The following is a 70,777-nucleotide window of genomic DNA, read 5'->3' on the forward strand; positions in this document are numbered from 1 at the left end:
CTGCAGTGGAAAAGGCCAGGACCATAGACATGGGGTACAGGAGTCAAACCCGGCCTCCACACTGCAGAGCCAAGGGCCCAGAGGACTGGAACTCAAGTCAGCGATGGGGCCTACAGGGCAAGGAAGGTGCCCTCGGAACAAAAAAATCCATGGCAGAGACAACAGGACCCGGCTCACTGTGGTAAAGCCAGTAACTGTCACACAGGGCTCCACATTCCCACTGCTGCCGGTAAATACAGGCCATACTGGGAAGGAAGGTGGAGGTGGCAGGTGGGGCAAAGAAACAGGTGCATGAAGGTCCCCGAAGCCAAAGGTACTGGTATGAATATTGAGATAGGAGCCTGGGCAGGAGAGCAGGGAGGGTGTGCCAGAGACAAACTCCAAAAGCAAAGGCAGGTGTCCTACTTTGCTTTTCCTGCTGTGATAAGACACTGGCCAAAAGCAACTTGGGAAGAAAGGGTTTGTTTGGTTTACATGTCCCAATCACAGTCCATCGTGGATGGGTCCAAGGCAGAACCCAGGGCAGGAGCTACAGCGAAGACCGTGGAGGAACACAGCATATGGGCTTGTTCATTTCATGTTTTTATACGACCCAAGACCACCTGCCTAGGCTGGCACCGCCCACAGTGGGCTTGACCCTTCCATAGCAATTAGCAATCAAGAAAATGCCCTAAAGAGGTCCCCACAGGCCAATCTGAGGATGACAATTGCTCAGTTAAGGTTCTCTCTTCCCAGGTGACTCTAATTTGTGTCAAGTTGTCAAAAACCAATGACCCCTGTCAGCCTGACACACAAATACATCACTATTAAAGCATAGCATTCAAGGTTTTTTGTTCCCAAGATCTCATGCTAATACTAAGATCAAAACATAAAATATGGTCCAACTTTTAAAAGTCCCTCTGTCTTCAAAAAATTCAGTCACTTTAAAGTTCAATATCTCTTTAAAATACTCAAAGTTGGGGCTGGAGAGATGGCTCAGAGGTTAAAAAATACTTGCTGCTCTTGCAGAGGACCCACAGCTGTCTCTAACTCCAGTTCCAGAGGATCCAACATTCTCTTCTAACCTCTGAGGGCACCAGACACATTCATAGTACATATGAATACACACACACACACACACACACACACACACACACACACACACTGCAGTATATATGTGTCCATAAACATACATCTTACACACAAATGCAATAAAAATAAATAAATAAATTTAAATATTCAAAGTCTTAACTGTGGACTCCTATAAAATCCAAAATAAATCACATATTTTCTTATTCCAAAAGGGAAGAACCAAGGCACAATTATAATCAGATCAAAGCAAACCCCAAATCCAACAGTGTACAAAGCTCATTCTCTGACATTTGAGACATTCATGATCTTCTGGGCTCCAACGGACTTGGGTAGTCCCATTTCCCTGCTCTGCCATTTCTGACATGCACAGCTAGTCTCAAAGGCTCAGGCCGGCTCCACTCCATGCCTGCTGCTGTTGTTGGTGGACAGGCCACAGTCCTGACATCTCCCGTATGCTGGGGTCTCCACTGTAACTGAGGCTGCCCCTGTACAGTGTCCTCCCCAGGCCTCTTCAGGACTCTCACACCTGCTGCTGCTGTGCCTCAGCTTACTTCCTTCAGTCCTAGGGTCTCCACTGGGACTGAGGCTTCACCTTCGCCAATGGTCCCTCCTAGTTCCACACAGTTCCAAGCCTCACGGCTCCTCCTTGCTCTCCATGGCCCCTTCATGCCTTCCAAACCATGTGTGAGACTCTGTCGCAATGCCATATTCTGCTGCCTGCTTGATGTACCGCCTTAACACTCCGTGGGCCACAGTTTCTGTCTGCTGATCTTGAGGAGATACTTCCCAGAAGAGTTTGCCTCAGTGATTCTGGTTTCGTGTTAATCACAGCCAATTTGTCATGCCAGCTCACCAGCACTGATTGTCTTAGTAAACTAAAGGTTTCACTTCCAGGGACCCTTAGTTCAAAATATCAAATGGCCTTGTAGTCTTTGAGGAACTCTGAAGCTTCCTAAGCCAGGTCTCCATCATCTGCACTTCTCTCAACATCCTTGTCTTCCCAAGTTCCCACCAAGAAAAGTTCCTGGAGCTGTGAGTGGTGATGCACGCCCCTAATCCCAGCACTCAGGAGACAGAGGCAGGAGGAACTCTGTGAGCTTGAGGCCAGTCTGGTCTCCACAGTGAGTTCCAGGCCAGTCAGTGCTATGTAGCAAGACCCTGTCACAAACAAACAAGCAAAACAAAAAACAAAAAACAAAACAAAGAAACCTCTTGGGTTGGCAAATGGCTCCTCAGGTAAAGAACTTGCCAGGCAAGCCTGAAGCCTCAAGTTTGAGCCTCAGATCCATATAAAGGTGGAAGAAAAAAACCAACTCTCAAGTTATTCTCTGATCTCTGTATGTGAGTAGTGGCACTCATACACCCTTACACTCACATCTCTCACACACACACACACACACACACACACACACATACACAATAATAAAGTTTTAAAATAGTATTTATTATTATTATTATTATTATTATTATTATTATTATTATTATTATTAGTTTTTCCATACAAAGTTTTTCTGTATACACTTGACTATCCTGGAACTCTCTCTGTAGACCTAGCTGTTCTGGAATTCTCTGTGTAGACTAGGCTGGCCTCAGAGCTCCACCTGCCTCTGCCTCCTGAGTGCTACGATTAAAAGTGTATGCCACCACTACCTGGCTGCATTGTATTATTTTTAATTGGGGGGGGCAGGGCATGTGCCACAGCATACATGTAGAGGTCAGAGGATAACATGCAGAAGTCCTTCTCTCCTTTCACTATGTGGGGGGGGGGTCTCAGGGATCAGAGTCAGGTCATCTAACTTAGCAGCAGATGCCTTTACCCGCTGAAATCTCTTGACAGCCCAAAGAACAAGTTCTTCTGGGCCAGATGTGATGGACACCCCTGTACTCCAGGCACTCAGGAAGTGATGCAGGAAGATCAGGAGTCATCCTAAGCTGCAGAATGAGCTCCATGAGGCCCCATCTCAAAACCCAACCAAACAAACCCCATCTAACTTTATTTAGCTCAGTGCTCCAAACTTAGTGAGCCATGGGCCGATCAGAACATCGAGCCTACTGAGATGTTGTCCTGCAGGACACCAGTTTGGAAAGCACTCTGGGGACTGAGTGAAGGTGGGTGTCTCTAGAGGCAGCTCCTGGGGGAGAACCCCAGCAAGTCTGATGCTTGGAAGGGAGCAGGGAGGTAGTTTGGGGCAGGTACACATGAGGATCCTAAGGAAAGAGGAGTAGAGAGGACCAGAATATTAGCCTGGAGCAGGGAGCAGAGGAGACGCTGGGAACTCTCACTTGAAGAGGTAGGACATGGGGGAGCAGTGATGTGACCAGGGGTGTTTTCATTTACTGAAGTCTCCATTCACTGTAGCACCCTTTCCCGATGGTAGAATGGAAGTAGTGATGCGTCCCGTGGCCTCCTTGAGGACAGACACCTTCTGGGGTGAATGACTCCTGAGGGCAGGAAGATGTTCAGTTCCAGTTATGTGCAGATTGTATGATTGTAAAATCGACAGCAGTTGTCCAGTGCCTCCGGGCTGAACTCCAAGCTGGTGCTGAAAAGAAAGCAAACGCCACAGTAGGGTATCCAGGCCACTTCCGCAGCAGCTAATAGACTGTGCAGCCCTGGGAAAGTCGCTCTACGTCTCTGGTCCACCTTTCCTCCCCAGCCTTGGTGTTTAAGCCTTCATACGCCCCCCACCCCCTCATCCCACACCCCCTATTCCCCCTACCCCCCAACTCGTCACAGCTGCTGCAGACATAACATTCCTCCTACCCTGCCCCCTAGTGCGGAATGCAGGAGGGTACTTGGGTGTTCTGCTCTGTGACTCTTGCAGCTCCAGGTCAGCCACCACCCACAGCCCGGGGCTCGCTCACCTCTGGAAGACCTGGCCACAGCACTGGTACACCTCAAAGCTGCTGCTGCTGAGGGTCTGGTTCAGAAGGGACACACAGTCCACCTGGATGCCCCTGGGCACGTAGAGGACCCCTGTGGAGGGAAGCAGCTTAGAGGCTTGGCCTAGCGGACCAACCCTGCCTAAAAGGGGCTTAGAAAACCAGGCAGGCCGAGTTCTGAGCCTGCTGGACCAGCACTCACCTGCCACACAGGCGTTCATCAGGGACACGAAGGCCCCGGTGATCAGCGCCCGGAGCACAATCTGGGAGAAGTCACTCCTCCGATGGGGGACCAGGGAGGCTGCAGAGGACAAGAGAGCTTAGAGCCAAGGAGGCTACCCACCCACCCACCCCTCTGCCTACCTCTTGAAACTCTAGCACCACCCTCCTCTGTTGAGTGGCAGGAGGGCAGAGGTGGCCCCTCATTGTCCTCTGGCCTATTGGGAAGCATTCAGTTATGTCTCCTTCACCCCACCCACTATAGCAGGAGAAGGAAAAGAAGTTAGCTTATCTCTTTTCTTTTTTTAATGAGACAGGGTCTCTCATAGCCCAGGCTGGCTTTGAACTCCCTATATAGCCAAGAATGATCTTGAACTGTTGATCTTCCTGCCTCTGCCTCCCAAATGTCGAGATTTCAGGCACGAGCCACTGTGCCCAGTTGATGTGGTACTGGAGATTAAACACAGCCTCCAGCATGCAAAGCAAGCACTCTAAGCAACTGAGCTACATCCCCAGCCTTGGGGTATGTATGCTGTCATTTGTTTTGTGACAAGGTCTCATACAGCCCAGACTGGGCCTGAGTCACGATTCTCCTATTTCAGCCTCCTGGATGCTGCAAGGACAGGTGTATGCCACTATGCCCGGCTAGGAAGATGAGTTTGGGGTGTTGCAGCTGTGGCTGCTTCTGCTGTTGCTACTACAGCTGCTGGGCTTGCATTAACAGGCTGCAGGTATCAACACATTATCTGAGAGGGTGGCTGGTGCCTTGGACATTCAGCAAACATTAAATGGACAATTACACTTTGTAATTCTGATGCTTAATCAGCAAGCAGCACTGTTACAAGAACAAATAGATATGTTGTGGATACACCAACATATGTTATGTGCTTATGGGATGTCAGAAATTTGTATAATAGAACTTTTTTGAACTATACAATTCAGTTGGCACATGCCATTGTAAGGATTAATGAAACTAGAGTTGTTCCTGTAAATGAGCAGATCTGGTGGTCATTAATGTCTAAAGCTGCTGGGTGAATCACTGGATGGGCAGGGTCTGTTTCCCTCTTATTAATCTGTGCAGGCAATATGGGATTGGGTTATTTCTGCTATGCCGATGGCGATGCCAGTTCACTCGACACCGACAGGTAACCAAGCAAGCCCTTCTGGCCGTGTCACCCTCTGAATCTGCACAAGTATGGTTACAAATGTCGGACAGATAGTACCCAGAGACGGGCAACTCCTGGGGTCCTCATGCGACCTAAGGCAGGGGGCATAAGGGCAGCCCCCTATGACGGGTAAGTTTGGGGATTGCAACAGGTGACCTAAGGCAGGGGCTATCTGATCTTCCACAGGCTGTTCTAGCCGATGTGTTCCTTTTGAAAATAAAAAGGGAGGACATGTCGGCAGCAGTAAGTTTGCTGCCTTAATTTTAAATGCCCTTTTTTGTCCTGTCCCAGTTGTTTGTGTGAAAAATGTGCAGTTGGGTTCCAGAGGGTGCTGGGGATCAGTCCCCCTGTGGTTTTTCCTGTTTGGAAAACAATGTCTGGCTTGCCTCGGGATTCAGAGTAACCATTCCTTGACCCCTGCTGTTGGAGGGGTATATAAGCCCATGTTGGTACGACTAAAGAGAGCTGCTTCCCTGACGAACTGAAACTGGGTGTCTAGAGTGCTGTTTAACCTCGGTGCCCCTCGCCAGATTTCGTGCTCCAGCTGCGCGGGCCGCAGCGGGGTGTGGTATATTGAGGACTAAGTACAGGCCAAGCCAGTTCCTGGCTGACACTTCGCTTCTCTGACACACAGTTTTACTCTCCCTAAACCGGGCCAACTGCACCTTGAAGGCTGCTGTGCCCATCTGTGCAGAGCCACATTTATGAGGGGCCTTCCTCTCGCTGGCTCCGAGGGCACAGTGTGAGGCAGAGGTGAGCCAGAAAACTCACATTTCAGGGGAAGAAAGTGGGGGAGCAGGAAGGGGACAGGGTGAGGGTGTCCTTCACTTACCTATGACCTCCCTCCCTTTACACTGCCCATTGTCTCCATCACCCCTTCCCAACCATCCCCTAGGAATCCTCCTGGCTCCTGGCTCCTGGGTGCTTCAAAGCCTAGGGACTCACTCAGGCCTCCCAGCATGATGCCGATGGAGCTGAAGTTGGAGAAGCCGCAGAGGGCATATGTCGTCAGGATTTCTGCTCTGACCTGGAAATACAGATTACAAGGAGGCCTCAGCCCAGGCAATAAAGCCTCCCTGGTTGATTTGTTTGTTTTTTGGTTAATCGAGACAGGGTTCCTCTGTGTAACCACACTAGCTGTTCTAGAACTAGCTCTGTAGACCAAGCTGGCCTCGAACTTACAGAGATCTCCTGCCTCTGCCTCCCAAGGACTGGGATTAAAGGTGTGCTTCCTGGTCAATTCCTTTATGGCCTTAGCCTTGGCGCCCTCCATGATACTCCTTTGCCAGCCTCATACACGCACTTTAAGTCAGCTCACACTTTAACTTCAAAGACCCAACCCCCCTCTCCGCTGTTCTTCAGTCTGTAGCCTAAATGCCCACCTTTTGTTTTGGTGACAGGACCTCAAATAGCCCTAAACTGTCCTCAAGCTCGTCATGTAACTGAGGATGACTTTGAACTCCTGATCTTCCTGCTTCTATCTCTGAAGTTACGGACAGTAATATACACTACCATGCCCAGTTTGTGGGGTACTGGGGATTGAACCCAGGGCTTCATGTATGCTAGGCAAGCACTCTACCAACTGAGCTACATCCTCAGCCTAGTTACCAGCTTTGGGGGATCTGACTCAGGCAGGTTCAGTGTGCCGAGGGCAGTCCGAGGCCAGCCCTTCTCCCAGCTCTGCAGTCTCTTGCTTCTTTCTGGTCCCTGCAAATACCTAAAAGCCCAGACCTCAGTCTAGGCACTGCCAGGCTGGAGTGGGTGGTCTGCGGCCGTCAGCCATTGGGAATCCAACCTGCCTGATTCCCAGCTTGTCTCCACTGTGATCAGTTTGAGCAAGTCTACAGCCTCTTTAGGTTTCAATTTCTACGTCTGGAATGTGGAAAGAATAGTGCTTGCCTGGCGAGGCAGTCACAAGGCCCATGTAGTGTACAGAAAACACCAGGTATACAATAGGTGATTAAGCAAAGTGGGTCTTCTTCCATTGTGCTCTGAACAGCTGTCTAATTTTCCAGAAAGAAATGTCAAGAGCCAAAATGAAACACTTTGAAAAAAAAAAAAAAACTGGTTGCCATCCATGCTTCACACCATAAAGTTAATTTTAGACCACTGAGAGAAATAAGAATTTGAAGCATAAAATGTTAGGACATGTATGACAATAATGACTATAGTTACAAGGTAGTATTACTATACTCATCTGGGGGTAAACTAAATAAACGGAAGCTCAGAGAGTTAAGCAATTGGAAGTTTATATATCCAAAAGACAGCTGTGCCACAATTTGAATTCAGTCCTGTCTGATCAGCTCATGGTCTTAACTATTTCGTCACATTGTTTCAGGAATTTAATCAGATCTCTCCAGATCACCTCCTAAGAATTAAAAAAAAAAAAAGAGAGAGAGAGAGAGAGAAAGGAACCAAGGAGGAAGATTTGGTATAAAAATTGATGTTTAAAAATTTAAATTCTTTGCCGGGCGGTGGTGGCGCACGCCTTTAATCCCAGCACTCGGGAGGCAGAGGCAGGCGGATCTCTGTGAGTTCGAGGCCAGCCTGGTCTCCAAAGCGAGTACCAGGAAAGGCGCAAAGCTACACAGAGAAACCCTGTCTCGAAAAACCAAAAAAAAAAAAAAATTTAAATTCTTTCAAACAAAATGAAACTTAGAAAACCCTAACAGAACGCAGGCCTGGAGGCTTAGGCCTTATAATCCAATTATGAGGAGGCAGGAGGACTGTCGATTAAAGACTTCCCTGGGTAACTTAATGAGACCCTGTTTCAAAACAAAGAACATTTGTAAAGGTAAGAAAACTTTCCTGGAACTCTATGTAGCCCAGTATAGCCTTAAACCTGCCTCCTTAACTGGGTATTGGGATTGCCAGCATGTACCACCACACCTGCAGTTTATGCAGAGCTGGGGACCGAACTCGGGGTTTTGCGCGTGCTATTCGAACACTCTACCGAATGAGCTATACCCTCAGCCCCCAAACCTGGTTTTAAGCACAGACTTCCGATGCTGCTTTGTTTCTGGTGGTGGCTGCAGGGAGTGTGACGAGGTGGCACTTCACCACCACTGGATAGTTAGGAAAATTGCTACAGGCAGACTCTGCATGGGGTTCTGCTCGCCCACATCTGAGGAAGCTCCTGAAGAAATGTCCCAGGAATCAGGGAACATTCTACTTGCCGTGATATTCATTTCAACATCGTCATACACACAGCCAAATAAGGAGTTCGGATGAATGACCTAATGGCACAAGACTGGTAAATACGTAAGACACTCACAGCTGAGCCTGTGAGATGGCTCAGCAGGGCAAATGTCTGCCATTGAGGCTGACAAGCTGAGTTCAACCAACTCCTGCAAGTTGTTCTCTGGCTTCCATATGTGCAACAGGCACACACACACACACACACACACACACACACACACACACACACACACACACCACACATGCAGGCAGGCTGAAATAACTATTATCAAATATTTTAAAGATACATTAATTTTGGAGCCGGACGTGGTGGTGGACACCTTGAATCCCAGCACTCAGGAGGCAAAGGCTAGCCTGGTCTACAGAGAGAATTCCAGGACAGCCAAGGCTACACAGAAAAGCCCCGTCTCAAAAAAAATTGGGGGGCGGGGGAGCCAAGGTCCACACATAAATTTCAAATGGTGTGTAGCTCAGTTTTAGCATGCACAACAAGGGCCTGGTTCAGTCTCCAGCACTGAAAACCAAAAGCTACATAAAGACGAGGGGAGAAAGCTGGTTACCGTGTTCTGCAACAGTAACTGAAATTCTGTCTGAAAAAAAAAAAAACAAAACAAAACAAGAAGCTGCTCATGGAGGCTCACACCTGCAATCCCGAGACGAATCAAGAGCTCAGGGCCATTCTTCCATGTATCTTTGGCCAGCCTGCGCTACATGAATCCCGGTCCCCCCAACAACACATGCAAAAGAAGAAAATGGCTAGAATAGCAATAGCTGTCATCAGCACAGTGAGATTATATCCAGTTTTTGTTCCCAACAGTATGTTCTGACTTTGTATTCTTTTAGAGAGACTACTGCCATAGCCCTTGTATCATTTTGTTCATGGTGGTGTTTTTAGAATAAATGTCAACAAAAAAAGCCAAGCCCTAGACTGCACACTGTGTTTATCATCTGGGGCTGTGGTGGAGGGTCTCTTAGCTCACTCATTCTTGGAGCTCACTAGACTCTCCCACGGGCTCCTTTGGGGAGCGGTAGCAGGTGTTACACCCCTGTTTTCCAAAAGAGAGGCAAGGCGCAGTAGCTTACCCAAGGCCAAAGCAAGCAGTGGCCCCTCGGGAACTCGGTCTCAGACAAATCTCTTTCAGAAGCTCACAGTGTGGCCCTGATATCTGTCTGGCCTGCCAGGATAGCAGGATATGGGTGGTTAAGCACCACCTCAGTGTGGCTCAGGCAGGCCCCGGGGAAACACAAAAACGGTTGCCAGGGGCCCTAGGGAAGCCGCGCCATGCCGGTGCCGCCAGGAAGAAATGCGGCACTCACCGAGATCCACTGTTTCTTGCCACCCAGCCACTCCTCAGCCCCCGCCAGGCGTCTCTGCTTGTACTGGGAGAGCTCTTGATAGGCCACAAACTCATTCAGAAACAGCTTGATGCCCAGCAGCTCAGCCACCACCGGACAGTCCTCCCAGGCCACGCCCATCAAGAAGGCCACAGGCCGCAGGATGTAGGAGCAGATGAGCTGCAGATAAAGAGGCAAGAGAACTGGGTCAGACAGAGGGCTCTTCTGGGTCTCCATTTCTCATTCCCTAGCCTGAGACCATTCCCGCCACCACAGCCACACCTGGAAGCTGAGTCCCTGGATATCCACCATGTCCCCCAGCCAGGAGAGGGCGGCGTTGATGAAGGCCAGGACAGCCAGGAAAGCGATCAGATTGGCAGCAATGTTGGCAACGACCTTCACTGAGATGGCAGCCCCAGCGCTGGCTGCTTCCACAAGGTTCTGAGCGTCTCTGCCATTGGGATCAATAGGTGTCATTACGAGCATGTCCCCAGAAGCAGGAAAGGTCCCCACCGTACAGGTTCAAAGAGGAACCTTGGACAGAGGGCTTCAGAACCAAGGAGGCTTGTTTTCTTTCTGAGATAGGGAGAGAAAAGAACTTCAAGGGGGGATGGGGGGAGGGGGGCATGGCTGATCAAGGAATGAGAAAATACCCAGGTTTCTGGGCTGCACTGCAAGACAGGAGTTGACAGTTCAGTGAGTCCCTGGCTACCGGAAAGCGCTGGCCTCAACCAAGCTGTGTTGGAAATTCAGTAAATACCACTGTTGTCAACACCACTCACGTTTTGAGGAGTTGAGACGAGGGAGGGAGGGAAGGAGGGAAGAAAGAGAGGAAAATATCTTGGTTTTTGTTTTATTTATTTTTATTTTGTTTTTGTTTTTGAGACAGGGTCTCTCTATGTAGCCCTGGCTATCCTAGAACTCATTATATAGACCAGGCTGGCCTAGAACTCACAGAGCTCCACCTGCCTCCCAAGGGCTGAGATTAAAGACTTGCACCACCACATCTGGCTTCATTCATTACTATTTTTATTAATCACATGATGAAAATGTTTTTGATATACTGGTTTGAGCAAAAGATTTTATTAAGAGCATCTGTTTCTCTTTATTTTTAAAAAGCCACCAGAAGCCGGCCATGAGTGCACACACCTTGAATCCCAGCTGATCTCTGTAAGTTTGAGGCCAGCCTGGTCTACATAGTGAGTTCCACCAGCTATGTCTGAAAAAGAAGATGCTTGCTGCCAGGGCTGGTGACCTGGGTCTCATGCTTGGGAGCCTCATGGCAGAAGCAGAGAACCAACTTCCATGAGAGTTGGCTGGAATCAGCCTGCTTCCAAGAGGCCATAGATACATTGAACTATCAATTCCTATCTTGCAGCCTTTTCAGAAACCTGGGTCCTTTCTCAGTTCTGTGATCAGCTGACCCTTTCCCTCTTGGAGTTCTTTTCTTTCTCTGTCTCAGAAAGAAAATGAGGTTCCTCTGAATGGCCTGTCACCTCCACACAAGGGCTGTGGCACACGTGCGCGAACCCACTCATATACACACACAGTAAATACATGAAATGCAGTAAGATGTCTAGGGGCTGGGGAGATGGCTCAGTGGTTAAGAGATCTTGCTGCTTGCAGAGGACTCAGGTTCAGTTCCCAGACCCCACTTGACAGCTTACAACTGTCCCTAACTCTAGTTCCAGGGATCTGCTTCCTTCTAATCTTCAAAGGCACCAGGCATGCATGCGTTACACTTACATACATGCAAGAAAAACCAGTCATAAGCCTTTAAATGTGTGTGTGTGTGTGTGTGTGTGTGTGTGTGTGTGTGTGTGTGTGTAAAGATGTTTACTGGAAAATATGTAATAAAGGTTAGGCATGTAATTCAACTGATAGAGTGCTTGCCTAGCATGTGCAAAACTCTGGGTTTGATTCCCCAGCACCCCAAAAGTTGGGTGTGATAGTACACCTATAATCCCTGCATCAGGCAGTAGAGGCAAGAGGATCAGAGGTTCAAGGTCATCCTCAGATATCTAGCCAGTTTGAGACTAGACGGGATACTTGAGACCATCTCAAAAAAAAAAAAAAAAGGAAAAAGGTGGAGAGAGAGAGAGAGAGAGAGAGAGAGAGAGAGAGAGAGAGAGAGAGAGAGGATGGTGGATGGAGGGGGTTTGCAGTCTATTTCCACAGGGCAGAGCAGCCCCAAAGCCTCAGGAGGTGTGAGGTTTGGATAACCAACCCTTGTGTCTTTTCAGCATCTGAGTGTGTTGAGATGGTCTCATGGAGCCGAGGCTGGCCCAGAATTTACTGTGTAGTAATGGTAAGGATGCCCTCCGACTCCTAACCTTCCTGCCTCCATCTCCCAGATGCTGGGATTATCGACATATGACACCACACCCAGCTTCTTGTCAATAATTTTAAAGGACCGGTTAACGGTGATGATTAAGACCGTGACAAAGGCGTATTAGGAGCCTGGCATGCCACTTGTCAATGTGCGGCTGCCACCTGGTGGTCAGAGGTCAGGCATGCCGAGACGGTGGCACCAAGAGCGGAGCCACACTGGTGAACCTTGTCGGCCCTTTTTTTCTTGCTAGTCAGGAACAGATAGATTATAACTTGAAAAGTGAAATCAATGCTTGCTGCTGCTATTTTTTTCTTTGTTGTGTTCTGTTGATATGAATCTCACTATGCAGCCCAAGTTGGCCTAGACCTTGGTAAATAGCTAGGCTGGCCTTGACCACTCCATTTTCCTCCATCAACCACTTCAGCAAGTCTATGTTCGGGTTGGAGAGATGGCTCACAGGTTAAGGGTCACTGGCTGCACTTCCAGAGGACCCAAGTTCGATTCCCAGCCTCCAAATGGGGGCTCATAACCTAACCCATATGGAGGCTCTGTAACTCCAGTTACCCTCCTCTGGCCTCCTTGAGCTCCTGGTGCAGATAATACACGCAGGCAAGTACTCATACATACTAAAGAAATAAATTAGTTCTTTTTTAAAAAGAGTGTGTGTTTGCCCGTGAAGCCACCCCACGGTAGTGGTGGGAGAGAAAGCTCCATGGAGACGGAGACGAGTCAAGGGCAGCCCTGTCCCTCCCCACCTCAGCTCCTTCACCAGTGCCCTCTGCACAAGCTCCCTGCCGCACTCACCCATAACTCAGCTTCACTCCTTCCTCACTCCGGAACTTGGACTCCTCCACCTCCGGGTAGACCAGCTTGGAGAGGGCCAAAGCACATGGGGCCGCCATGACGGAGGCAGCAATTAAGGAGGCAGCGTCAATCTGTAAGAACAACCGAGAAGGGGGGCCAGGGGTGGTGAGAGCAGAGTGCTTGTCTAGCATGCACGAAAGGCCTAGATTTCATCTCCAGAACCACAGAACCAGGCACGGAGGTACCCTCAGGAAGTTGGAACAGGAGGATCAGGAAGTCAAGGTCATCCTGGGCTACATTGTGAATTCAAGGTCAGCCTGAGACCCTGTCTCAAAAATATAACTAAATTAAATAAATGGCAAGGAGGTAGAAGGGACAGGTAGAAGAAATGTGGTGGCAGAGGGACACGTTCTTCACCACATTAGTATGACTTCGCTGTATTACTGCTGGCACGGTCATTAATAATCCCCTTTATGTTCAAAGGATCTTCCGGTACTTCTGTAAGGGCCCATGAGATGGCTGAGCAGGTAAAGGCGCTTGCTGTTAAGCCTGAAGACCCGAGTTCAATCCCTGGGACTGACGTGGTAGGAGAGAACTGACTTCTGCAAGTTGCCCCTGCCTTCCACCCAGGTACACAGATACACACACAAACAAGATGCACGTAAAAAAATAATAATAATAACAAAAAAGAGTGATCGCCGCTTCCCTAAAAAAATACTTCTGCAAGGTAGGCAGCACAAGTATTATTACCCCATTTATATGCAAGGAAACCGAGGCCCTGGAGGAGTAACTATGATTTGCTCAAAATAAAGGAAGAGGAAGAATTAAAATCCGACATGGCCTTTGGCTCCAATTTCACGGGTCCTCCTCCTCATCTAGGCTGTCTCTCTTTGACCACTAATCCTCACTGGCTGAGGAGTTTGTGACAGATTCAGACAACGCTCCAGAACTGAGAGATGGGATGGGTGTGAGAGGTAGCCCATCCCCCCCAACCCCCCGCCCGGCATAGCTTATGCAACCCCTATATTCGATCTCTGAGTACTTGACAGGAAACTCACTGCTTCAAAGCAGCCGGTCACGCTCACTCCTATACTAGGAAACGTTTCAGGAGTCACCTCCTTCCAGTGCCCTGGAAACACTGGATCTGTCTCTGGGAACCACACTGGACAGGTGTTCCAGCAAGATGGCAAACAGCACCAGCTCTGAGGGGGTGGGGTGCTTCCCAGACACATACCTTCACTGCTCCAGAGACAAATGAGACAGCCCTCCCCTCCGCTGTGTTATCCACCGGCTGGTGAAATCAGAACCAACTCAACCATCTAACAACGAGCCCTGTGAATGGGTGTTTTGCCTCCACGGTGGTGCATTGTGGTACATCATAGGCGCCTGGCGCCTGTGGAGGCCAGCAGAGGGCCTCGGATCTCCAGAAACTGGAGTTACAGATGATTGTGAATTGTCGTGTGGGTGCTGGAACATGGGCTCTCTGTAAGGGCAGCCAGTGCTCTTACCCACAGAGCCATCGCTCCATTCTGAGAATGGTCTCTAGAAAATGACGCTTCTCGGGGTCCTGCAGTAACATGGGAAAATGCCCACAACATTGCACGAAGAGTGGGACCATAAAGATAATGGAAAACAAACGCCAAACCGCCTAGAAAGAACCCCAGAAACAAGTCCCCCAAATTGTCGGCATACTGGCTGCTCCTGGTAAGCTGGGTTTGAAGTAATTTTCTTCCTTGCTGCCTTTTGATAGCTTCTTTTTTTTTTTTTTTTTTTTTTTGGTTTTTCGAGACAGGGTTTCTCTGTGTAGCTTTGCGCCTTTCCTGGAACTCGCTTTGGAGACCAGGCTGGCCTCGAACTCACAGAGATCCGCCTGCCTCTGCCTCCTGAGTGCTGGGATTAAAGGCGTGCGCCACCACCGCCCGGCTTTGATAGCTTCTAATAGATCCACAACTCTATAACATTTTTATAAACAGGAACGTGAAACAGATCTTTTCTCCTTCAATTTTGTAGTAAGCCAATAGCAGTTTTCTGGGATGCAGGTCAGTCAACAGAGAATTTGTCTAACATCAAGAAGTGTTGAGTTCCATCCCTGGCATCACACGAACTGGGAAGGGTGGTGCGGTCCTGTAATCCTAGCACTCTGGAGGTGGTGATGGAAGAATCAGGAGTTCAAAGTCATCCTTGGTTTCAAAGTGAGTTTGAAGTCAGCCTAGATGCATGAGGCCCTGTTTTTAAAAGGGGGTGGGGCTGAAGAGATGCGTCCATAGTTAAGAATGCTTGCAGCCCCCCATCAGACAGCTCAAAACAGATGCCCTCTTCTGGGCATGGTGGCACATGCCTTTAGTTCCAGCCGAGGCAGGCAGATCTCTGAGAGTTCAAGACCAGCCTGGCCTATGTAGTAAATTCCAGGCTAGTCAGAGCTACACAGTGACCCCGTGTCTCAAAAGAGGGAGGGAGGAGAGGAGAGAAAGAGGAAGGTGAGTTTACATGGGCTAATACAAGCGGAGGGCAGAAGTTCCCAGGGACAGTCAGGAAGCGCAGAGGCAGAAGCAGGCCTGGAGATCTTCAGGCTCAGAATTCCTCCTTCTCTTCCTAAACTTGCTTGTTTCTCCTCATCCAGAAGCAGAAACCACTCGGGGTGTGAAAATGAAGTGCTGCTCTCAAAGGCTCGGGTGTTAAGGCTTGGTCCTCAGCTGGTTTGATGGAGAGGCCACTGGCTTACAGCAGGGAGGGGGCTAGCCTCACCCACGGGTTAATCCATCAACATGCTGAGTCAGGAGGGAGAGCCTGGCCGGAAGAAGTAGGTCACTGGGACATACCTTTAAGGGACATCCGGTGCCCAGACTCTTCCTCTCTGTCTCTCTGCTTCCTTGGCTGCACGAGGTAGGCATTGTTCTCCCGCACCCTCTCTGCCATGTCATCCAATCTCAATACAAGCCCACAGCAATGGGGCAAAGTGAGTATGGGTGGAAACCTCTGACGGCGTGATAATTAATAAGATAAATCTTCATTTTCAGTATTTCTCTGGGGTGCTTTGTCATAGTAACAGAAAGGTCACTCATATCCCATGAAAATGAGCCCACAGTGGCCCCCAATTCCTCCCTCAGGAGCACTAGATGGCAGGCTCAGGACCCTGCTCCTTCCTGGATAAAGGGCAGTTTGCATGGGTGCCCTCTTTGAACTTTTGGGGGTTCACTTGTCTCCTCCCTGGCTGCCCAGCTCCTGTGTGGAGAGTGCCACACCTGCAATCTTGGGCTTTTCCTGACCTCTTCTTCAGCTTGAAGAGTAGGGAAGATGTATTTCAGAGTCATTGCAGCCACAGCCTCAGATCCCACAGTGGCCATTCCCGCTCTTCATGGAGAGGTGGAGACCTGCATGCAGGCCGTGAAGCTGCCACTCCTTCATCCCACACCAGACTACTGCGGCCCCTTCACACTTTGCCCAGCCCTGTTGCCAGGAGCTCAGTCAAGAATGCCTTCCATCAGCTACCCAGGGCCCCTTCTCCCCAGGTGTCCCACGTGAAAACAGAGGACAAGGGCATACCACCTTTCAGGAAGGTATTTAATAAAGGAGCCAGTTGCTGGACGGATTTCTGATCTGACTATGACCACTTTTTCAGAACCATGCTACCTGTTTTCTGCCCATCTTCAGTCCGTCTACTGAGGTCAGGCAGCCAGCACATCTGCCCATTTTACAGATGTGGAAACTGAACAACAGAGTCACTTTACGCACTCAGGATCTTGCAGACCCTGTTCCACTTGGGGACAATTCAATAAGAATCATGAGTGGCCAACTCCTGAATGTTACTCTGAACCAGCTTGGATTCAGAGACCCCTGGACCAAGAGACCAGTTTGTTTGGATTTGCAGTAAAAGCTGGTGTCTGTTCTAGAGCCTTTGGAACAGCAGCATAGTTGGAAATGTTTGTGGTAGTCACTACAGAATGATTCCGTCAAGTAGCACTTGGGGCTGTGTGACAAAAGAGAAGACCCAGGCCAGCACTGTCCAATACAGCCTTGACGGAGACCACACCTATAATGTTATACTTGTCACATTCTTTACATAGGGTCTTGTGTAGCCCAGGCTAGCCTCAAAGTTGCTAGGCAGCTGATGGTGACCTCAAACTTGCGATCTTACCTCCCAGGTGCTGGCCCTGCAAGACATGTGACACCACACAGAAAAACACCAACACATTTACTGTGGCCGGTAACCACATTTTTTTAAAGTGCAAAGAAAGCCAGGACTGGGGAGAACAAGTTGGTAACGCTATTTTGGAGGCTGAGGCAGGAGGTCACCAGTTCAGGCCAGTCTAAGTAACTTAGTGAGACATCATTAAAACAAAAACAAAAACAAAACAAAACAAAAAACAAACATTGGGACTTCAGCTCAGCGGTACAGCACTTGCGTAGCATTTGGGATGGAGGCCCTGGGCTTGCTCTCTAGTGCTGAGGGGAGAATGAAAGAGGAGAGATCTGGTTCATTTTTAATGTGTTCTAATTAACCCAATGTACCGTCAAAGCTTTTCTTTCCCCTACATAATAATATAAACTAATTTAATAAAATATCTTAATTTTTTTTCTGCGCAAAGCCTTCCGCACACCCCTTTTCAAACCAGCCATGTTTCAAGTGCCCAGTAGCCCCTCGCTACTGTGTTGGACAGGTCCTAGAACTGTCCAGATAACCTGCAACAGGAAAGTTGTGGGCGAAGGGTCAGACGCTGAGCCACAAAGAGAAATCTGTGAACTGAGGGGAGATGGCTCAGCGGCTCAGAGCACTTGTCATCCATACCAAGCCCTAGTTCAACCCCCAGAGCCGACAGCGGAAGGAGAGAACCGGCTCCCAAAGGTGTCTCCTACCCACACACGCATGCCTTTGACATGTGTGCCCCTGTGCTCAGACACAAACAATAATAGTAAAAAAATTTTTAAAAATAATGAATCTGTGAACTGAGAGTGTAGCTCAACGACTTGCCTAGCACACACAGGGTCCTGAGTTTGAAACCCAGCTACATAAAAACAGAACCAAAAAAAGACTCTGAGAGTCTCCCTGGGACAGGGCAGGAGGCCGGGCAATGACGGCCAAGGGCAGGTGGGGGCAGAAGAGAGCTTCTCCAGCCCGGGATGGGAGGAGAAGAGCAGGGAAGAGGAGAGGAAGGGAAGAGGAGAGGCTGGTTATGTCCTATCCCAGACCCGCTATGGTCGCAGCCTGGGGCTTTCCCCCGGAGCCCTGTGGCAGCCTCCGCACATCTGTAAGGCTACAGAGGAGGGGGAGCCAGGCTGTCAGCTGGGAGGAAAAATGTCCCCAGGGCCAGACCTGGACTCATGACTAAAAAAGAGAAGGAGGGAGCTGAGTTTTAAGCCAGATGGTGTAAAAGGGACAAAAGATCTTCCGGTATGGTATGGACGGTCTTTGACTTAATGGCTCAAACAAATAATTTTTACATCAAGGTAGTCTTAAAGTGATAAGTGTTTCTTGTAATGCTGGAGGCAGCAGCCAGCCAAGCCCCAGATCCGGGTCTGCCCCCACGATCGGGCCAGGGGAAGGTTTGGTGCTCACAGTGATGGAGCAGGTTAGACAAATTCCGTGCATTTGCAACTTACGATGCATTTATAGACGTGTTACTGGGCATAGGCCTACTGCACCCAATACAGCAGACTGTTCTTATGTTTTCTTTTACTTTTTGAAGTGGGGTTTCACTGTGTGACCATGGCTGGTGTTGAACTTTCAATCCTCCTGCCTCAGCTTCTGGATTGTGCAATTATAGGTGATGACGGATTTATCTTTTATTTTTTATTTTAGTATGGCATAACGAACTCAGGGCTTTCCAGACGGTAGGCAAATACTGCTTATGAGATACATCTCTTGCCTTTTTTTTTTTTTTTTTTGGTTTTCGAGACAGGGTTTCTCTGTGTAGCTTTACGCCTTTCCTGGAACTCGCTTTGGAGACCAGGCTGGCTCTGCCTCCCGAGTGCTGGGATTAAAGGCATGCACCACCACCGCCCGGCCTTTTTTTTTTTTTTTTTTTTTTTTTTTTTTTTTTTTTTTTTTTTGTTCATCTCTTGCCTTTTAAGTCCTAGTTAGTGACTGAAGGTCTCTGCAAAGCTCACATGGCTAGAAAGAACATGGGGGCGATTCTTAATACTGACCACAAGGCCCAGAGCAAAGCTAAGACATTTAAAGACCTTCAGATGTGAAAATAGTATGTCCAATATGTCACTATGAGAAATAATTTCACGCACAAAGTTTGGGGTTTCAATTTTTGTCTGTTTTGTTTTTTTCTTTGTTTGGTTTTTGAGGCAGGAGAGCCTCCAGCTCTGTATGTACCTGATGACCTGGAACTTCTGATCCTCCTGCCTGTACCTCCCAAATGCTAAGATTACAGCTCTTAAAAAATAAAAATCGCCGGGCGGTGGTGGCGCACGCCTTTAATCCCAGCACTCGGGAGGCAGGGCCAGGCGGATCTCTGTGAGTTTGAGGCCAGTCTGGGCTACCAAGTGAGTTCCAGGAAAGGCGCAAAGCTACACAGAGAAACCCTGTCTCGAAAAACAAAAAAATAAAAAAATAAAAAAAAATAAAAATAAAAATCATGTGTGTGGGGGAGGGGTGGCATAAGCCTTTAATCCCAGCCCTTGGGAGGCAGAGGCAGGCAGAACTCTGTGAGTTCAAGGCCAGCCTGGTCTACAGAGCAAGTTCCAGGACAGCCAGAGCTACACAGAAAAACCCTGTCTCGAAAAAACAAAATAAAAGTGTGTGTGTGTGTGTGTGTGTGTGTGTGTGTGTGTGTGTGTGTGTGTGTAGGGTGATAAGGCAGATCTCCAGGGACTACGGAAAAGTGAGCACACATTTCAGAGTCAGACAGATCTGGGTTCAGATCCTGACTTTAACCATTCATTTATTCTCTGAGCCTCAATTTGCTTATCTATAAAATGGGGATATTAGAGTGTCCAGCTTAGTGCCTGACACATAATAAGAGCTTAGTAAAGGGAATTCTAGGAATCTGCCCCAGCAGCCACGTGAGAAGCCTGAGCAAGTGGCTCAGTCCAGCAGTCCTGCCTTGCTCAGGCAAAGCTGGGCTTTGAGACAGAGAGGGGACACCCCATGGCTGCTGTGACTATGTGGGGCTTCCAGAAAGGCAATCTCAGGGCTTTGGCATAGGTGAGCAGCGGAAGGTTCCACCTACCCCAAAGGAGATGTAGGCGCCCAGGAGGCTGCCGGCAATGGTGGCGTAGCCTCCAGTCATGACAACGTGAACTTCAGAGAGTGTCATGTCTGCCAGGTAGGGCCGGATCAGCAGGGGAGCTTCGGTCTACAGACAAGACAGATGGCAGACAATGAGCTGGGGTGACTGGGCACTGTTCTCACGCACCTCGCCCTGGAAGTGGTGGTCATGGTGCATGACAAAGAATCTCAGAGGAGGAAATGGAAGGGTGGGTTCCTATTCAGTGGAGTCTCTCTGGACCTCACTGTCCTCCCACCTCTGTGGAAGGACCACCACACCACCCTGTTTCACAATGCTCCCTGTGTTGACACATACTGTGTGCCTCACACCCAGGCACCTCCTCACTGCTTACAACCTGAGACAGAAAGATCCTCACTTTCCAGGGGAGCAGAGAAGGGGAAGCAAGCCTGAACTGTTGATGAGGCCAGGGGGTACCACCAAGAAAGGAGCTGGGTATGCAATGGCCATTTGCTTTGGGACCTGTGGGGAAGTCTGGGCCACTCTTTATTTGTCCAGTACAGCTACAGACTCACTGGCATCTTGGTACTGTTCTGCAGGATAGGGAGACGGGAGGATGACGGCTCATCTTCATTGTCAAGGTGACTGGGTTTAGAATCACCATGGAAACACACCTTTGGTGCATCTGTGAGGGTGCTTTCAGAGAGGTCTAACTGAGGGGGGACGACCCACCTACCCTGAATGTGGATGGCATCATCCCACAGGATGAATACAAAGTGGAAAGTGAGCTGAGCACCAGCATGCATCTCCCTTGGCTTCCAACTGCAGACACACTATGATGGCTGTCTGTGCCAACATAGACTGCACCTCTAAAACGTGAGCCAAAGTAAGCATCTCTTTCCTTCCCTAAGGTGCTGCTGTCAGTATTTCATCACAGGAACAAGAAAAGTAAACAACACACTGAAGGGGTAAGAACTCTCCCTGGGAGCAGGAAGAGGGAGGGAGGTCAAGAGGAAGGAGAGATAGATAAGAATAAGGAGCCAGGTAGATACATGCTATGATTTTAGAGGGTGATAGAATCTATGAAGATATGTAAGAGAGAAGGCCTCGTGGTTAGGGAATATCGGCAAAGGCCTCTTTGAGGATGTAGCATTGAGTTAATGTTAGCCAAGATGGGAAGGGGCCGACCACAGACTTGTGGCTCAGCAGTTAGGCTGAGCAAAGACCTGGGGACAGGAATAGCTTGGCCAAGTTTGAGGAGTGCCGAGGAGGAAGACATGTCTGTCACAGAGTGCTGTGTGTGAGGACTAGTTTGATATGGAGGCAGAAGAGGGCAGATGGGCTCTGGGGGAAGAAATTCACTTGTAGGGCATGGCATGAGGTGTGTGTGCATGCGTATGCATGCGTGCGTGCGTGAGAGAGAGAGAGAGAGAGAGAGAGAGAGAGAGAGAGAGAGAGAGAGAGAGAGAGAGAGAAAGAGAGAGAGAGACTAGGATAGAACCTCTAGGGTTTTGCCCATGTTCAGCACGCATTCTACCACTGAGTCACACCCCCAGCTCCTCGTACATGTTTTTGACAGGTCACTCAGCCATATGTCTAAGGATGGATGGTAGGAGTGAGGATGGAAGCAGGGAGGGCAGGGAGCGATGGCAGTGGTCCAGGAGACTGACAGCGTGGCTCCCAGCAAGGAAGAAGGGCAGGACCAGGGATGGATGGATGCAGGGGCGGAGCTGAGGGACTTGGTTCCAGGTGGGATGCATGGGTAGAGCACAGTGAGGGAAGCAGAGGAAGGCGGGATGGCTTTCTGGGTTGTCTGAATAACCCATGGGAGATGTTATTGCTTCCTGGGAGTCTTAAGAAGATGCAGCTGTGCCAAGGGAGGGACTCTAGGTCCTGTTTGGTGAATTTGAGACATCTCTGAGTTATTATTGACTCACAGGGGTAAGAAACTGTCAGACCACCAGTCCAGAGTTCAGGGAGGAAGGATGGGCTTGGGGCTCCAGATCAGGACACATATAAAGCATTTACAGCCACGAGGCTACCGTAAAACCTTGAGGAGGGAGTGTGGACTGCGTAGGTGGGCCAGGCCTGCCATGGTTATAGACTGAAATGGTGTCAGCAAACCTTTGATGCTCTTACTCCGTCCCCTCTTTGACGGAAATGAGGCAAAGAGCCAGGGCTCTAGGGAGACTGGACCAACAACGTAGACACACTAACATACATTGGGAGCTCTTTATGGCAGCCAGAGTGACACCCGCTGCTGTTCTTTTCTCAGCAGAAACAGGCTGTGTCTTTAAGCTTTCACAATAGTCGGGGTTCTGTACTCTGGGGCCCTCCTCTTCTTGGGCCTCAGTTTTAACATCCTAAAGAGATTTGGTTGGTGGTTCATGCCTGTAATTCAAACACTCAAGAGGTAGAAGCAAAAGGATTAGCAGCTGAAGGCCTTTACTCCCAGCGCTCAAGAGGCAGGGACAGGTGGATCTCTAGAGTTCTAGGCCAGCCTGATCTATAGAGTGAGTTCTAGGATAGCCAAGGCTACACAGGGAAACCCTGTCTCAAAAACAAAACAAAATAAACAAAAGCCAAGAGAAAGCAAGAGAGAGACAGACACAGAGACAGAGACAGAGAGAGACAGAGAGAGAGGATAGACAGAGATAGACAGAGAGAGAGAGGATAGACAGAGAGAGGAGAAATAGAGACAGAGGGGGTTTATTTTAGGAACAACTTATCTGCAACCACATCTGTCTAGAACACCAAACATACAAACTATAAAATTAGCATGCTTGCACCATAACAAAAAATAGGCTGGCCGGGCAGTGGTGGCACACACCTTTAATCCCAGCACTTGGGAGGCAGAGGCAGGTGGATCTCTGTGAGTTCGAGGCCAGCCTGGACTACAGAGTGAGTTTCAGAAAAGGCGCAAAGCTACACAGAGAAACCCTGTCTCAAAAAACCAAAAAAAAAAAAAAAAAAGGCTGATATTTTCTAAAAGCTTCTAAACTACCCAGTGAAATATGAAACCACTTGACAAGGGCATCTCTTAGGGACTCTCTGGCTTGCACAGTTTCCTTCTCAGGAAGGTCAGCCCTGAAGAGACTCAGGAGGCCCAGTGCCTTCAGAGCCATAGTTATTCTGAAAACTACATTTCAGACAGAAGAAAACTGAGATAAATAATACAGCGGAAAGAAGTCTGCGTAGGAATCAGACAAACAAAACCTAAATGTTGTCTTCACTTATCCCTGGGGGGTCTTGGCCAAACCATTCATACCTTCCTGGCCTCAGTTTCCCCATCTGATGCCTGTGAGTCTCTAAGCTGATGACAACAGCCTAGGCTGTAGCGGCAGAGGTGCCGAATAGGCCATGTCTGGGTTTGGCGTGACACAGGCTGGGCGTGCAGCCACCAAACCGAGCATGCCTGGGCAGCAGCCTTCGATGACCCTGGGGACAGGTTCAGATGGCTCTCCCTCGAATTAAATTGGATCCCTGCCCCCGACTCCAGTCTGCTTTGGGTAGATGCGATACCCACCTGGCTCACAAAGATGTTTCCGGCCACACTCAGGGTCTCAGTGGCTGAGGTGCCCATGGTGACCTGCATCAGCCAGGCAATCTGGGGGGGGGGAAATAAAAGAGTACTCATGAGTGGACCTTAGCAAGCCCAGACTCAGAAAGAGTTGAGGGGTGATGTGGTGATATTTTTTTTGTGCTCTCACAAATAAAGCTTGCCTGGAGATCAGAGTGTGGAGCTAGCCACTAGAGGCCAGGCAGTGGTGACACACACCTTTCATCCCAGCACTTGGGAGGAGGAAACAGGAAGTGATATGGCTGGGCCGAAGTGATAAGGCAGGAGGAAACAGCGTTGCCCCCTTGCAGTCTGAGGATTCCTAAAGGTAAGCAGTCTTTCTAGTGGCTGGCTGCTCTGCTTCTCTGATCTTTCAGCTTTCACCCTGACATCTGACTGTGGGTGTTTATTACTAAGACCAATTAGAACCCACACTACGGGGTGAAGGTACCTTAGAAGTCTTTCTTCCAGCCCAGGGCCCTGCTGTGGTTTGAATGGCCTCTCCAAAACTCATGTTGAACTTTAATTAGCACTGGGGTAGTATTAGAGGCGATCGGGGACTGGGGAGATGACCGCCCAGTCTGTCGGGTACAGACTCCTAGCGCCCATGTAAAAAGCATGCACCTGTAATCCCAGTGCTGGCGAAATGGAGACGGGATCCCTGGGAATTGCTGGCCAGTCAGTCTAGCCAAATCAGTGAGCTCCAGGTTCAGTGAGAGATCCTATCTCAGAAAATAGGTGGAGGGTGAGCCAGCTAGCTCATCGGGTAAGGCATTTGCCACCAGGCCTGATGACCTAGTCTGATCCCCAGGACCCACACAGTGGAAAGAGAGAACCGACTCCTGCAAGCTGTCCTCTGACTGCTACACATGTCTGTGGTATACATACATACATACATACATACATACATACACACAAAATACATTTATATCTATAATATGTTATACATACGGATTTGTTTTATGTGCATGTGTGTGGGGGTGCCTGTGCCTTGGATCCCCTGGAGCTGGAGTTACCGGGAGCTGTGATCTGCCAAGGTGAATACTGGGAACCCGACTAGGGCCTCAGCAAGCACAGTACATATTCTTAGCTGCTGAGCCATCTCTCCAGCTCCCAGATAAGTAATTAGAAAACAAACTGTTAGTTGGGCTTCGTGGCACACATTTTTAATCGCAGCACTCACGAGGCAGAGGCAGGCAGATCTCTCTGAGTTCAAGGCCAGCCTGGTCTGTCTACATAGTAAGTTCGGGGACAGCCAGAGCTACACAGTAAAACCGTGTCTCAAAAAAAAAAAAAAAAAAGATTAAATTTGTTCACCGTAATGTCTGGCCTAGTCCCCTCAGCTACTTCACTAGAGACTTCCTTTTCCAAGTAACATCTGGTAGCATGCCAGGGTCTAGAGTTCAGTAGAAAGGGTTTGGGACACATTGTTCTAGAAAGTTCCTCCCTGGAATGTTTCTGCACTGCTGCCGCCTCTCAGCCTGCCCTTGTTCAGCCTCTCTTCATAAGTGTTTGGAAATAGCCTTCTTCCTCTTGTCCACGCCTACCCTTCTCTGTCCCTCCAGCCCTGCCATGTAGGCTGTGGATTCAAGCCCTTGCACTCTGTGGCTTCTAGCACCGTTTGTCCACGGCCATGGTTGAGCACGTTCTCCAGATCCAGGGACAGTCCCCTCCCTTGGATTCTGCCGGGTATGCTCTTGACATAACCATGGGTCACTTTTTCTTCTTGCTGCCATCCAAAGGTGCTGATTTATTCGGAGCTCCGCTGGCTAAATCCTCAGCATCTTTTGTGAGGTCTGATGCTGCCAAGTGCTGTACAATGCTATTTCCGACATCCTGATGTTACACAGAAGATCTCACAGACCTAAGCACATTTGGGCTGCCAGGATGGCCCAGCAGGTAAAGGTGCTTGCTGCCAAGCCTACCAAGCTGAGTTTGAGCCCCAGGTCTCACACGGCAGGAGGAGAAAACCAACTCCTGCAATGTGTCTTCAGACCTCCACATGCGCATCCTGAGATGTGTGCATTCACACATGTACGTGTGCACACACACAATAAACAAAGAAATAAATGTAATCATCTTTTTTAAGTGAGCACATTTATATTAGCTAAGTCTGGCCAACGTGGCCTGATGTTATAATCTCTCAGGATCATTTTGGTATAATTTTTCTCCTAAAGCTTGTGTTGCCTCAGAGACCCCCAACCCCCCCTCCCATAAAGACTGCAGTGAATTTTGATGTCATTTTTTCCCCTAGTATTGGGACGAGAGACCTTCTGAAGGGATGTTTGATTCGCAATAGGTTCGGAGAGAATGTGAAGTGTGGGAGCAGAGGATTCTGGGAAGGCATGGCCTTGAGGAACAAGAGACTCTGGGAGGGTATGGACCCTGGAAGCAGAGGATTCTGGGAAGGTATGGATCCAGAAAGTAAGGAATTCTCGGGTAGAGAGGTAGACCTTGAGTCATGGGATTCTGGGAGAGTATGGACGCTGAAGGCAGGGGCATCCTGGGATGACAGGATTCTAAAGGTCGTGAACCTGAGAGCCGGTGACTCAGAAGACCCCAGCACAGGCCTAAGGACTCACCTTCAGGATCACCCACTGCATGAGGCCCAGATAGTACAGAACCGACATAACACAGCTGAAGAAAACAATGATGGGCAAAACCTGCCGGGAAACAGAGGATCTCGGGTTAGAGGTGCGGGCCAGGGCTGGGCTGGGGGCAGGGGGAGCCCTGCCTTTACCACCTGTTTCTTGGGATTGTCATAAAGGGTAAAGGAGCAGGCTCAGGTCTAGCACCCCGATGGACTCTTCTACTTCTTCATAAGCTCAGTTCTGGTCTATGGCTCTGGCCTGGTTGGGCCCCCTGCACTCTGGGCCTGAGTTAGGAAACTCTTCTCATTGTGGCTTTCTGCTTCTGCTCAGGACCATCAAACTTGGAGCAGTTATCCTGGCCCTGCCATTAGCATCTCATCCCGTCACCCTGCTTCCTCTTCAGCCATGCCGGGACCCTCACATCCATTCCTTCCCTTCCAGGCCCACAGCCCCACCCCGGGGCTTTCTCCCTACAGGTCTTTTATTCATTTATTTTTAAAGATTTATTTTATTGTTTTAATTATACATAGATGGAAGGACATGGTACGCGCACATGCGAGCAGATGCCTGCAGAAGCCAAAAGAGGGCATCAGATGCCCCGGGGCTGGAGATGGTTGTGAAATGCCTGGCACAGGTGCTGGGAACCAAACTCCAGTCTTCTGCAAGAACAGTGCATGCTGTTCACTGCCGAGCCCATCTCCCCAGCCCCAACTTCAGCTCATTTGTGGTAGCAGAACTTGCATGTCTTTTGACAGAGGGCTGATTTAGTAGCCCACAACACGGCCACATACTGTGAACTAAATGTCAGGAAATGAGAACAAGAAAGCTCTTGGAGTCTCTGGAGAAGCTTACACACACGTCTTGAGTGTATGCCCTTTTCCAAAGCCTTCTCACTCCCTCAAGTCTCCTGCTAAATATAAAACGAGAGAATAGGAGAGTAAGCGAAAGCTCCCTGTGGGAACTTGTGAGAGGATTCTCAAGGCAGGCTATCAAGCTGATTGTGGTGGCACATGCCTTTAATCCCAATGCTGGGAGGTAGGGGCAGGAGGATCACTGTGAGTTCAAGGCCAGCTTGGTCTTCAAAGCAAGTTCCAGGACAGCCAGGGCTACACAGAGAAACCCTGTCTCAAAAAAACAAAACCAGGCTATTACATGAAAAAAGGAAGCCGGGCGGTGGTGGCACACACCTTTAATCCCAGCACTAGGGAGGCAGAGGCAGGTGTATCTCTGTGAGTTTGAGGCCAGCCTGGTCTCCAAAGCGAGTTCCAGGAAAGGCACAAAGCTACAGAGAGAAACCCTGTCTCGAAAAACCAAAAAAAAAAAAAAAAAAAAAAACGGAGAGACTTACAATCGGCATACAAAGTGTACATGAGGGAAAAGCAAGAAGTTCGTGTGGACATGGGACATCATCCAAAGGGTTTGCAAGTGACCAGTGACAATGGACGTCTGAAAGTAAGTGGCTGAGGTCCAGGGCTGGGGGGACATGTGCCTCTTAGGTCCTTCTTCTCATTGGAGTATTTCTCATCTGTGTATTTCTTTTTCAAATAGTTCAAAAGTCCTACAGAGTTGCTAATAATATGGTAATTCTCTCTCATTAAAAAGTGGGAAACCGCCGGGCGGTGGTGGCGCACGCCTTTAATCCCAGCACTCGGGAGGCAGAGCCAGGCGGATCTCTGTGAGTTCGAGGCCAGCCTGGGCTACCAAGTGAGTTCCAGGAAAAGGCGCAAAGCTACACAGAGAAACCCTGTCTCGAAAAACCAAAAAAAAAAAAAAAAAAAAAAGTGGGAAACTTTTCGTGGTGGCGCACACCTTTAATCCCAGCACTCAGGAGGCAGAAGCAGACAAATCTCTGAGTTCGAGGCCAGCCTGGTCTACAGAGCTAGTTCCAGGACAGCCAGGGCTGCACAGAGAAACCCTGTCTCAAAAAAACAAAACAAAACAAAAAGTGGGAAAGCTGGAATATTAAAACGTGGAAAGGAGCCAGCAAGCCGGCTCAGCAGGTAAGGGTGCCTATCACCAAGCCTGGCCACTTGCACTGCATCCCTGGGACCCACACGGTAGAAGGGAGAATCAACACATTGTTTTCTGACTTCAACACTGGTACTGTGGCATGTGTGCACCTGCTCTCACACAGCCACCCACCCCACACACACACTGAATAAATCTTTTTAAAAAGGAAAAATAATAATAATAAAAGGCACTACTCCCAAACAAACACTTACTGCCCTGGGTGCCAGGGCCATCAGGAATTTTGTTCTCCTTTTAATTTCTGAATTTCCCATCTGTTCCTATAATTTTTTCTTCCTTTTCATTTTGTGGGTGCTGAGAACCCAGCCCAGGGCTTTATGCAAGCTCTGCCACACGCTCAGTCCCTGGCCCGAGTTCCTGTAACTTTCTCTAATGGCAGACATGTTTCAAGGAGGGCACAAAGGCAGAGGAGAGCCGTGGGATCATCAATTTAGTTTTGAACTTGGTGGGTTTGAGAGGTCCACAGAATCTCCGAGTGGAATATTCTACTGGATAAAAACATCCAGGGCCTGAGCGGGAACACTGGATCGGGACCGTGTTGTGGAATAGTACTTTAACGAGGCAAAGATGTGTTACATTTCTTTATGCTGTGGAAAGGTGTGTTGCATTTGTTTATGCTGCATTTGTTTAACGATGTAAGGATGTGTGTTTAATTCTGTAAAGATGTGTTACATTTGTTTCACCTTGCCTGCCTAAGGCACCTGATTGGTCCAATAAAGAGCTCTTGGTCCAATAGCGAGGCAGGAGAGGGACAGGCAGGGCCGGTGGGCAGAAAGGATAAATAGGAGGAAGACTCCAGAAAGAAGAACAAGAGGAAGAAGAGAGGAGAAAGAGAGGGAGATGCCTGGGGCTGGAAGCCAGGCAGCTGCCCGCCAGCCAGAGAGCCAGCAGGAAAGCGGGACATACAGAGAGAAAAGGTAAAAAGCCCCGAGGCAAAACACAGACAGAGAGAGGTTAAGTGAAAAGAGCTAGCTAGAAACGAGCCTAAGCTAGGCTGAGCATTCACAACTAATAAGTCTCCATGTCATGATTTGGGAGCTGGTGGGTGGCCCAAAAGAAAAAGCCTGCTACAGGACTGGATTTGGGACTTGATCCTTCAAGATGGCTGAGCAGGCAAAGGCTTGCCATCGATGATCTGAGATCTACCCTTGAGAGTCACAGGGCAGGAGAGGACTGTCACCAGTTGCCCTCTGACTTCCACATACACGTGTGGCACACACACATGCACCACCACTCCTCACCCCCCCCACACACACACACACTCAATCAATTAAAAGTCACTTTAAAAGGAAAAAGGATGCCGAGGTCAGCCGAAGCAACCGAGCAAATGTCACTCACAGAACTGCTCGAGTGTGCAGAGCAGGACCCTGGAGTCTGCATCGCTAAGGTGGGAGGAAACGAAAGAGTCCAGAAGGAGCCTGAGGACAGCCCGAGTTAGAGCGGCCCAAAGCAGGCATGGCCAGTCAACTATGAGGGGGCCCCAGCACTCTGGCAAGATGCGGCTTGAGACAGACTGTGGAACTGTGTGAGCCGTGTCAGAGAGGGTGTGGACACAAGACCAGAAGCCACGCAACACTGGGAAGGGACAAGAGGCCCAGGGATGGCCAGGACAGGCAGCATTTCCAGGAGGCCAGGCTGGCAGGGAAGGCTGGAGAGCAGGAGCGGGTGATTTGTGTTTTGAAAAGGGAGAGTCTTGCACACTCTCTCCAAACAAGCAGACCAGTCATAGGTGGCAGCAAAGATCTGCTCCCACAGCCCGACTGGGGATGAGAGAGGGGTCTGGCTGAAGGTTCCTCTCCCCTCCCCCAACCAACATCCCTGGCCTTCCCTGGACTTGTTCCATTCCACCCCTACCACTGGGGCATGCCTGCTGCTGGGTTGTCACACAACAGGTACCTTAGGTACTGGCTTCAGAAACCCTATTCCTGCCCTATAACTCCTCCTTACCCATGCATGGAGCTGGAACTATCCACAGCCCAGGGTGGTGACATCATTCTGCTCTCCCAGAAGCCAGAGCTGCGTACTGTCTAGTCAGCTGGTGTGATTGATCATGTGAGGGGCTCCAGGGCAACCGGCTGGCTACAGCCCCAGGCTCAAGCCAGGAAAATACATCCAGGATTGGCAGAGTGGGTGTCAGAAGGCGTGTTCTAACTGCAGATGGGGGCTGTTGGTGACAGGGAAGCTGCGTTTGGGGTGACGCGGTGAATGGTGGAGGGAGGGAAATGGGAGAGAAGAGGGGGTGGCCGTTGGGTAGCTTAGTGGTGAAGCATTTCCTAGCGTTTGAGGCCCTGCTTGGAGGCCAAGGAACCCCCGCACCAGAAATAATAGAAGAAAAGCACTAAGGGGAGGGGAGGGGAGGGGAAAGGAGGGGAGGGAAGGGGGAGGGCGGGTAGGCTCCAGTTTTCTAAGGTAGGATATGTAATAATGTCCCTGTGGCCAGGATGATCTCACAAAACCACCTTTGGACCGACAGTGCCTAGGATGGCAGACATTGGGCAATGGTACTGAGGAAGGATGAGGGAAGTACTATCAGCTCCTACTCAGTCCTGGTGGGAAGTTCTACCATGAGCCAGCTATCCATTGATATATGGTGGCTCATTGACCCTCAGAGCAATTGAGATGTTGGTGATCATCTCCACCTGACCAATGTCTACACCGAGGCTCTGAGGTGTGGGCTGCCTGTCCAAGGTCACACAATGGAGGATGGGCAGAAACCTCCTAGCTGCCAGGAAGGTTGCCAAAGTCCTGCAGGGCTGAGGCATTTGCCCTGGGGAAAGTTGGCTCCTCTGTGTCCCTGCAATAGGCTGAGTCTCCCAGATTCACACGATAAAACCAAAGCTGGGGAGACAGGATTAGAAGGGCCAAGGAGGTGATTGGGTCACGAGTGTAGCCCTCATGAATGAAGTCAGCTCCCCTTATGCAAGAGGGCCCTAGAGCACTCCCCTGTCTTCCACCATGTGACAACTATGAGCAGGAAAAGAGATTCCTCATCAGAATGTGACCATGGGGGGGCTCTGTTCACCTCCCCGGCCTCTGGAACATTCAGGAATGAATTATTGTTTGTGAGCCAGCACGCTATAGTTTTTAGTCATAGCATCCCGTACTCTGAGGACCATTGCTCCAGAGTCTCCACTGTACCACACCCTTGGAACAAACTTCATCCTGCCTGGAAATCAAACCTGTTCAAACTGGCTGTCTTTCCTCAGCCATCCCATGTCCTTCCTCTCAACCCTTCCCACTCAGTCCCGGCTCTCTTCCCACCCCTTCTCTGAAAATAGTACTGTTTACCTGAGGGGATTAGAGTCGGCCTCAGGCAGATACCCTCAAACTCTGGGGAGATAAAAAGTCTCTTTCACCTTAGGGGCTCCTGAGGGGGAGCAGTTGAAGAACAGTTCTTAGCTGAGTAGGTGGGGCCTGTGCCAGAGGCTGGAGCCATCCATTGTGAAAGGCAGAGGGAGTGTGATCTTGGGTCAGCCAGACCCAGCGAGAAAGCAGGAACTGGGGATGTGAGGAGGGGGGCACAGGGGGATTGGGTGGAAAGTTACTAGAAGGGAGATGGAGCCAAGCAGGGGTGGGAGCAGGGGTGGGGGCAGGGGTGGGAGGGTGACTAATCAGGCAGACACAGCCTGGACGGGGACACCATGTGGACTGTGCAGAACTCTGGGCCCAGGAGAAGCTGCAGGCTGAAGAAGTCCCAGGGTGATTCTACTTCCTGGAGAAAAGATCATTTGGACTAGGTCCCAGCAGGAGACAGCCTGGCTTCTAAAAATCTGCAGGCGCTCAGGGAAGGCTTCTCTGAAGTGGACACTGGCCAAAAACTTAGACTAGATTTGGGAGATTCTTCACAGGAAGAGTTCAATACCTAACTCTACCTTGAGGGCAAGTCTCAATGTTGAAAGGGAGGGAGGTGTGTGTGTGTGTGTGTCCATCCGTGTCCTGTGTCTTGGCCTTTCTAAGGTTGCCATTGGCTAACACACTAATGAGGAATTTATGTGTAGGACTGATCTCCCAGGGTCCAGGAAATTTTTAAGATTGGACCACAAACTGCTGAGGCTGGTCAGTGATGAGCCATGTGTTTCTCCTTCCCCTAACTGAATATCGAGTCCTCAAGTATTTTGTTAGCATGAGCGCATCTCCAGTGTTACTAAGGGTGCTCCTGGGTTTACAAGAAAAACACACCATTACTGGTATCACCTCAGAGTGTGAGGAAGGGGGCTGACTCTTGTTACTGGAAGTACAGTGACAGGTCTAGCCCCGGACAACCCTGCTTCCCTGGGTGATTATGGCCCAGAGCTTGGCTAGACCCTCTGTAAGTCAAAGGGGAGGTCAAAGGCCACGGAGCTCCTGCCTAGCTCTGACAGTTGAGGTTCAGTAGTTCTAAAGGGTGATTGGAGGAGAGACACGGGGGAGATGTGTGCGTGTTCTTCCAGAGTGGACGGCACAGCCTCCACCAGAGAGGGGAGGACACAGAGCCATCCCAGGGACACTGACAGTCTGGCTAGGGGAGCCTTCGCGCACCGGCTGCCGCTTGGCTGGCCTGGAGCCCCTTCCTTCTTTAGTTGAGGAGGTTTTGCTGTTCATCGACAACGGCCTTCACTCTCGGCCTGTGGGCTCCTGGTGTGACAAGGGAGGTCAGGGGTGTGTCCTGCCTGTGCCTCATGTCTGTCTCTCTCTCTCTCTCCTTCTCTCCCTCCCTTCTTCCACCTCCCCTCTTCCTCCTTTCTAATGTTGCTAAAGCTTGTTGGATACCAGCCTGGTAAATATTTGCCACCACCTCAAGACAGCCTCCTCATAGCTAAAACTGGACATCGGAACCAGGACGGAGGCAAGTCGGGACCAAGGCAGATAGATCCCCGAGCACCTGGGTCCAGCAGGACCTGAAGTCCCTGTACTTCCCCATCATAGACAGGAATCTTTTCTGTGCCCTAAAGCCTAAAGTTTGCCTTTCTGCATATACAACTCATTAACAAAAGAGTTAAGTACTCACTGATCAGGAAGTACAGCCCAGACTCCCAGATAGAGCCCCAGGTTAGCTGTGAGACACTATGGAGGAAAACCAGCCAGAGACTCCATGCCCATCGCTGCTTTTCCCAGGCAGGGATGCCATCTGTCTTCACTGCTCTTATCCTGTACTAGACCCCTAACACAAGCTCGGAACACTATAAACCATCACAGGTCCTCCAGGGAGAGAGCCGGTTACCTTGGTTACCAGTGCCCGCCTCTCCTGGGAGATACTCCAAAGGATACTTTTCTCTTTTGGTTTTGTGTTTTGAGACAAGGTTTCTCTATGCAGCCCTGGCTGTCCTGGAACTCACTCCCTAGACCAGACTAGCCTTGAACTCAGAAATCCGCCTGCCTCAGCCTCTCGAGTGCTGGGATCAAAGGTGTGCACCACCACTGCCCGGCTAGAGGATGCATTTCTAAGGGTTGCTCCCATTCAATCAGTGCTTTAGCCCCACAGCCCCAGCTTCAGAACACAAGAGCTCAGCTGCTCCAGTGGCTGGATGCAGGGTAACTGGTTCAAGCATGGTCATATTATCTAATGCAGCCCCATCAGAACCCTGCCGCAGGACCTGTCCAGCTGGCAGCTGGAAGACCGAACATCTGGTGTTGATGGGGTAAACACGGTGTGAGGGGTGAGGCTGACCCTGAAGGCTAAGAGAGCCTGTGAGATCGCAGCTGTTCTGAGGCCTGATTCTGGCCTCTGCCTGCTCCACCTGCCTTCTAGTTCATGAGCCAAGAAGCAGCCCTCCCCCCTCCTCCCCCGGAAGCTAGGTGCCAGTGGTTTTGCCCCGCTCAACCAGCAACCCCAAAGAATGCTATCTCTTTATAAAGCAAAGAACAATCAGACTGCAACCCACAGAACCAGGGAGGCTACATAGCAGGGGGGACCCTAGGATGACTGTGGCTTCTAATAAGTTTTGGTTTTACTCAATCACTGGGCAAGCCTCAGTGAAACATTTCACTATTAGGATAAGAATTTGTACTGTATCAAGCTGATAATAGATAGATAGATAGATAAATAAATAAATAAATAAATAAATAAATAAATAAATGGGGGGGAAGAATGCTCTCTCTTCTTTTCTTTTTTTTTTTTTTTTTTTTTTTTTGGTTTTTCGAGACAGGCTTTCTCTGTGTAGTTTTGCGCCTTTCCTGGGACTCACTCTGTAGTCCAGGCTGGCCTCAAACTCACAGAGATCCGCCTGCCTCTGCCTCCCGAGTGCTGGGATTAAAGGCGTGTGCCACCACTGCCCGGCTTTTTTTTTTTTTTTTTTTTTTTTTTTGTGAATGCTCTCTCTTAAAAGCCAGGAGGAGAACAGATGTCCTGAGACCCAGATTCCCTTCCACCTAAGGAAAGGGCTCTAACCCCATGGGACTGGCCTAGGCCCTCTGGATAGGCGAGACAGTTGTTTAGCTTGAACTGTTTAGGGGGCCCCCAGGCAGTGGGATCGGGATCTGTCCCTGGTGCATGAGCCGGCTCTTTGGAGCCCAGTGCCTAGGGTGGGACACCTTGTGCAGACATGGTGCAGGGGGGAGGGGCTTGGACCTGCCTCAACTGAATGTACCAGGCTCTGCTGACTCCCCATGGGAGACCTTGCCTTGGAGGAGGTGGGAATGAGGGGGTGGGTTGGGGAGGAGGCTGGGGGGCGGGAGGAGGGAGGAGAGGGGAATCTGTGGTTGGTATGTAAAATGAATAGAAAATCTCTTAATAAAAATTTTAAAAAAACAAATAAAAGAAAAGGGCTCTAATGTCAGGGCACAGAAACTAAAAAGCAAGAACATTGGGCTGAGGCTCCCTTCTGAACTCACGGGCCTGGGATTTGGCACAAGCGACAGCCACTCTGAGCCTCAGGCCCCTCATCTACAAAGGGGATAATCGTATTTTCTCTGAAGCGTTAGTGTGAGACTGAAATTAAATAGTCTGGCCACATCTTCTCTCTGTAAGTTGTAGCAGTTTTTAGGACTTTCTCCCCTTGCCCCAACCCCCAAGCTTTTCTTTTCTCTTCCACTAGAACATCCGGCATTGAGTGGGACAAAGTGGTCTGTAATAACCCTGAATTGCTTCAGAGTGCGGTCGGCCCTTGAGGATAAGAAGCCTCGGGCCTTGCTGCAGGAGCTAGAGAGGAGGGCCCTTGAATCTGGCATGGTATCGCATGCCTGTGATCCCAGCACTTCACAGGGACAAGAGAAGGATTATGAATTTAAATTCATACTCAGCTCTGTGATGAGGTCAAGGCCAACCTGGGCTACATTAGACCCTATCCCAGCACTCAGGAGGCAGAGGCAGGCAGATCTCTGTGAGTTTGAAGCCAGTCTGGTCTATAGAGAGAGTTCCAGGATAGCCAGGGCTACACAGAGAAACCCTGTCTTGAAAAACAAACAAACAAAGGTAGTTCAGCCCTTGTGTTAGACCACAGGGAAGTGACTCCAGAGCCATATAGTCACTGGGACATGGATTCCTAGCGAGCACAGAGGGACTTCCCAGGACCATTCCAGATTCATCACTTGTTTACTTCACTCATTCAGCAAACAGCAGAGTCCCTGGGCATGGCTTTGTGAGGCTTAAGGCTGAATAGAGGATGCAAAGTAAGATGAAGCCTTGTCCTCAAATGGTAAATACTCTTGGAACAGCAACGTGGAATTGAGGGATAAATGACACACAGCTTTCTGTTGTCCCTACCCTGGCAATCCTAGGCTATAACACATTTTCTTTGCTGGGCCTCTTCCCAGCACACACACACCAGCATCCTGCCTATCCGCCGTTGACATGTTAACCAACCATTGATGGAGTCGGGATTGCTCAAAACTCTTCAGTGGTTTCTCAACTCGTGGAGAAAACCCAGATGCCGGGCACACGTGGTGGCACATGCCTGTAACCCCAGAACTCAGGAGGATCACAAGTTTGAGTCCAGTTTGGACTGCATCCAGGCTGTCTCAACAGAAGATCCCAGATGCCTCCTCATCTTGGCATTAAGACCCTTCAAGCCAGAGTCCCACTGAACTCACAGACGATCTCCTTCCAGACGTTTGCATGCCTCAAACTGAGGTTGGTCCTGTGCTTCCTCCTAGCTTCCCCCCAGCTTCCTCTCAGCTTCCCCCCAGCTTCCCCCCAGCTTCCTCCCAGCTTCCCCCCAGCTTCCCCCTCAGTTTCCCCCCCAGCTTCCCCCCGCTTCCTCTCAGCTTCCTCCCAGCTTCCCCCCAGCTTCCTCTCAGCTTCCCCCCAGCTTCCCCTCAAGCCTTTACCCACATTATTTCCTCTTCCTGCTTCCAGCTCCAGGACCTCTCAATCCTCTGTGTCCTGGAGCGCTTCTACATCTTCCGGGCGTCTCACTCAGCGTCCCTAGTGACAAGTTCTCTCCTACAGGCTCTGCATCTGCCTTGGGCACCGGAAGCCCGCACACTGGAGGTAAGGCCAGCACGTGTTCTTTGAAGCTGAGAAGCTGTCAGGGCTCTACCGTGAGATGCCTTTGAGAAGTGACCTGCAGCGGATCTTCACCTCTTTCCCCCCGGAACTTTGGGTGCCCCTACTTGTTTATGCAGATGTGAGGAGAACAGTCCTCACACCCTGTGGGAACGGTATTCAGGGGAGCTTGCGGATGGCCAAGGCTGCCCTTCCCAATATCTCACATAACGGATCTCCGGGGCAAACCTGTCCGGGGTCAGGCAGTCTCTAGGGACCTGGGACCCTCGCTTTCCTGGTGACACTGGCATCATTCAAACTCTTTGGACAGGCTGGATCTTCCTCAAAGGGTCACTGGCACAGCAGACACTGAGCTCCAAGGAAAGCTGGTCAGAGGTCAGGGTTCAGGCCCAGAAGAAAGGCCTTGACTTCCTTTGGCTCTACACGACCCCACAAGTCTATAGTCGAGGCTAGACGCGCTCTGGGTCCAACATCCCCAGCGGAGCAGAGAGGCTCTGGGAACAGCGACCAAAGTTAGAATTAAAGGCAGAAACTTCAGAACCTACCAACATGGTCTGTGCAACCGCTCCATGGGTTTAGTGGTCTAGACAGGCAACAGTGATTCATCTCCTTGTTACTATGGCATCAGAGGCAGAAAACTGGGGCCAGCCTGTCACTCACTCTGCCCGGCTTTTGGAAATGCCGTGTAAGTCTGGAGTGAGCTTCAGGGTCTCTAGACAGTTTGGCTGTAAAGCAGACTATACTAAAGGGGGACTGTGCTCAAGTACTCACTAACCAAGGCATTTCAGAGGCTTGGCCAGGTTACCGGAGAGAAAAGAAATATAATCACAACTCCATCCAGAACAGCGGGTGGGGAGGGGGGAGGGGGCACATCAGCAGTGTCTCCAGCATGAGCTGCTCTGTTTTGAACTAAGTCTGGGCTCTGCCATGAGACAATGGAGTTTTTGTTTGTTTGTTTTTTGTTTTTTGGAGACAAGGTTTCTCTGTGTAGTTTTTGGTGCCTGTCCTGGATCTCTCTCTGTAGACCAGGCTGGCCTCGAACTCACAGAGATCCGCCTGGCTCTGCCTCCCGAGTGCTGGGATTAAAGGCGTGCGCCACCACCGACCGGCCGAGACAATGGAGTTTTTAAAACAGAAGGGTAACTTTAATCTTAATTTCTCTGTAGTATTTTGCATGACTGTAGATGTACAACACCGTGTTGAGAGAGCAGAAGAGAGAGAGGAGAGAGAGGAAGAGAGGGGAGGAAGAGGGAGGAGAGAGGGAGGGAGCTGCAGCCTATGACTGGAATAAGAACCCAGAGGCCTCTGAGGAGGAGGCTGGCTGTGAAGGGTGGTGAAGGAGGGGTCTCACAGGAAACTGCACTTATGGAACCAGTGTCCCTGCAGCAAGTTGGGAGCTGCCTCTCAGTCCCCACTTCTTGCCCTCAGCCTTCTGGCAGTTCTGTGATTAGCGTTTAAGAAAAATAATGCAGAAATAGCAGACTTGCCCACATTCAACAAAATGTAGCACAAAGATCATCAAACAGGTGGCTGGGTTCTTCCCCACCCTGAGCTCTGGCTTCATTAGCATCCTAGGGACCAGCTGTGCCCACTGGAACCCTCATCGACCTGAGCTCAACTCCCCTCAGCTCAGCTGGCTCCCACGGCTGGGACCTGAGCTCAGCTGCCCGACCCCTGCTGGAGCAAGACGCAACTAACCTGAAAGGCAAAGACATCCTTGACCAGAGCCTCCCCGAAGACAAAGCTGGAGCCGGCCACGGTGTAGCTCAGGAAGACCTAGAGGAGACACAAAGACAGAGTGAGACTCTGAGGAGAGGAGGGGCAACCACGGCCAGAAGGCCGGGCTGGAGTGAGTAGGTCCAGCCCCGATGAAAGAAGGGCGCCGTAGCCACAGGCCTTCCTGCCTCAAGATGTACCAGCTCGGGGACACGGTCCCTGTGTGCAGCCTCCAACAGCTGTGTTATTTAATAAGACCTACAAGAGTCAAAGCTGGCCGGGCGGTGGTGGCGTACGCCTTTAATCCCAGCACTCGGGAGGCAGAGGCAGGTGGATCTTTGTGAGTTCGAGGCCAGCCTGGGCTACAGAGTGAGTTCCAGGAAAGGCGCAAAGCTACACAGAGAAACCCTGTCTCGAAAAGCCAAAAAAAAAAAAAAAAAAAGAGTCAAAGCTGTAAACTGTTACATATAGTTTATCATGGTGAGTTTGACATTAACCTGACTACAGGAGACACTGTCAAAACAAAACAGATATATAACTTCAAGAGCTAGTTCGTGCCTGTAATCTCACTTGGGAAACAGAGGCAGGGGGATTGCCAGGTGTTCAAGGCCAGCCTGGGCTATACAATGAAACTGTCTCAAAAAGTAAAATAAGCAAGCAAGCAGCCCTGAAGTTTGAGGGGATAGCTCAGTTGGAACAGTGCTGGCCTCAGTGGAACAAGGACCTAAGTGTGGATCCCCAGAATCCATAGTTTTAAAAAACCAGGTGTGGGAGCGGGCGCTTAGAACCCCAGTGCTGGGGAAGTAGACACAGGGACCCTCAGGATCTCTGGACAGCCATCCTACTTGGCAGGCTCCAGACCAGTGGGAGACCCTGCCTCCAAAGACAGAGATGTTGCCTGCAGAACAATACCTAAGACTGCCTTCCAACCTTTACATGCATGTACACTTATAGCTATACACCGTGAAGACACACACACACACACACACACACACACACACACACACACACACAAGCTAAGCCAGGCCAGCTCCAAGAGTTTTTACATGCAACGACTCAGAATAGGAAAACCCAGATGATATCAGCCAGGCATGGCGGCACATGCTTTTAATCCCAGCACTTGGGAGGCAGAGGTAGGCAGATCTTTGTGAATTTGAAGCCAGCCTGGTTTATAGACTGAGATCCAGACCATCAAAGACTACATAATGAGACCCTGTCTAAAAAGGAAAAAGAAAGAAAAAAAAAAGGCAGCTGAAAAAAGAAAACAAAACCAAGTATGACTTCAATAAACCTTCTTTCTAAATCCAAGTGCCAAGTGGGCGATTTTTGTTGTTAGCAATTTGAACTCATATACATCCTAAGCCACTGAAAAGCACTGCAGGTCACATGACCTGGCATCTGCACAAGCTGAGAACCTCACCATCTGGGAATCCATTCACACCAGACCCAGCCTCTAAAAGGATGAGAATGGCTGGGTTCCTCGCTGGTGGCTCCTGCGAGCTCCTGGTCAGCCCTACCCCACCCCCAACCCCCCAGCCCCCATCCCCCAGCCCCCACCCCCCACCCCCACTCCATCCTTACCCCAGCTATGGGGCCCTAGTTTTGCTGGTCCCAAACCATCTCTACGACCTCCACACTTATCTTCCCCTAAATCAAGTGGCCTCTCCCCAACTCTTCGGAAGCAGGGTCCAACATACACACCTGGATCTGATCACCGAGCCACTGGAATGCAACAAATCCTGGTTCTGTTCTGATGACAAAGAGACCCAGCACAAACTGCAGCCCAAGGCCCCAGGACACAGTCCGCCATGACACCTGCCAGCCAACAGAAAGGTCCTAGTGAGCTCAGATGCTTGGGGGATTCACAGGTCCATGGGAGTGGGATGGGAGTGGGAGGGGAGGGGTGGGGGGAGAGGGGAGGGGGGAGGACACCACAAGCTTTGTCCTGCATGCAGTTGCCTGGGTCTAGCCTAGCACTGGACCTGCTGCTGACAGTCACACGGATTCAGACTAGGCCAGGCTCTTGGCATCGGTGATTCGGGGCAATACAGTATTCTACAGACTGTTGTGCCATTTGCCTGGTCTCGAGCATGACATAGCATTCGGTTCTCAGACCATGATGGCCTTAGGATACAGACATGAGCCTGCCCAGGCCCAGCTCCTGTCCAGCTCACTGTATGACTCCTGTCTGCCTCGACCCTCACCATCTATCCTCCATGGGCTCTCAGCCCCCTGACCTCAAGTCTATGGATGGCCCATGTGACAGAGGAGAGCCCAGGCCCTAGGGCTGCTTTTCCCACTCAGCACAGAACGACTCCTTGAAACCGCCCTCAGACACGTGTGCAGCCATGCTCTGAAGCGCACGGGGGTCCTGATTCTGGGGCATGGTTGCTTAGCTATGGAGACAGTGAGAGAAGAGCCCACCCACCCAGAACAGCAGGGACTTCCCTCGTGAGCAGGACACTTTGTGCTGGAGGGCCAGCCTCACTCCAGAGTTTCCAGCTCAATAGGTGAATCAGGCCTAAGATTTAGCATTTCTAATATGTTCCAAGGAGATGTTGCAGCCCCTGGTCTGGGAAGCAGACCTCAGGAATCACTATTGTAAGCTAATGATTTCAGGATACTCTGGGATTCTCCCACAGAACCAGAAGCTCTCAGGTCCCCTATTTTCTGGGGTGGTTCCTGAGCCCACAGACCTAAGGAACATATCACTAAGGAAATAAACAACCCCAGTGGTCTGTAAGTTTGGAGAGATATCAGCAGTCCTCCCCAGAAAGCCCCCTGTTCCCTGGGGAACTCTAGGACTTCTTAGATATCTTTCCACTTAGGGTCTCCAGGCCCAATATGTCCCTCAACAGCTGCACAGGGAACTTGTCCCAGTGCACATTGCTCTTCCCCAGCTGAGCCTCAGGTGTTCTCCCAACAGGAGCATCCATCTCCCCCCAGCCTGCAGAGAGCATCCACTGGCTTCCAGCCTAGGTAGCCAGCTGAACACTCACAGCACGGTGATGCTTGGAGCCAGCGAAGAGAAGGGCAAGGAACACACAGATCCCCGCAAAGGACACCAGCTGTTCAGGCCGCTGGGAGGTGTCCAGAGATAGCCACAAGATCAGGCCTAGGGCAGCAGCAAGGGCTAGACCTCTACAGGAGAGAGAGAGAGATAAGAAGCCATCAGCCTTAGCATCTGACACACACGCGCACACACACACACACACACACACACACACACACGCACGCACGCACGCACCCTTAGGGACCCAGGGAAAGAGTGACTCTTCCTAGTACTCTAGACAATGCCCTGTGGGTTACAGGTTCTTTATTCTGATGGTTGGAAACAGACCCTCTCCTTGGCTCTGGCAATTCCAGACCCAATAGCCTCCCATCCTTTTGGGTGGGTCTTTGAGATAGTTTCATCAGAGGCATTCACTAATCAGAACTCAGCTGGATGTGCCAGAGAAACACTGTAGCTCTCTGGAGCTTTCTCTCTGGGCCACTGTTTGATTTCCAGTTTAATATGCCATCACCGTAGAAGGCACAAATAACAATCTTTGGCTGAATTCCAGTGGTCCACTATAGGGCCTGACTTCTTCCAGTAGACTGTGAAGAATGCTGGGAGCAGTCTAGGGAATGTGGGTGTAGAGGCCTGTGGTCTTGAGCTGGCAAGATGGTTCAGTGGATAAAATCGCTTGCCACACCATCCTGATGACCTGAATTCAACCCCCATGGTGGAAAGAGAAAACCGACTCCCAAAAGTTGTCTTCTGACCTCCACATACATCCACGCCCACCCACAACAATCATGAGCGTGCATACAATAACATATATAACAAGATAGATTTTTTTTTTTTTAAATTAAGGTCTTGCCAGGCAGTGGTGGCGCACATCTTTAATCCCAGCACTCAGGAGACAGAGCCAGGTGGGTCTCTGTGAGTTTGAGGCCAGCCTGGGCTACAGAGTGAGATCCAGGACAGGCACCAAAACTACACAGAGAAACCCTGTCTCAAAAAAACAAAAATAAATAAATTAAATAAAATGAAATAAAAAATTAGGGTCTCGCCTTCTTGGACTTTAAACTTGCTTGGGTCCTGTTGCCCCGTCTTCCTGTCCAGCTCACCTTTTTGGACTGTGTGTCCTCTCATCTGCTATATTTAGAAAGTAAACACCTGTTTTGATGTATAGGCTCACGGCTAAGAGGAGTTTGCCCTGACCCTCAGATGAGACTTTGGACTCTGGCCTCTCCAGCCCATGTCTGACCAAGTAAAGACTCTGGATGGTTGAGGCAGGAAGCCACATCATGTGTGTGAGAAGCACGGGGTTTGGGGTGGGTCAGGCAGGGATGCTATGGTTTGGGTGTGGTTTTTCTCATCAAAACTCATGTTGGATTTGTTTTGTTTTGAGACAGAGTCTCGTATAGACTAAGCTGGCCTCAAACTTGCCATCCCCCTGCTCCCAGCTCAAGTGCTGGGATTATAGGTGCTTACCACCGTGTCTGTGTCTGGCTTTTCGTGGTGAAATTAACTGTCACTGTGCTGGAAGGAGAGTCCTTTGAGAAATAATCAGGTCCTCTCCTGCAGAAACAGGCTAATCGTAGGGGACATGAGTGAATTGTCACTCCACGGGTCTGGATTAGTTACTGTGGGTAGCAGGCAGGTAGTATAAATCAAGGTGGCCCATGCTGTTTCTGCTCTCCCACGGGCTCTTGCTTACCCTTCTGCTGCAGTGAGCTGAAGCACAAGGTCAAACAAATGCCAATGCCAACCTCTTGGAATTCTCAGACTCTGGAACTATGAGCCAAAGGTAAACCTTTCTTCTTTATAAATATCTCTGTCTGTAGTTTTTAGTCATAGTCACAGAAAAGAGTGGCAGGGGATCTGCTACTCTTTTTCCTAACTTCCCTCTCCTCTTGCTGGTGTCTCTGTGGTTTCCAAAACATAATTTTTAAAGATTTGTTTTATTTTTAATTGTGTATATATGTGGGGGAGGTGGGTATGTGCATATGAGTATATAGGTGTCTGCTGAGGCCGGAGTAGTGGATCCCCTGGAGCTGGAGTTACAGGCTGTTGTAAACCATCCAGTGTGGGTGCTGGGAACTAAACAAGAGTCCTCCGCAAGAATGGTAATGTTTTTAACCACCGAGCCATTTCTTAAGCTCTAGGACTATTAAAATAATGTTTTATAAAGAATTATTTATTACTAGTGTGTGTGTGTGTGTGTGTGTGTGTGTGTGTGTGTGTAAGTCAAAGGACAACTTTTGGGAGTTAGTGCTCTCTTTCCACCATGGACTCCAGGGATTAAACACCAAACTATTATTCAGAGACATGGCTAATTATATCAGAACCCCCTGGGGGCTAATTTAAAGTGTTGGCACATGGCCCAACCTAGCCTGTTGAACTGGGCTCCAGGGATGTCCCCAGGCATCTGTGACCTCTGCAGCTGGCTGATAAGCTAGCCCCAGGTGATCCACCTAATAAGACATCATGGAAAGGCCTCTGTGCTTAGTGGCCAGGCTCTTGAATAGAGAAAACTCACCAGCCTGGCTTTAGCCCTCAGTGACCTTTGCATCCCCAAAACTGGTAAAATGCCAGAGCTGGCCGATGCTTTTTGAAGCCAACAAGCACCTCTGCCCAGGGCTCCAGGGGGCAGGCAGAGTGGGACGCATTCCTCTAGGAGGCCAGAGGCTGAGGGCTCACTCACCTTTTCAGCCAGAGGCTCAGGCGAGAATGGCCTTGAAACTTCCCACACCTCCTCAGCCTGGGCCCCAGAAGCCTCTTCAGCAGACCGTAGGTCAGGAAGAAGAGAACCACACAGGTGATGACCAGCAGCGCTAGGGCCCTCTGGAAGTCCAGCAGGCAGGCGGTGATCAGGAAGGCAATGTAAGCTGCAGGAGGAGGCATTGGCCGGCTCAGCAGGGGAAGACTGCTGCTCAAAACCCTGGCTCTGCCTCGCGCTCCCCAGGAGCATTAGGGGCGGGGAAGTCACTCCGTTCCTCCTCGCTTTCCTCATCCAGAAGTGGAAACTCTTGTCCCTACTGTGTCAGAAGGTTATTAGGGGACTGGGGGCACAGCTCAGTGGTGGAGGCTTGCCCAGCATGCCCGAGGCCCTGGTAAAATGTGTGAAAAAGGCCTTTGCACATTATAAAGTGATGGCAGAGACTGAGAGACATAATGGGCCTCAACAGAGCACCTGGCCTGAGCCATGCTAGGTCTAGAGGACCGGGCTGGGTGAGTCAGTGACTCCATGACTCCAGATGGTGCCTCCACCCTATGCTGTTAATCAATGATCTCTCTCTCTTCTCCTTCCCTCCTTCCTGTGTGCGTATGTGTGTGTGTGTGTGTGTGTGTGTGCGTGTTTATGTGTGTGTGGGTGCCTGCTTGTGCAGAGGGTAGTTAGGTTAGGTTTAGGCCACACTCATCTATCACAGCCTCCTTCTCTCTCTGCTCTCACAGAAATGGCAGGCACCCCACTAGGTCTGTGGGTCTGTAATCCTCACTTCTAAGAGTTCAGCAAGCTCAGGTTACTCGACTCTGGGAACTTGATAAGCCCCCTGCTGTGACCCTGCCTTCCGCCGTCCCCTGCTGCCCAGGCAACCTGACTACAAGCACATATTATTGACTACTCATTAACTACTTGGCACGGGACTGCCCTCCTCTCTTTGAAATCTTTAAGACAGTGGTTCTCAACCTGTGGGTCATAAATATCCTGGATATCAGCTATTTATGTTATGATTCATGCCAGTAGCAAAATGACAGTTATGAAGTAGCAATGAAAATAATTGTTTGGTTGGGGGTCACCGTGACACGAGGAACTGTATTAAAGGGTCGCCGCATTGGGACGGTTGAGCACCACTGCACTAAGAGAAGGAACCCCGCCCACTCTGTCTCCTGGGCCTGCACTCATCCAGTCCCTGCCACGCTGCCTGTCCATAGTACTAAGAACTGCACCGTAACAGGGCCCCAGACCTTAGCACAACTGACTTCATGATGGAATGACACCATGATGTCAGGCCATAACACTCAGCACACAGACAGCACCACCTGCCAAAACGAAAACAAAGATCTAATCTACCAAAGTCCACAGTTCTGGGAAAGTCTCTGGATGTACTAACCTTGCTTTTTGGCTTCTGTCGTTTCGCTTCTGGCTCATTGTTCTTGTTAACTGAAGTGTGTCAACCCAGGACATGGTTTTTGCATTTAAAAGCTCACTCTGAGAAAGGCTGGGGACTACACTGGGATCCTGAACACCCAGGGTAGTCGCTGGCGGGCTAATAAAGATGTGTCCCAGCAGTCTTCTCTGGTGGACACCCCACAACACTACTGATACATCTCCTACCTAAGAGGACACTCATGATGGAGTTTTCCACGTGGATGTTGGGGACCTGTGCTGTGTGTCAAGCACTGTACTGGTGAAGCCATCCCCCAGCCTCGCCAACAACAGTTTACCCCTAGAGTTTCCTCTTCCCTGGCCTGGCTCTCCTGTGGGCCACGGAGCCAGTCTGGGTATTTGCCTCAGGAAAGGAATATGGCGACAGCTGAGGGGGATGCTTCTCCCTGGCTTTGGAGTTTCAAAATCCAAGGCTCTCGAAGAGTGGAAAGGACTTGGCCACCAATGGAAAATGTGAGGCGAAGCAGTTCAAGGCAATGTGAGTCTCACCTTATCCTGCCACCTGCTCTCAGATTACTTACAGCAGGACACAGCAAGGGTCCTGGGGCCGGGACCTGAAAATTGAGGCGTGGACCTCACAAACTGGGCTAAGCCCAGGGTGTTTGTGGCATGGTAAGCTGAGGGACCCTAGCTAGGCCTCGCTTCCTGAGAGGAGTCCCAACAGAGCACGGGCCTTCAGAGAGGAATGCTGTGTATGGCCTGCAGGTAGGCAGAACTCTCGAGCACTGCACCCCACAGCAAGCACAGAAGCTCTGGAAAAGCCCTGCAGTGGTGCAGAGAGGTGGGGAGGTGGGAGCCCAGGGCGGGTGCACCCTGGAGAAAGGAGACACCAGAGTCACCTGCCCTGAGAGAAGCTAGGACAGTCGCAGAAGTAGACGGGTCAGTAGACACTGAGGAGGTGAGGGCCTGCTGGAGAAAGGGTTCTGAAGGACAGTCCAGAGTCACAGAAATCAAGCTCCGGTCACTCCAGAGATGACAGACTTGAAGTTAATCAAGCTGAACAAATGAAGTTCCCCTTCTCTCACCAGGGAGCTCGCACGGAGCAGGACTCTCTTTACCCCTTCCAGCTGCAAGACCTGCCTCCCTCCTCTCCTCCCTCCTGGAGCCAAGACAACCTTGAATTACAACCCTAACCAACCAAACAAGTCCAGGATCTCATAGGCCGTGAGGGCAAACAATTCACCATGTAGCCAAAGATGACCTTGAATTCTGACCTAGCCTCCTCCATCTCCCGAGTGCTGCAAGTCAAGGACATGCCAGTGCCGTTTTGTGTCGTGCTGGGACTGAACGCAGGGCTCCGTGCACACACACTAGGTGAGATCCCTACTGAGTGAGCTGCAACCCCAGGCCACTTAAAAAGAAAACTGGAATTTATCATGGGGTGGCACGCAGGTGCCACTGCACAGGTGTGGAGGTCAGAGGACAGCTTCGGGGAGCCTGCTCTCTCCTTCCACACCTACCTGGGTGTCAGGGACAGAACTCAGGTCCTCAGACTCGTGCGACAAGTGTGTTTGGCCTCTCAGCCACCGTCTTCCTGACCGAGCTGTTTTTGGAGACAAGGACTAATGTAGCCCAGGCTGGTCTCCACTTCACTAGATGAGGCTAGCCTTTCCTCCCATCTTCCAGGCACCAGCATGTCATTATTTCATCTTCTTTCTAAAAAGTCTCCTTAGCTCAGAAATATGTTCCAACTGCCTCCCAACAAGAACACAGGGCCGAGCTGGGCGGTGGTGGTGCGCACCTTTAATCCCAGCACTCAGGAGGCAGAGGCAGGCGGATCTCTGTGAGTTCGAGGCCAGCCTGGCCTACAGAGTGAGTTCCAGGACAGCCAGAGCTACACAGAGAAACCATGTCTTGAAACACTAAAATAAATAAATAAATAAAGAAAGAAAGAAGAAGAAGAAGACGACACAGCTGTCTTCAACCTGTGGTCACACCCTGACCCTAGCACCTCCTTCTTGCTCTCGGCAGGGAATGGTGTCTCATGCCTATAATTTCAGCAATCAGGAGTCTAAGGCAGGAGGATTGCCATGAGTTGAAGGCTATCCTGCACTATACAGTGAACTTTAGGCCAGCCTAAGCTACAAAGTGAGACTCTGTCTCAAAAACCAACAAAAGCATTTCTCCAAAGAGTTAGTCATGTGCACTCACGGTCTCCCCTGCCGGACCCCTCATCCATCCCCATTTTTTATTGCAGGGTCTCACTATGTAGCTCTGACTGACTTAGAACTCACTGTGTAGGCCAGGCTGGCCTCGAACTCACAGAGATCTGCCTGCTTCTGCTTTCCGAGTGTTAGAATTAGAGGTCTGCGCCACCACCCTAAAGCCACCTTTACATCCCTGTCCCTAAATCAGTGGAGACTGCTCAGCCCTTATCCCTGACCCTCTGTGGATGTACTGTTGGTCCTTCCCTCTTTGAAGCCCTCGGCTTCTGCAAGCTCTTTATATGTAGCTGGTCCCAGACTTTCCGTCCCTAACGCATTTCTCAAATCACTCTGCGAAGACCCTTTGGAAACGACTGCATCTGCTCGTGGCTTAGAAGTTCTACCCCTAGAAAATGGTTTTGATTTTTCCCTCCCTGTGGAGCCCATCTCCTCCACCTGTGCTCTGTGGAAGGAACCATCGTGTCCCATTTCTACCCAACCCCCCATCCTCCAAGCAGGAAGCTGAGGAGCCTTCACCTGAGACCTCCTCCATCCTGCACGCACAGTCACTTCCCAGGTTCAGCAAGCACGAATCGCTCCCTTGATTCTCAGATCCCCCGTCTCTCCTGCAACCATTTTTGATCTCAAGGTATGATGTCAATCTGGACAATTCTCAGTGTAAATCCTTCCGTGCCTATCTCTGGACTTCAGGGTCAAATCTAAGTTCCTGACTAGATCGACTGCCTCCCTCGCTCCTGATTACCAGGCCCTTCAGAGCCCTCCAGCCTCAGGAGACTCAGGCTGGGCACCCTGCAGAAACTTTACCCTCCAGCCGCACCAGACTATCAAAGCCCACACCCTGCAGGTTTTCACCTTTGCTCCCTGACCTTTGTGCTTTGAGGGGTGGGGTATGGGAGGGTCTCAACTCTCATTGCCCTCCCCTGTACCTAGCTGGTCCAAGACCATAGCTCTGAAGGTTACCATCCTCCCAGGTGGCTTATTGCACTGTGTAAGCATATTTGGGCATCTCTGTTGCTCGTTGGGAATGGGATCCAGTTAGGTTTGATGGAGACCTGAGCTCCTCTCTTGAGTTGGCCGAGTTGGGGCTTCAGCAAACCTTATTGGGGGTGAGTGAATGAGCCTTATTGACTGACTGATAGGGTGAGTGAATGAGCCTGCTCTGTGATGCGGAGACTAGAGGGGCAGTGGCTGTCTCCGGAGTGGGGCAGGGTGGGTCCCCACTTACCCGTACAGAGCAGGCCTGTGAAGACCCATTTAGACAGCTGCTTGTGCTCCCTGAAGAAGCTTCTCATCCGCACGGTCAGCTGCAGGCTCCTCCTGAGGAGAGGATCGCCAGCGTTCATAAGTGGACCCCAACTTCCACCCCACTGGAGAGCCCCCAAACCCGCAGGTAGAAGCTACTCAGGTATGTTCCCAGTGCAGTAATGGGATAAGCCCAGGCTGGCCTTGCTACCTGACAAGGCTGAGAAGCAGCCATAGTCAAGACACAAGCCGTGATTCTGCATATGCTGAGATCTGCAAGGCCACTCTGCAAGGCCACCCCTGCTCTTGGGTGACAGAGGGAACTAGCCCATAGCTAGAGGCTTATGGGCATTCAGAAAAGTACCACCATGGCTGTCCGACCTCCTCCCTGCTTCCACCTGCCCAGTGAGCAAGATGGAGAGGTTCCCAGCTCTGTATTGGTTCCCCTGGGACAGGAACATTTATTGTCTGAGTCCTCAGTGCCTATTCAAGAGACAAGACACGTAAAAGTATGCAGTCGGCCACCCCACTGCCGCGGGTGTCCAGAATAGACACTGGTCCTCTGGCCAGCTGGTCACTTGCCTGTCCCTGGGGGAAGGGCTGCTACCCAAATCTCCTCTAGGGCCCTGTTGGCCAAGCGCCTCCTTGCTCATTCAACCCTCCGCTGCTGTTGCAAGAGTTCCCCACCTGGGGGAACAAGGCATCTTCTCTAGTCCCCCCAAGAAGCTAGAGGATCCCCTGACTGCCACACCCTGTCCTTGGGGTGTCCTTCCTGCTCTGCTCAGAGCTGGATTTGGCCAGCCAGGACTCTCTAGGCTCACATCAGACCCTGTGGGTTGGTCCCTTCCTCTCTGTATAAAGTGGGAAGTCTGGCCCAGGCCAGGAGTGTTACAAACCTAGTCTTGGAGTCCCCAAGGTGGTTCAGCAACTAAATGGCAGATGAGGGAGGTGGCAGGGAGGCCTGGCCAGTTCCGGGCCTGAGAAGCCCCATGTTCACATTGGATTTCCTACTGGGATGACATCCTGGCTGCTTACAAGCAGACAAGTGGGTGCCTGGGCCCGGCTCGCCCCTGAGGCAGAGGTCTGCAGAACTCCCTTCCCTGGACTTCCTTTCGACAGACTTTCATCCTCTTTTCCTGTGACCCGAGTCCCTCACAAAGATCACCTACCATCTGGGCTTCGTCTCTGCTTTGCTCCAGCTGCCTCTGCCCTCGGAGGACTGGCTTGAGTTACCACACGGGAGCTGGCCTTCCTCCTAAAACCAGCAGGGAGCAGTCAGGGCCAGTCTTCCCACCAGGAGACAGCTGGGGCTGAAGGGCATGGAGATAGGAAAGCCACCTTGCAGACACAGGCACCCCATGAGTGGACACAGAGACTGGGTTCCTGAATGGGAAATAGGGGGCTACTTAACTAAATTCTGCAAAGCATGCATTGGGCACCTACTGTGTACAGACACACGGTGGCTTCCTGGAGACCAGACGGAAATACCTAAGTAAGGTCCCAGCAGGTCCACCCCCCCATATGACTCCAGGGCACCTCTTGCCTCCCTGTCCACACGTTATTAGTAAAGGAGAGGGAGCCTGGTTAGGAAAGGGGGGGGAACGGAGGGTATCAATCAGATTAGGCTTCACAGTTGGAGATGTGGTCCTCAGCTTGGCCTTTGGGGAGCCAAGACAAGATTGCAAGTTCTTTGAAAGCTGAGGCTTTCTCAGACACCCCACCCCATCATCTGCCTCTCTCCTCTTCTTGTGGATCAAATGTTCTTCCCTCCTGGGACCTTTGCTGACCTTTCAGGTGAGGACAGGCAAGGCAGCACACAGTGGGTATTCAGGACCCGTTTAAAGGGTGAAATAAAGGATATGCTTTGTGCTGGGGGGAGGGGCGCTCTGCTGCAGAGGTGAGCAGGACAGAGTGCGGGAAGCAGGCAGACCGAGGCCCCTCCCGCCCGTGAGCCGTGGTCAAGCCGAGGAGGTGCTACAGGGAAGCCGACAGACCATGCTTTCCAAGAACTCAGCCCCCATGTTCTCCAGGCCGTGGGCCACAGGTGTGAGAGAGACGGACTCTCTTTGCCTCCGTGTGTCCTCTGCCATGTGCCAGGCTTTTCAGCTGAAAGACAAAGAAATCAGGGAGGGCTGAGCGGTGGTGGCGCACGCCTTTAATCCCAGCACTCGGGAGGCAGAGGCAGGCGGATCTCTGTGAGTTCAAGGCCGGCCTGGGCTACCAAGTGAGATCCAGGACAGCCAGGACTACACAGAGAAACCCTGTCTTGAAAAAACAAATAAACAAAAAGTCAGGAAGGGTCCAAAGCTGAGGGGAAGGCTAGGTGAGAACAAGAGGATCCAGAGAGAGAGAGAGAGAGAGAGGAGAGAGAGAGAGAGAGAGAGAGAGAGAGAGAGAGAGAGAGAGAGAGAGAGGGAGACCCCTTCCTGCCCTCACTTCAGATCCTCTGAGAGGCAAGTCCTTGCAAGCTCCGGGTATTCCTGGAGAAGCAGTGAGCTGTCCCGTCGTCACCAGGAAGGAAAAGCAGGAGTGATGTCTGCACTTGGTACGGCCACTGTTCAGAAAAGGCCACTGCCCATCGCTTCCTACAGCAGGTGAAAATCACTGCCAGTGAATGAAGTGCTCGCTCCGTCCATCTTGAACACAGGGTTCCAGCCCCTGGATCCAAACACAGCTGAAGGCAGCCCTCCCCCTGGACTTTTCCATTCAAAGCCCAACGTACTTCCTTTCTGGTGAAGCTGCTTGCAGGTTTTAGCTCATCTGAAAATAGAGCCCCCAAGCCCCCTTTTCCTTACTGCGCTTCCCTCTCTTTTCTAAGCCTTATGGGTATCCTGCTCTGTTCACACAGCAGCTGGCTAAGCTGATCTCTTCACTCACTCAAGGAGTGAAGCTTGTGGAGCACGCCTCGAGGGCCAGGGACTGCCCGCTGCCTGGGCACACACAGGCACACAGCACACCTCGAGGGCCAGGGACTGCCCGCTGCCTGGGCACACACAGGCACACAGCTGCAGAGAGGGGGAGAGGACCCTGTGCTACTCACAGATTTGTAGTGAGCAGGCAGCGTCAGGAAGGACTGACGGAAGGACCAGTTGCTGTGGGGAGGGCTGGGTCCAACCTGCTTGGGCTTTGGCCTGTTCACTTCTGTGGAAATTCCTGGGCAGAGTCCAGAGCTGGAGTAGGTTGGGCTTCCTCAGAGCTCAGGGCCACAGCTGAGGTGGGGATGACAGCTCGGTTTTGGGGAAAGGAGGTGGGGGATCCAGGCCCTCTCAAGGCCAGGCCCTCTGGCTCCTGCCCTTTCCCACACTGACCTCTTCTCGGCCTTGCTTCTGGCCACCTCCTCCAGGAAGCCACCTTGGTTGTCCCAGCCCTCCCTGCTCCTCTTTCTGTCAGCCACGCTGGTGATTTGGTTTCACACTGTGTCTCAGCCTCCTCTCCTCAGGGGATCAGCACTCATCTTCTGAAACTGGAAGACACAGAAAGCAGTGTCACTGTCCCAAAAGGGATGGGGGGGGGGGGGGGCGGCTCAGGTCCAAGCATCGTACAGTCACAAAAGCAAACCAAAATCACACCATTTCCTTCCTCCCTCCCTCCCTCCCTCCCTCCCTCCTTCCTTCTCTTCATCCCTCTCTCACTCCCTCTTTACCTCCCTCCCTCCTTCCCTCCCTCCCTCTCTCTTTACCTCCTTCCGTCTCTCCCTCCCTCCCTCCCTCCCTCCCTCCCTCCCTCCCTCCTTCCCTCCCTTTCTTCCTTCCTTCCTCCCTTCCTCCTTCCTTCTCTTCCTCCCTCCCTCCCTCCCTTCCCCCTTCCTTCCTAAGCATCCAGGCAGCAGTGCAGAGTTGAGGGACAACATTTTCGTCTTCAGGCCTCAAACTAAACATTAAACCTACAGGACAGGATTAGCAACATCTCTTTAATAATTCATGATCCTTTATGACATACACGAAGGATCCTCCTCCTCACACAGAGGCGCACACTGGCTATCTTAGAAATCTGGAAAAGAGGAGATTGAAGACAGGGATACCTCCTGCTCTTGGAAGATTTCTTTTTCTGTTTGGGGTTGGAAGAATAGGGTCTCAACTCAGCCAGGCTGGCTTTGAACCTGATATGTAGCTGAGGATGGCCTTTAATGTCCAATCCTCCTGCCTCCATATCACAAGTACTGGGATTACAGGTGTGCCCCTCCACAGCTGGCCTTCAGTCATCCTAGTCACTGATCACTGCATGTGCAGAAATACACAGAGAGCAGGAATTTTCCTTATTTCCCCCTAACTGTATACTATTTCATATTATTCATTTTTCAATAGGAAATCTTACTACCCCAGGGTCTTCAAAGCTTGCTTATCTGACAGAGACCCAATACCCACTGTTTGGGTGCTGGACCCCTTTGGTCACAAAATAAATGTTTACCTTGAGCAAGACTGGGATGGGGCCAGAGCTGATACTGAAGGGGCGGGGGGGGGGGGGGGGGGCTCAGCCTCAATGAAGGAAAAGGATCTTATCCATTTTGATGTCTCTGTCCTTTTCAGTGGCTCCTTTCATGCCCCCACCCCTTTCCTCTGCCTTTTCTTCTTCTTGGTGTCCAGAAGCAGGCCAGAGGTGCACTGATCCAGCAGTGAGTAGGCTGTTTCAGATCTGCCTTACCCCCGCAGCCTCGGGGCCCTAGCCTCTAAACAAGGATTTAACCTGGTGCCTGTCACAAGATGAACCTTGAGCTTGGAGCCTAGAGATCTAGATTCACCCCTGGGCTCTTAAATTAACATATTCCCTCATCTGTGAACTCCTGAGAACTAACGCTGAGGATTAAACCAAGTGCTTGCGGGGGAGCCTGGCGCTGGCAGGCTGGCAGCTGACCTTGCTTCCGGGCACACTGCTCCCTTCCTACATCCCAGGATGCCCCATGTCCTCCCAGGCTGCTCCCCTCAGCATTAGAGTGGCCAGCAGGGTTCACACCCAGGAAGTCAAACCTCTCTGAGGCACAGAGGCTGGGCAGTCAGGAGACTGAAGGACTAGGGAACAGACACCAGAGCGGGACAGAGAGCAGGGGATGGATGGGTGTCTGGCTTCTGCCTCTCCACTTCGCTGCCTCACTGGTCCCCTATGCTGCGGTCTGTTTCCTGAGGGAATGGTTCTCTGAGGTCCCACTTACCCCACCAGGCCAGCTGAGGGAGGCACAAGATGGGTAAGCAGGGTGCCAGTCCTGGGACAGTTCCGAGAAGACCGTATGAATACGTACGTCTGTAATCCCAATGACCGAGAAGAAACTGTTGGTGCATCAACACCCCCAGCCCCATGCTGCTCCTTGAAGACAGGCCCCCTAGTTGATTTAGCTCTCTTAGGAGCTACTTCCTGTTTCAGGAAACTTCTTAGTCAAAGAGCTAGCAAGGAGCCCTTCTCACCTGGCAGTCGGATGTCCATGGTCACTGTCCAACACCGAGTGCAAGGGTGGGTCTGCCACTCACAGACCTCAGTCACAGTGCAGGACTGGTTAGAGGAAGGACACCTGGCCCCGCACCCAGCAGGGGTCAATGCCGTCAGCCAGGGAGAATTGACTCAGTCCAGCGAGCGATCACTGTTGGCAAATATCTAATTGGCTGGAGCTTTGGAATGGCTACTCCTTGATCGTGCTGTTCTTTCTGTCTGGCTTGGCTCGCCCTCACACGCTCCACACAGGGAGGGACTAAAGTGTTTCAGTCTGAGCAAGGTAAGATATTCTGCAAACCAAGATCCACCTTCTCTCCAGCCATTCTGACTTCTGTGGGATTTACAGCAAGGCTCCATCTTCCTTCTGAGTGATCCGCTTTTCTTCTGTCACTGACAAGGGTGAAGGGAGCCGTTAATTTTGGTTTCTATTGCCTTGTTAGCTTACTTACATGGCTGCACTTACGGGTGAATTTATTACTTATACCGGCAAAAATAGCTCCTTGTTTAGTCCACCACCTTGCTCCTTGTGAGAGAAGTTGACTAACGTGCTACAAACCTAGTTAGTGTGCTTTAAAAATAATTTTATTTAAGAAAATTGAGATATGGTTTCATGTATCCCATAATGGCCAAGAATTCACCATGTAGCCACAGATGATCTTGAACTTTTGATCCTTCGGACTTCAACGCCCTAATGCTGGGATTAGAAGAAGCTTGGGCAGCCACCACGCCTGACTTAGGCAGTGCGGGTGGGGGGGGGGTGTCAAACTCGGCCTCACACACGCTAGGCAAGCCCTCTAGCATCTGAGCTACATCCCTACATCACATGACTCATTTGGAACCACCCCTTCCACTTTGTCATGCCTATAGAAGCAAGTTTCATCACCCCATCCCTTCAGTTCCAAGACTAGGAGGAGTGTGTAGGTGAAGCCGGCCACTTCCAGGCTAAGCCCTGGCCAGCTCGTGGGTCAGCAGGCTCCTGTGTCGTTTCCCGTTGGTTCCCACCAGGCTTCCACTCCCCAGAGAGAGCCGACTGCTTCCTCCCAGACCGATGAGAACTGGGAAGTCAGCGCTCAGGGTCAGGGACAGAGATTTGTTGCTAGTCCCTTCCCTGAAGGGACTGGAAAGACAAGGGGCCCCTGGCATGGAAGAGGAGAGAAGCAATGCACGAGGGGTCCTGAGACACATCGTAGAGTTCCAGGAGAGGGTGACAACCGTCTGCTTACTTGAGAGCTTCGTGGATTGCAAGCTGAGCTCTGTCTCAGTGCATCCTCAGTCACAGTGACGCAGTGAAGGAGGTGCTGCATACCATCTTTCCAACTGTCCTCCACAGAGGGGTGATAGGGAGCCAGCACCATAAGGGAGTGAGTGACTGTTCAGGAGAGAAATAACCTGAGGTGAGCTGAGCGGGCAGCTGTATACTATGCTGGCATTTGGGGAATCTGAGCTTGCTCTTGAGGTATCTGTGGTGGTTTCAAAGAAAATGGCTTCCAAAGCGAATGGCACTATTAGGAGGTGTGGCTTTGTTGGAGTGGGTGTGACCTTGTTGGAGGAAGTGTGTCACTCTGGGAGTGGGCTTTGAGGTCTCATACATGCTCAAGCCACACTCAGTGAGACAGTCTACTTCCTGTTGCCTGCAAGATGTAGGACTCTCAGTTACTTCTCCAGCACCATGTCTGCCTGCATGCTGTCTTGTCCCACCATGGTGATAATGGACTGAACCTCTGAACTGTAAGCCACCCCCATTAAATGTTTTCCTTTATAAGAGTTGCCATGATTACGGTGTCTCTTCACAGCAAATAGAAACCCTAACTAAGACAGTATCTAACCCATGTTTCCATTTGGCGGGCAGGATGGATTCTGGGCCCAAACTTGGATCCCTTCATTGTGAATCACATACAGTCTCTGCTCATGATCTGTACTGTGAAGGACATTGTGTCCCTGAATGTCTTTCCAAGTGAGCCCCAGTGTGAATTCTGTAAGGGATGACTGTACCGGGCAGCTAGCCCAACACCCTGAGCAAGAGCCCAGCTGCTCCGAGAACACGGTCTGCCTGGAAGGCCCCTCTGACACTTGTGTTCCTGAGAGAACCAGTGCAGCACAATGTCTGCCAGCTCTGAGGTGTGCTCGGCCCGAGACGAGGGGATCTCATGAGTGATGCACTGGGCAGTGCTCTTGGACGAGGTGGGGAGGGGTGCAGAATCTGGTGAGGGTAAGAAGCCAAAGTGTGGCCTCTCAGCTGGAGCCTGGCTTCTGCTGGGCTGCACAGGGAAATGAAGAGCACATCCTGCACCCTGCCCAACCCTCTGTCAGCCATGGGCCGGCAGTAGAGGAGGCCCTGATGTCGCCTCCCAGGCAACCTTGCTTCCAGTTGGTTCCACGTAATGCTTCAGCGAAGAGCCATAGCCCCTGGAGGATGGGTTCCACAGCAAGGGAGTCTGGGGTTGTGCAGCAGCAGCTCAGATAAGTGGGAACCAATTGCTTCTTTGGCACTTCTGGCTCCCCAGGAGCAGGAAGCAGAGCTCCCCTAACATAGGCCAAGACCTGGCAGTCTGTTACCCACAGATATCCTGCCTGCCTCAGGCATCCCAGAGAGGACCTGAGTCAGTCTGTTCCAATCAGAATCTTTATCAGAAATGGTGGAACCGAAGAGGTTTGGTGTGTAACCAGGGCATTTGATTTGGCCAGAACTGTCAGCTGCTTGAATTAATAGGGACATATCCCATCACGGTCTTGGATGTACTACATTATTATTGTTGTTGTTTATTGAATTTTTGGGTTTTTTTTTTTGACACAGGGTTTTTCTGAAGCCCTGACTTGTCCTAGAATTTACTTTGTAGACCAGGCTGGACTTGAATTCCGATATCTGCCTGCCTCTGCCTCCTGAGTGCTGGGATTAAAGGCATACACCACTACTGCCCAGCTCACTACTTAATTGTTAAAAGGCAGAGGGGAGAAGTGGATGAGATCATTATCTCAGCTCAAAAAAGCCATCTCAAAAATCATCTCCTATTATAACTCTACCATCCACCTAGGGCCTCAATTACAGGGTAAGGGGCCTTCCTCACGTGTGGAAGGCTGTGTGTATGGTAGCTACTACTCTGTCTGCCCTTTAGAAATGCTATCTCTAAATTCTGTTGGTTCCAGGATCTCTAGTACCAGTAAGGGGCACCTCTTGCCCAGAGACAGTGGCATCCACAGAGCTACAAAAGTCAGGTGACCCAGCAATCTCCACAAGAGATCTCTCTTAATTTTATATGTATGGGGGAGGGGTACTTGGGCTTCTCGGGGAGGGGGAATTGCACACATGTGTGCACGTGGGCATGTGTGTGCAGAGGCCAGAGGATGATGTGGGTGTCCTGCTCCATCACTCCCCCTTGAGACAGGGTTTCTCACTGAACCTCAAATTAGGCTGGAAACCAATGAACTCCAGTGTTTCCTGTCTCTGTCTCCCCGACCCCCAGCACTGGGGTTACACGTGGTGCTTTTGACCCCACCCAACTTTTTTCTTGAAATTATAATTTAATTACAACATTCCTCCCTTCCCTTTACCTGATCCAAACCCTCCCACATATGCACCCCTCCCCATTCTCCTTCAAATCCATGCCTCTTTTCTCATTGTTATTACATGTATAGATGTATATGCATATACATGTATATTCCTAAACATAACCTGTGTGTCCATATAGTGTTAGTTGTATGTATGTTTTTAGGGCTGACCACTGGGCACTAGACAACCAGTCGGTGTGTAGGTCCTCTTCCCTAGGGAGGACCACCTCTCTCCATCTCAGCCTTCCTCAGCTGCCTGTAGTTCTTTGTGTAGGGCTGAGGTCTCATGGGCTTTTCCCCGTCCAGTTAGGCTCATCCATTGGTGTCATACTTGTTCAGCTCACCCTTGGGCAGTCATGTGGGTGAGACTTTATGAGTATAGCTTCTGATGTCCCTAGGAGACACAATCTCACAGCAAATTTCCTGATCCTCTGGCTCTTACATACCCCCTCTGTGGTGGTATTGTGTTCCCCAAAATATTGTGCACCCTAATAAACTTATCTGGGGTCAGAGAACAGAACAGCCACTAGATACAGAGGCCAGAAAAAGGTGGCACACACACACCTTTAATCCTATCACTTGGGACGCAGAGATCCGGATGGATCTCTGCGAGTTTAAAGCCACACTGGAAACAGCCAGGCATGGTGACTCACGCCTTTAATCCCAGGAAGTGAGCCTTTAATCCCAGGAAGTGATGGCAGAAAGCAAAAAGGTATATAAGGCATGAAGACCAGAAACTAGAAGCTTTTGCCTGGTTAAGTTTTTAGGCTTTTGAGCAGCAGTTCAGCTGAGATCCATTTGGATGAGGACTCAGAAGCTTCCAATCTGAGGAAACAGGATCAGCTGAGGAATTGGCAAGGTGAGGTGGCTGTGGCTTGTTCTGCTTTTCTGATCTTCCGGCATTAACCCAATGAATAAGAGCATTTAAGATTCATGCTGTACCCCTCTTCCACAATGTTCCCTGAGCCTTAACTGCGGGAGTGTTTGTAGATGTATCCACTGGAACTGGGCGCCGCAGCTGTGCAGTTTGATTGGCTGTGGTTTTTCTGTAGTGGTCTCTGTCACAAAGAGAAGTTTCCTTGATGATGGGTAAAGACACTTATCTGAGGGTCTAAAGGCAAATATTTGTGGGTTGTTTTAGGGAGTTTAGTAAAATACTTGTTGTAGATTCTCCTCCAATGACCATGTCTTCACTAGCTAGGTTTCCAGTACCAGGCATGATTTCCCTCTTGTTAAGTGCACCTTTTTTTTTTCAAACATTTGTTTATTTATTTATTTATTTTTTGGTTTTTTCGAGACAGGGTTTCTCTGTGTAGCTTTGCGCCTTTCCTGGGACTCACTTGGTAGCCCAGGCTGGCCTCAAACTCACAGAGATCCGCCTGGCTCTGCCTCCCGAGTGCTGGGATTAAAGGTGTGCGCCACCACTGCCCGGCTGTTTATTTATTATGTATAAAGTGTTTCTGTCTGCATGTATGCCTGCATGCCAGAAGAGGGTACCAGACTTGATTTTAGATGGGTGTAAGCCACCATGTGGTTGCTGGGAATTGAACTTGGGACCTCTGGAAGAACAGTCAGTGCTCTTAACCTCTAAGCCATCTCTCCAGCCCTGTTGAGTACATCTTAAGTCCAATTAGGGAGTTGTTGGTTACAACCAAGCTGTGCGTGCCACTTTTTACGTGGATGCTGGGGATTCAAATTTAGGTCCTCAAGCTTATGCAACAAATGCTCTTTCCAGCTGGACCGAGCCATCTGCCCAGCCCCGGCTTTTGTTACACGAGATAGGCTTTTCCTCTGCAGCCTCACTATGTGGTTTAAGCTGGCCTTGAACTCGCAACGCTCTCCTGTCACCCTCCTGAGTGTTGGGGTTACAGGCTCGTGTCACTACTCTCCAGGGCTAGACAGCTTTGTTACCGTGTTTAGTTCCTCTGCTGTGATGTCACACATGGAACCACTTCTCACTTACTCGGGCCCAGCAGGGCAGGCAGAGAGCTGAAGAACACCCAGTCTCCAGGACATCTTAGACTGCTTTGCCAGCTCTGGGTGGACCACATACAGACCTTCCTCCTACAGACTCTTTTCTGAGGAGAAGTAACTTGAGCTGAAAAGCACCATCACCCGGTGTTTGTCCCATCCGGTTGTGGCAGCGGGTCCTAAGTGATGCCTGCTGCTCTTAGGATCGATGCCAATGTGCGTCTGACCCTTGGCTTTGCCTCTTTCTGGGCCTCACACCGCAATGCCACAGTCTCCTGATGACCATGTCCTCACCGCGTGAGCTTTCGTTCCATCTCATCCTTCTAAACAGTCAAGTGCCACCCAGGCCCGTCGACAGCGGAACCACATACGTGGCAGTGCGTAATATGACGATAGAAGTGAAAAATTCTTCTCGTCCAGGGACGTCATCGCTGTTGTACGACAACACGACTCATTGTGTGTCTGTGACAATGTCGCTGTCAGCAAACCCACTGCACGGTCTGTTGTATAAAACTACAGCACATGCAAGGACGTCCTGTACATGTGTGTGACGATGACCACTAAGAACCATGTTACAGTGCACGGCAAACAGTGCGCTGTCACACCAGCAGCCACCTCCTGGGCCTCATTTGCCGTGTCATTTGACCATATCAAGAGGCCACAGTGAGCCAGACATGGTGACACAAGCCTTTAATCCCAGCGCTCGGGAGGTAGAGGCAGGCAGATCACTGAGTTAGAGGCCAACCTGGGCTACACAGGGAGTCCCAGGCCAGCCAGGACTACATAATGAGACCTTGGTTGTTGACAATATCAAGAGGCCACCGCAGATGGTGGACATGCACTAAGTTCTTTGGAGGGGTGGCTGGCAGTTAAGATCACTTGCTGTTCTTCCAGGAAGAAGAAAACCACCCAACAGCAAGGTCACCTAACTCCATACATGTCCGAACACGTGCCCTTGGCTGTGCCTGCGCTTTGAGCTGTTCCACTGGTTGTTTCTTGGATCTGATTTGTTCTTGCCTTTCCCCTTCCTTTTCCCAACCCCCTCCTGACCTAAACTCAGTTGCCCCAGAGTCTGTCAATCAAAGTGAAGCTGCAACATGCCAGCTTCGACTACTCTTTTTGCCAACATATGTTCTTTGGTATTTTTTTCCCCTTTGAGACAGAGAATCATATAGCCCAGGCTAGCCTCAAATTTCTGTGTAGCCAAGGATGACTGACCTTCCTTCCTCTACCTCCTGTGTTCTGAGGTTATAGGCAGCACCATGATATTGGATTATTATGGTGTGGCTTTGACTCTTGCCTCCCCTACAGGACTATAAACTCCTTGAGGGAGAATTTTGTGTCTTTCATGTACACTATTATAATTGCAGCACATATAAGTACCACGTGGTGTAGAGGGTCCCTACAGCTTAATTCGGAGAGGCTAATAGAGCTGGAGTCAGGATGGCTGGGACAGCAGGATTTAAAGCAAGGTTTGTCTGCAGACTGAGTCTCCCAATAACATGGCTTCCTTGTCGCTGCTCTCTCCAGAAGGGGAGAGGTAGCCTTCTGGTAACCGCAGTGTGCAATCTACTGTGTGTGCATTTCTCATTTCTCACTTAAAGCTATTAAGGTGAGTTTACAATGTGCAAGTTCCCATTCGTGGGAAACTGAACAGAATGAGGCAGCCTTCTGGAGTCTGACCAACACAGGGGTGCTGAGTTACAAAACTGGGACCCAGACTATGTCCTGGGAAGATTGACTGAAACAAGGCCACTCCTTAGAGAGAGCCCTTGAGCCTAGTTTGGAGTCTCTCTGAGGTGATGACCCTGGGCTAAGGCAACCTTGCAAATGTCTAGTACATGCCTCTGGGGTGCAGGATGGGCTGGGACCTTTACTATGTGTTCTATACTAGCCATTTTTCTAGTCACACACCCCACTTTGGGGGTGGGGGTAGGAGACAGAAACCAGCCCTCCTCCACCTCACAGTAGCCCTGATGTCCCAGCCTCAGGGAAACATGAGACCCAAGACAAGATTTTCTGTCTTGAGAGGAAACTCAGAGAAACAAAAGGCAGCTGTCGGCTTTGCGTCATCCAAAGGGGGTATGTGATGACAGTGAGTTGCTGAGGTCATCAGATGTCCTTGGTACCATCTTCTCCCAGAATTGCCAGTCAGTGTCTCCCCAGCCCCATGGGCTACCCAGGCATCCCGTGAATAAGTCTGCTCCTACCTAAGTTGCAGCCAGGTAAGGGCGGGCAGAGCTTAACCCCACACACGTTCTCGCTAGAAGAGAGGGTCGAACTGGGTGATTTTTGATTTCTCACTTCCCCAGGGAGTCGGGACTTGCTTCTGGAGTTTGTTGTGAAGGTGAGTCAGAGGGAAGCACATTCAGACCCTGTTCACACTTTAGGATGGGAAAGCCATTGCACACCTATTTTTTTAAAAGTATTTTTTATTACCTTGGGGGCTGGAAAGATGTCTTAGCAATTCAGAGTGTTTGCTGCTCTTCCAGAGTAAACAAACTCGGTTCCCAGCACCCATGTCAGGCAGCTCACAAGAACCTGTAACTCCAGCTCCTAGGGAGGCCTTCTTCTGGCCTCCAAGGGTACACACACACACACACACACACACACACACATGCATGCACGTACAAATAGTAACAGAAATAAATCTTTGATGATTTATTTATATTACACTTAGTATGTGTGGGAGAGAGTCAGAAGAGTGCTTGCAGGAATTGGATCAAACTTGGGTCATCAGCCTGGAGGCCACGCCCCTACCCACTGAGCCACCTTACCATCCCTCATTGGTCACCTTTTAAAGCCATTTGTGAGCCGGGCGGTGGTGGCGCACGCCTTTTATCCCAGCACTCGGGAGGCAGAGCCAGGCGGCTCTCTGTGAGTTCGAGGCCAGCCTGGTCTACAAAGCAAGTTCCAGGAAAGGCACAAAACTATACAGAGAAACCCTGTCTCAGAAAAAAAAGAAAAAAGATAAAGCCATTTGTGATAGTTCAAATTCTCTTTCCCTCCACAGGAGTGAAATGAGGGACCTTCTGTGATTATGTAGAAATCTCCTTGCAGCGTGTAGCCATTGATTTTGCTTAAAAATAAGCCCAGAGGTTAGTTCTGTAAAATTGGAAATCCACCACCAGTTGACACACAGCCTCACCCAGTCGCAGAAATCACCACCTCGCCCAGCAGTGTTCAGAGTACACTGAATACAAGCTGACAGGAGCATTTCCTTCGTGCTCTGGCAGGAGACAGCCTCCCTTTGCTGACGCTACACTACAGCTCGGTCAACACACAGAGTCCACGCTCTGCAGCATCCCATGAGGAAAAGGAGAGACTGTGCCTGAAGGAACGGCACAGAACAGAGAAAACACACTGTTCAGAGACTAGGCACAAACTTGCGAAATGGTGCTCAGTAAGATGAGCAGCGGAATTCAGGCTCAGGTCTTCTTTACTGATGCACACGGTCAGCAGAGGCTCTTCATTTGGCATAGAACCTCACAGACCCTGACAGATTTTCCCATTTTTGAGGAAATTTATGAATAGCATAAATCTGGACCAAATGTTGGCCTATGCTAGCTCACATCAAAGACCACAAGAGTGGCTGTAGTTACGTGTGCCTGTAGTCCCAGTGACTTGGGAGGCTGGGATGGAAGAACCTTTGAGCATAGGAGTTGGGGTCAAGCTGGGAAACACAGAAAGACCCCCACACATGCTCTTAACAAACACAAAGACCAACACAAGAAAAGCAGGAGTCCTAAGATTTCAGGAGACAAAAATGTTTGATTGGGTCCCTAGCAGGCATCCATCCCCACCTGCCTCTGCCTTCGGGCAGGACAAAGAAGATGGAGTCTCCCTGCCTATGAGAAGTGGGTGGGGCTCTGCTGGCTTTCCCCGGAGAACTGGCCAGCAGGGCTGCCCCCTCACCACAGCAGTGGAGAAGCAGAGCTGACTGGGTGACTAATGGACTTGGTTGTAGGAGCCAGCCTTGGAGCTGAGTCTTAGGAATGGGAAAGGTCAGGCAGTCCCTGAGTGTTACCTAGTGGTCATTGTGACTAAAGACTTCTGGTTGGACCAACAGGCCAGTCTCAAGCTACCACAGAAAAGTCAAGATATCCTACCTGATTTCTAGACTTCACCCAAAGAGGAAGTCAACCAAATATTTCTTTGAAGGAAACGCTTATTCTTTGTTTTGTTTTGTTTTTTTCGAGACAGGGTTTCTCTGTGTAGTTTTGGTGCCTGTCTTGGATCTCGATCTGTAAACCAGGCTAGCCTCGAACTCACAGAGATCCGCCTGCCTCTGCCTCTTGAGTGCTGGGATTAAAGGCGTGTGCCACCACTGCCCGGCGATGCCCTTATTCTTACAACCAGATGCATACTGTGAGACTTCCTTCCAACCTCCTCCAAGAGATCTGTGTTATGGTTGTGGTCTGTAGGACTAGAGAGTCAGCAGTTTCTCTGGATGCCTTAATATGGCACATAATATACGTGTGTGTGTGTGTGTGTGTGTGTGTGTGTGCTGTGTGTGAGGGCAAGAGAGAGACTAGTAATATAGGACTTGGAAATGCAAGCAGCACACACTTGCTCCTTGAGGAAGTTCTGGCGGTAAATGGGTCTGTTGAGTCAGAACAGTCTTCGGCTTTTTCAAGTCCCTTTGTACTATGGGTCAAACTCCTTGCTATTAAAGTCCATTTTTTGACTGATCAATCTAGAAGGCTGCCAGCTCTGGGCTGGGCCTAAAGCAAGTGAAAGCTCTCCAGCTGGGATAGCCACTGATATAACTGGTCCTGGCACCAGGCTGCCAGGTCCAACTGTACGTGAGGTGTCTACCTGTGGCTCATGGGGAATTACATGGAGCCTGTGACAGGCAGTGCTAGAGCGCTCATGGTTATGCCTAAGAAAAATATGGTGGGAGAGTCCAGAATTTGGAACCGAATGGTGTTCTAGTCAACTGGTAACTATTACCCTTCTGAGAAACAGCTCTCTGGCTCCCCACAAGGTCCCCAAGGAAGATACGCATCCTCAAAGAGACAGTAACTCAACTGAAAGCCAAGGCAGCCACTCAGGGTCCTTATACTGAGCAACCTGTGAAAAGAGGTTATGGACACAGCTAGCAGGAACTCTGTAGGAGAGAAAAAATGGGCTACTACGTAACGCAGAGCAAGACTAGAGATTCCTGGAGTACTTCTGGCACCGTCCTGTCCAGAAGAAGGTCCTGTCACACAGGCAAGACTCCTAAGGGGGCCAGACATGAGAACAGAGCCCAAGAGGCCAAAAGCCGGGAGCTTCTATCATTTTGGTTGAATTTGGTTAATCTTGCCAGTTCACAGAGTGTAGAACTTCAAAGTGGGATTATGATTAAACTGAAAAGCCGGAGTGAGTAGCACCCGACTTTGACAAATGGCAGCCTCCTCGGCTGTCCTTAGGGTGAGCAGTTGGGTATTGAGTGCGTCCCTCTCTAAGCAGGGAACTGGGTTGTGACTGAACGTGGACGTGGTAATAGAATGCACGTTGGGGAAGTCTTTGTGTCTGGGTCACGGTGGGTCTCTCAGCATTGCCCACCAAGTCCTTTCTGTCCTTCCGGTCTCCGTTCCTCTGAGAAGACTCACTTTCTTAGCCTGGGTAGTTCCAGCACTTTGGAGGTTCAGGGCCAGCCTCTCAACTACTATGTATAGTGAGTTTGAAGCCAGCCTGGGCTACATGAGATGCTATTTCAGAAATAATCCCCAACTTCTGGAATACTGCTTCTCTCCCACCTGTGAGTCCCTGAGCCCCAGGCCAGATTGTCTTGGCCAGAATTTGAATTTTGGTGGAGAAACCTGCTGGGAGTACAGGCGGCAGCTGCTGAGAGCTGCCCAGGCTCCTTTTTCCCCAAAGCTAATTGTTCAACTATTCTTTGGTTCTAAGTGATCTGCTCCCGTATCCCTTCCCATAGCCGTTTTCTCCATTCAGTTGGTCCAGGTTCTAATTTCTGCTGCTTAAAATCCACATCCTAAAAAATACACATCTCTCCCAAACTGATTCACGTTGCCTTTCAGAAGCTGCCCGTCTGGGTCTGGCATCCAGCAGGTGCTTAGTATGTGTCTGCTGAATGAATAAATGCTTGAGCAATGAATGGCCCAGCTCTCACTGGATATGCAGGCTGGTGGAACTGGGGGCACACTGGGGCAAGAAGAAAGAGTGAGGGTCACCTGAGCAGGGAGGAGGTAGAGAAGTGACAGGCACCCCCAGGGAAGGGGAGGCCCTGGGCGGGGCGGGGTGGGGCGGGGTGGGCAGGGCAGCTCCTGAGCCCTTGCTGAGCAGGAGGAAAGGACCGGCAAGTAGGTGAAAGGCGGCTGCTCTGCTGCCGGGCTCCCCTTGCTGTGGACGCGGCAGAGATGAAGTTCCTGCTGAGCCCCCAGCTCCGCTCTTCTTGGACCCCTTCCTTCCAGGCCCTCTACCAAATGAAGGCTCAGTTCCAAAGGGATGAAGTACGTTCCCAGACTCCTGCTGCAGGGCAGGGGTCATCAGCTCCATTGCACTGACGGCCCGGCCGTGGCCCCAGGTGACTGAGACCAACCCAGGCAAGGAGCCAAATCACAGCCATTTTGTCACAGGTCCAGGGACTACAGAGCCTGCTTGACCTTTCTTAACCGATAATCACACCAGACGGGGGCAACAAACAGGACACACAGTTGCTGCCTTTATTTCATAACAAGGGGAGCAGGCTAGCTCCGGGACCTACCCCATCCTGGGTCTCAAGGAGGGGTGTCTAGGAAGGACCCAGGGTGCTGGACCCAGCACAGAAATTCCCTGGGAACCCACACCTGAGCATCTGGAGTTGAGCCCCAGGATCAAGAGCAAATGGTTGGAGGTAGGTACAGAGACATCCTTCTCTACCCGAGCACATGAATGATGGCAACCCTCCTGGATCACCCTGTGTCCCCTCCCTCATGAGGAAGAATCCCAGCTTTCCACTCCTTTAGGACAGAGATGTGACGTTGACTGCAGCCTCACTGCTCTCAGAACAGAGCACAAGGTGCCTCCAAGTCAAAACCCTGCCTCTGCGTCCAGCTGTTCACGCGCCCTCATGCTCCCTCCCTCCCCACGAGCGGAGAACCCGGGAGAACCAGGAAGAGTGCCCTGGGGTGGAGTGAAGCCAGAGAGGCCGCTCCTCACCCAGCCACTGGTGGGTGGGGTGCAAGGTCAGGATGGAAGGAGGCCTTGGACAAAGGGGCACACACAAGCTAGTGAAGGGTAGGCAGCAGACTGCATCGGGTGCAAAGCCTAGGAAGAGGGTGTGTGCAAGGGAGCATGGGAAACAAGCTCGTGCCAGAGTGACAAGACCATGTATCATCAAACAAAAACAAAAACAACACCGCACGAAGACACGATGGGCTGGCTCCAGAAGGGCCCCGGGTCCCATCTGGACTCAGGGCAGGTTAGTCGCAGGATAAGCTGTGATGAATGCGGCAGAGAAGCTGAGAGATGAAACCCTGAGAGTCACAAGGCTAGACCCCACAGGAAGTCTGGTGCCCTGGGGACAGGGAGAGGGCGGGATAAGCAGGGGTGAGAAGGTAAATGCTGGCCCACAGGCCCCAGGCTGCGACCTTTGCTTGTGTGGCAGCTGGGGCTGGGGTCAAGAGTGCAGAGCTCGTGCAGAGGACTGGGGAGCCTCCAGCAGTGGCAAGTGTAAACTTAAAGGAGGGCCGAGGCCACCAGGCACTTGGAGGTGGGCCCCACTTGAGGCCTGGGAGCCCTGGGCAGTAACGGCACTAGAAGAGGCCACCAGGTCACGTGCAGTGCCCAGAGCCTTTCAATGAGGTGAAACTACCGAGACAGGTCCCCAAGAGGTACCTGCTTGGGGCACCTTCTCGGCTTAGTCCTGAATTGAAAACGTCTCCATCTGGTTCAAGCTGCTTCCTGTTGGTCTGCTCTCGAGTAGAGGCTCCCAGCCTCCTGTTGGGGCTACCGCATGCCCTGGGCCTTCGAGCTCCCCTCTGGGGCAGGGGCCTGTCCTAATAACTGAACGGTGACTGCCTCGGAGGCCTGAGGTGTCGTCTTGAAGCTTGGCACACTCTTCCGGGAGCCCTGAGGACTGGGAACGCCTTTCTTCGGAGGCTGGGGACTCAGCTGGGAGCCTTTCCTTCCAGCAGATGGACTCTTGGAGCCTTTGGCCTTGGCTGGGGGGTGGGCAGCCTCAGGGCCCTTGAGGGGTTTCAGCCTCAGCATCTCACAGTAGGTGCTGCACTGATGGGAAGAGGCAAACTGGTCCAGCAGGGCAGGGAAACAGCTCTCCTTGAGGCCTTGGTATCTGCAGCCAAACACAAGCGCCGAGTAGGCCTACTTACTGAGTGTGTCACAGGCCCATGGTAGCGGGCTTTAGGACGGCTGACATCAGAGTGCTGTGTTGTGCCAGAATGCTACCTCAGGTGGTTCCCTCCCAAACCCCAATTTAAAACGGGTTCCTCCTACCCTGACACCTAGGATTCATCAGATGGGCCATTCTTTTCGATGTGAATTGCTGTAGTCTGGTGGCCCGGCTGTCTAGTTGGCCTAGCTGCAGGACCCTTGCTCATCTGTATCCTGTAGCTTTCTCAAAGACGAAGGAAGTGGAAGGGGGCCCAGAATTGCAGGAAGCTTTTTGTGTGGGCATTTGGGTCAGAGGTATGGGGCAGAGAGGATCAGTGTCCCCAAGGTGTTACCACATGGTCACGGGTTCAGTGACTGGGATTATGCAGCCCCAGGCCCAGCACCTCAGGGATGGAGAGTCATGAGGGGTTAGGGTATCTGACACCCCGAGAAGACTCTATAAGACATTCGGTCTCCAAGAACCACTCACCCTCGAAGTTTGGTAGCAATCTGTACGTCGGTCATCTTCCAGTCAACCCCTGGGGGAAAAAAGTAGAGGGTTGATGGCAGCCCGGCCGGCTGCCAGGACCCTGTGTCTCCAGCCCAGTGTCCCCTTAGGAAGGAACTTCTAAACTGACTGGAGCCAACTCTGCAAGCTGGCCTTTGTAGGTCAGACCGGTCCACAGAGTGGACCATCCTTGGGCTCTGGACCAAAACCTTCTCCTTCCTCTTAACAGGGTAGTCGTCCAGCCAGGGAGGAGAAGGTAGGAATGGGACCAGCAGAAAGACAACACTGGCTAAGACAGGGTTCACGCTCTCACAAAGGCAGCAAGAGCTCTAAGAAACCAGAGACTTGACTAGGAAAGGCAGCCTCGGAGAACAGCCCGGCACAATGGGGGTGGGGAAAATCTCTCATGCAGGTTAGTCCATAAGTGTCTCCGGCATTCAGGTTCGGGTCTGTGATCCTCTGTCCCCATGTCTAAGCTGCCCAGCCTCTCTCTAGGAAGTGGCCTTTCCCTCACGGACTGGGAATCACCACGTGAAGGGTGGAACAATCGTGGGCTCCGGAATCAGACCGATCTAGATTTGGATTTCAACGCTTTCACTCCCGAGCTAATGAACTAATAAGCTGCTTGGTTTGTCACGTTCCAGTGTGTGTTTTACTAATGACCCCCACACGTGCACAGAATGGTAGCTTGCAAAAGGCCTTCCTCAATGCAGGGTCTCCATGCTGATCACAAGTCTGAAGGGCAGGAAGACACCATTGGAGAGGATGAAAGGCAACCACATCCCAGAGAGATTATTGGCTTGACCTGCCTGAGCTGTGCTTCCCTTCTGACTGCTTTGGTGTTTGTTCTTGTTGTTTACAAAAGGGTCCTGCTGATCTCCTGACTCAGTTTCTCTTGTGCCGAGATGATAGGTGTGCACTGTGAGTTAATATGTTGAATAATGATGGCTTGGTATGTCATCTAGCTCCCCATACACACACACACACACACACACACACACACATGCATACACGTACGCACATCAATGATATCTCAGTAGGTAAAGATACTTTCTGAGAAAGCCGGTTAACCCAACTCATGCTGGAAGGAGAAAACTAACTCAACAAAGCTCTGCCTCAACACACACACATACACACCACACACACACAATCACACACACCACACACACACCACACACACACACCACACACACACACACACCACACACATACACACACCACACACATACACACACACATCACACACACACACCACACACACACACACACACACACATCACACACACACACCACACACACACATACATACACACCACACACACATACACACACACACATACACACAAACACACACACACCACATACACATACATACATACACACACCACACACACATACACGCATACACACACACCACACACACATATATATACACACACACATACACACACATATATATACACACACACCACACACACATATACACACACATACACACACAAACACACACACCACACACACACACCACACACACATACACACGCACATACACACACACCACACACACATATACACACACATATACACATACACACACAAACACACACACCACATACACACACACCACACACACATATACATACACATACACACACACCACACACACACACACACCTTTCAGGTAGCCCAGGCTATCTTCAGATTCACTGTATAGCCAAGAATGACCACAAACTCCTGATCTTTCTGTCTCTGTTTCCAGAGTGCTGGGATGATAGTTTGTCTGTGTTGAGACAGAGTCTCACTTGTTGCTCAGGCTGGCTGCAGAATTAGAATTCTTCTGCTTTGGCTTCACAATCCCAGGATTGTAGGTATGCAGCACCATGAATGGCAATAATGTTTTTGTGCGATGGTAGTAGAGCGTTTGGGAGGTTTGGAAGTGAGAAAGT

General features: G+C 50.7%; 2 protein-coding genes across 5 annotated transcripts in view; both read right to left on the minus strand.

The window, feature by feature from the left end:
• Nucleotides 1-2,494: 2,494 nt before the first annotated feature.
• Slc28a1 (solute carrier family 28 member 1) lies at nt 2,495-51,156 on the minus strand. Its single transcript, XM_052760217.1, has 17 exons — nt 51,061-51,156; nt 50,236-50,321; nt 49,050-49,141; nt 44,193-44,376; nt 41,499-41,640; nt 40,201-40,314; nt 38,482-38,559; nt 26,325-26,405; nt 23,710-23,790; nt 20,187-20,312; nt 13,009-13,139; nt 10,155-10,323; nt 9,855-10,052; nt 6,285-6,366; nt 4,157-4,255; nt 3,937-4,048; nt 2,495-3,614 (listed from the first exon to the last, which is right to left on the minus strand). The coding sequence occupies exons 1-17, from the start codon at nt 51,154-51,156 to the stop codon at nt 3,542-3,544; spliced, it is 1,944 nt and encodes a 647-aa protein (XP_052616177.1). The 3' UTR covers nt 2,495-3,541.
• Nucleotides 51,157-66,655: 15,499 nt separating this feature from the next.
• Alpk3 (alpha kinase 3) overlaps nt 66,656-70,777 on the minus strand; it is a 47,108-nt gene continuing 42,986 nt past the window's right edge. For all 4 annotated transcript variants that reach the window (XM_052712854.1, XM_052712853.1, XM_052712856.1 and 1 more), the window contains 2 exons: nt 68,814-68,862; nt 66,656-68,285 (listed from right to left, as the gene is read on the minus strand). In XM_052712854.1, the coding sequence (XP_052568814.1) occupies nt 67,940-68,285; nt 68,814-68,862 (395 nt within the window). In that variant the 3' untranslated portion in view covers nt 66,656-67,939. The remainder of the gene's footprint in view (nt 68,286-68,813; nt 68,863-70,777) is intronic.

This window comes from Peromyscus californicus, unplaced genomic scaffold, assembly GCF_007827085.1.
Source record: "Peromyscus californicus insignis strain IS unplaced genomic scaffold, ASM782708v3 Scaffold_4__1_contigs__length_199733344, whole genome shotgun sequence".
Classification (NCBI taxonomy): domain Eukaryota; kingdom Metazoa; phylum Chordata; class Mammalia; order Rodentia; family Cricetidae; genus Peromyscus; species Peromyscus californicus.

Excerpts from the sequence above, each read along its gene's own strand:
- Slc28a1 (XM_052760217.1), bottom strand. The coding sequence starts at position 51,156 with ATGGCAGAGGACACACGGAGGCAAAGAGAGTCCGTCTCTCTCACACCT. Across the intron at positions 49,142-50,235 it reads GCAGAGACGAAGCCCAGATG|GAGGAGCCTGCAGCTGACCG; the intron begins GTAGGTGATCTT and ends TCCTCTCCTCAG. Across the intron at positions 38,560-40,200 it reads GGCTCGGTGATCAGATCCAG|GTCTTCCTGAGCTACACCGT; the intron begins GTGTGTATGTTG and ends TGTCTCCTCTAG.